Genomic DNA, 72,089 nt, shown 5'->3' with positions numbered 1-72,089 from the left:
ATAACATATGGATAAAGCGGTTAAAATGATTGTGACGCTTTTATTAACTCATTTTGCTGGGGACCCCCTGGTAGGACCGCGGCCCCCCCGCAAGGACCCCTGGGGAGCCAATGTTTGTATTGTACTGTCAGAGTGTGTGAATGCACAGACATGCATCATAACGTGTCTCTGATCTGGTGTCTCCTTTCCAGTCCTGAATGACTCCAGGCCCAATGGAAGGAGATGTTTCTACTGTGACTCTGAGGACTGTGAGAACGTTCTGCACTGTCTGGGAGACGAGGACTTCTGTGTCTCTGGTGAGATGAACACTATAACCCAGTAATCCTAATCCTGAACCTTAGCTTAACCTTAACGAGGTCTACTGTGTCTCTGGTGAGATTAACACAACATATAACCCAGTAATCCTAATCCTGAACCTTAGCTTAACCTTAACCCCTAAAACACTGTCTGGGAGACGAGGTCTACTGTGTCTCTGGTGAGATGAACACTATAACCCAGTAATCCTAAACCTTAGCTTAACCTTAAAGGGATATTTCACTTTCAAAAAAACTTTGGGTAATTTTATCATCTACTCAGGCCTTTGTGAGCCCCCCAGACAGTTTTTAAGTTGCTTGATTCATTATTTAGATATTTGATATTCATTTTATCAGACACTCCCCCTTCCTATACAAACCCATTGTAACTTCAAACTCTATTTTTAACATGTTAGATTCATCAAAAACACCCGTCCTTGGTTCTGGTGACTCATCCTGCCATCCTAATGCGTGAGGGGGCCGTGTTTTTCCGATTACTTTTTTCATTTATTTTATTATTATTATTATTATTTATTTTTTTTCCTTCATTTTCCCAAAAAAATATTAAAAATAAATGAAAAAAGTTATTGAAAAAACACGGCCCCCTCACGCATTAGGATGGCAGGATGAGTCACCAGAACCAAAGACGGGTGTTTTTGATGAATCTAACATGGTTAAAATTAAGTTTTGAAATATCCCTTTAACCCCTAAAACACTGTCTGGGAGACGAGGACTTCTGTGTCTCTGGTGAGATTAACACGTTCAATCCGGGAACGCATTTAAAACGTCTTTGGATATTCAAAAGTAGCAGATCTACAAGCTCGATATACTGCGCAAAGCAACACGTTTTGAGCTTGTCGATCTGCTATTGCGAATTTTTGGATTTGAAGAGACGATATAACCCAGTAATCCCTAAACCTAAAAGCTATAACAATAACAATAAACCTAAGCTAAACCTTAAAGGAGTAGTTCACCCAAAAAAATTACTTAGTTCCCATCAATTACACACGCCATGAAGCATTGAATTCATGGAGATTATTTTGTTTTTGTCGCAATCCTGAGACAATAATTTGATGACCGGTGGAAAGATGCTAATGTATCCGGTAGGAGACGCAAAGGAGTGTCCTTTGAGTCTCCTACCGGAGAGGCCGCTAGTCATCAAATTATTGGCTTAGAAATGCGACAAAAACTAAATAATCTCCATGAATTCAATGCTTCATGGGGTGTGCAATTGATGGGGGAAAAAAGTAATTTTTGGGGTGTACTACTCCTTTAACCCCTAAAACACTGTCTGGGGCCACCTTTAAAAAAAAATATTTTTTGTGGCTTTTCTGCCTTTACTGATAGATACAATAGACTGACAGGACATGGGGAGAGAGAGATGGGGAGTGACACGCAGCAAAGGCCGTCGGGATCGGGATTCGAACCCCATGACCCGCTGTCAGGCTGCATTAGCAGCCGAGGTGCCCGGACCGCTACGGCAGCCGTCCGGGCCCTGCAATTATTATTTTCATCCACGGCACCCCTGAATGACATAATTACCTTACATTCATATTACGGTGCATTATGTAAATCTTTCTCCATAAGATACAGTATGTCACGAGGAAAACTTGAGAGGATATCCATTAGGACAGATTCAAAATAACTTTATACTTTTGCCAAAAAAATTGCCGATCTACAAACTCACGATGTGTTGTGAGCTTGTAGATCAGCTATCTTTGGCAAAGAGAGTTAGTGTAGATTGAAAAGGAAGGCACCAAGAAAGTACAGTGGAACTCAGGTCTATTTTACTAAGTGGTTAAAGGCATTAGTCAGGGGATATTAAAAACATCTTCCTTACCACATTTTTTTTTTAATTTGTAAAGGTGTCTAGTAACACATCTCACAAAGACTGAAATGCAGTTTCCCTAGGAGAATTTTTGACAGGTCCTTAAAGTTGGGGTACCCACCATAACCTTGGTTAAAAAAATTATAATAATCTGTTTTAAGTAGCATGTGAGGGGTCAAACTAGGGTGTTTTTATGATTCTGAATCCAATGCAAGCATTTGTTTTGCACCAAAATCCTTGGGCTAAAAACGGCCCAATCTCAATGGGCTTTTTACACAAAAAGTATACCTGTAAAAGGATGGCTATGGCAGTTTTTAGCCCAAGGAGTGGTTTTGGTGCAAAACAATGGATTCAGAATCATAAAAACACCCTAGTTTGACCCCTCACATGCTACTCAAAACAGAATTAAATTGTGATTTTATTTTTTATTTTTTTTTAACCAAGGTTATGGTGGGTACCCCAACTTTAAGGAGCTGTCAAAAATTCTCCTAGGGAAACTGCATTTCAGTCTTTGTGAGATGTGTTACTAGACACCTTTAAAAAACACATTGGTGAAGATTGTTTTTGGTAAGGAATGTATTCCAAGATTGGAAAATATTCTGCTAATATCCCCTGACTACATAGTATATGTAACTTTCCCTGTGTTTACATAACATAGCTATACAGTTTGTTTTACCCATCATGCATCATGTCCCATATACCAGCATAGCGGGACATGAGGGATACAGTAGTGTGGTGGTGTTTACCTGCAGAAACACATTGTCCTCTCGCTGTATGTTGGTGTTTTCAATGTTTGTTTTGGTTGCACAAAAACATCCCTGTGTCTACCAAAAAACAAACAAACAGTGAAAACACCAAAATACAGGCTCATAACTGCTGGTATAGACGGAAATGATGGCCAAAAAAAACAATCGTTTTGTAATGTAAACACAGGGGAAAGTAGCATACCATTCCTTTAAACTGAAGTGATATTGATTAATTCCAAATAATTATCAAGGGATTCGGTGGCACGCCTGGGACTTGACTTTGGCCTATTCCACTTGGACGCTAGTAAACATGTAAACAATATTGGTTGCATATCATTTATATTATTTTATCATGCTTTTAAGTAGTAGTTGTTAATGTGTTTTTATAGTGACCTGGGTATATATGTACTGTGATTTTATGTACATTGTGTTTTAACCACAAACCACAAACAAAGTTCCGAAAGGAAAACAAAGTTGTTTGAAGTACAAGTTGAAGTAGGGTGCCACGGACGACACCCACGTTTGAAAAACCCTGGTACACTGACTAGTAGCCTCGATCTCCAGGCTTTTATTGTTTAGTTTTGCTAAAAAATAAAAGCCTGGCCCAGCCCGTCGGTGTACTCGGTATGAGGAAGTGTTTCACTTCCCAACCAACCAGAGTGCAGTGGGCGTCGCTCGTAATGTTGTGTTAACGGGGCGGGGGTTGACGGACAGATCGGTGAACCAATGGGATCAGGCGCAGTCTCTCGCCGGCTCTGTACACCCGCCCCTCTATACACGAAATCAGGAGCGTTGGGGCAGTCTAACTGACTAGTGTTTTCTCTCTCTTCTCACACGCACACAGCGGAGGTGGGCAACATGAAGATCCCCTTAAAGGGCTGTGCGTCCCAGGCGGTGTGCATGTCGACGGGCGCCGCGGCGGCGCTGATGGGAGGCGGCACGGCGGGCGACGTCAGCTGCTGCGAGGGGAACCTCTGCAACGGCGGCGCGCGAGTCAGCGTGACGCTACTACATGTGACCGCCGCCGTGCTGTCCGCCGTGTTCCTGTTCAAATGACAGCCACACCACTTCAGGACAGCACCGTGTTGTTCTGGGGTGGTGGATCAATGCTCGACCTCATTCTGCTTTCTCTACGCCTTGGTAACAATATCCACGCCTATTATTTCCCTTCCACAACAAGGCCCTGCTTCCCTCACATACATTCTATTAGAATAATGGGTGTTTGTAAAAAAGCAACTTTCCCCTGAAAACCGAGCAGCCTTTACTTCTGTGTGACTGTGTTGGGCAGTAAAGTAATATATTGGTGTGATATTATTATTATTATTATTATCATTACTTTCCCCGGTAGTGTAAGGGCTTACGGTTGCCAAGACTGCAGTGGTGGATAAAGTACTCAATCCCAGTACTTGGGTCAAAGTACTGCCGGCCAAATATCACTCAACTACACGTGAAAGCTGGTGGGTCATATTTGGAGTTAAAGTACTGGAGTACTTGCTTAAAGAAAGTCTCCTGCAGGAGACGCGTCTGAAGCTTGTCCTGGACAGGAGTCTGCGGACGTAAAAACAGATGATGATTAATTACAAAAAGTACATTTTATTTTTTATTATCAATGTATTGGTGTAAGGACATGTAGAAATTCTCCCCCCCCCCAAAAAAAAATAGATCTAAACATTTACAGAAATTGCCCAAGTGAAAATAGCCGATCTACAAGCTCGCTTCGCAATGCAAAGTGTTGTGCTTGTAGGGACATGGACAGACAGCTATAGAGATATTTGAGGCAGAAAAGGGCCACAAACAGCTCAAATCTCATTCAAAAAAATGTATTTCTATGTTTTTTTTTTGTTTGTTTTGTATTTTGCTGTTCAGACTTATCAAACCAATCTGGTTCCAGTGTGGATCGGCCAACAGATTTGGGTTGCCGGTAGGGATATCAGAACGAATCCGATTCTCTGACCCATTTTTGTGTAATATCATCTACTGTATGAGCAAATGTTAAATGTAACACTGGCAGTGTGTAAACGCTACAGTTATTTGCAGAGGCGTAATTTCAGAAAAAAGAAAGAAAAACCCAGGGGAGGCAAAATAAATGAGCACTTAAACCATATTTGAAAAATAGGGTTTAAGTGCTCAGCCATTATTGTAGAGCCATTATTTTCACTATTTTGAAAAAAAAAAAGGAAAGTAAAATGTTTGTTTTTCGCCCGTAATGACATGCCCCCGAAATAGGGATGCCAGGTTGAAACAGGTTTATTATGAATGTACGGATGCAAGACAAGAAAAACACATGTCTATAACTTGTGTGTCACATGTTGTAGTATACAGTAGATTGAGATGCTCTCAGTGCCCATCTAAAACCAGTGTCTTCCCGGGACCCAAACTAGTGAAAATACTAGTGAAAATGAGCTTTTTTAAAGAAAATTGATACATATTAGCCCACGGACCCCCATTTGAAAAGATACGTCAGGGAACCCCCATAAGAGAAGACTTTTTTTTTACGGCTATAGCAGTGATTTTGAACCTTTTTAATTTCAAAGACCCCCCCGGTTTGATATGCATTAGACCACGGACCCCCATTTTGATACCATTTTGACCTCTGGGACTCCTTAATCTACACTAGTTAGTGTTCATCTAACTCTGAGAGTGTACAAATGGTGTCTGAGTTTCAGATCCACAAGGGCCCAATTGGCAGAGCCGTCTGGGCGAAATGCGGGGCCCTGTGCGAAGTCGCGTGCGCGCGCGCAGCGCGCCCCCATCCCCGCGCGCGCGGGGATGGGGGGCGCGCGGGGATTGGGCGGATATTTCCAAGTTTTTGGTGGTTATTTGCGGTTATTTCTCGGTATAACTCTTACTAAACGTGAATCTGTTCGCGGGGCCCTGTGCGACCGCACCGTTCGCACTACCCTTCCTGCGGCCCTGCCAATTGGTTCCTGTGACTATCAATCATTTGGCCGGGGACCCCCTGGAACCGCCTCTAGGACCCAGAGGGGTTCAAATGCAATTGTGATTTTATGTGTGCTGACTCAAGTCAAACTGTTACTGTATTAAGGCCCGCTCTTTGTATAGCTGGAGGTTTAGCTTATAGCGATCCCAGATTTTGCTCAGCATGCTGCTTAAGCAAACATTTGGGGAAGATCCCAAGAGCGGAGCCATTAATAACGCAAAGTTTAACTGTATTCCGTGTGTTGCAATAAATGTTGAAATCTACCTTGACGTGAGTGTTCCTGACTGAAATGTAGGGGGGAGTATAACAACACATTTGCCTCTGAGATGTAGTGAAGAATCAAGGAAGAGAAATTCTCAAGTAAAGTCAAAGAAATACCTTGAAATTGTTTGTAAGTAAGTACAGTATAGGCTACTTGAGTAAATGTGTTACTTTGTTTTTGAATGGTGACGTGTTATTCACATCGTCTCTGTCGGGTGGAAACCTCATCATGTCCAAAACTGTTCATTTTCAGAGATTCCCTTTTTTTTTTTTTTTTTTGCAAAAATTGCAGATCTACAAGCTCGAGCTTGTGCCTCTGCTATTTTTGATACTTTTTTTTTTAAAGATATTTTTGGGGGCTTTTGTGCCTTTATTTGACAGGACAGTAGGCTGACAGGAAATGTGGAGAGAGATGGGGGGGGTGACATACAGCAAAGGTCGTCGGGATCGAGAGTCGAACCCGCAACACGCTGTCAAGCCGGATTGCCAGCGTATGTGGTTTGCGCCTGGACCGCTAGGCCAGCAGGCGCCCGCTATTTTATAATACTTGTGTGTGATCCTGTAGCTGTAGTATGATCAAGTAGGACGTTAATTTAAAACAAAACAAAACGCAAAAAGTTACAATATGGAGAAAAGAGGTTTCTGCCCGACAGAAACTATATTCACACCCTCGTGACCTTCTGTATATCCATGTCCATCAGTGTTGATTTCGTCGACTAAAACTATGACGAAAAACGTCCGTCGACTACCCTTTTTCACTGACCAAAACTAAATAAAAACTAAATAAAAAACTAAGCTATGGTTACTACAGCTAAGACTAAATATATTGACAATTTCGTCAACAAATAAAAACTAGACTAAAATGTCAGTGAGGGACGAGTGGAGAAGAGATCCAGTAGAACTAAAAGACAAGTCATGTTTGTTTGGTTGCGCTCGGCGTTGCGCTCTGAAAATAGCAGATCTACAAGCTCACAACGCGTTGCGCTGCGACGCGTTGTGAGCTTGTAGATCTGCTATTTTCAACATGCAACCAACTGCAAAATCAGTCATTACGACGCCATCAAGGCACCGCCGAGATACATTTTAGTCGACTAAATCAACTGTAGATTTAGTCGACTGTAATCTTATGATATTTAGTCGCCTAAAACTAGACAAAAACATTCATTCATTCAGATGACTAAAATGTGACTAAAACTGTATGGAATGTTATTCAAAAGACTATGACTAAAACTGAATCATAATGTGCGGTCAAAATCAACACTGACGTCCATGCTGTCACCAGATAGGCTGACAGAAGTGTCTGGCATCCCGCAAAACAAACTATGCTTAATCTACGTCTATACGACACAGTAACACGTCACTTTGTGACGTGTTGTGAGCTTATAGATCAGCTTTTTACATTTTCTTGAAAGTATATTATTAAATGCGTCAGTCATTTCTTTGTATATTATTTAAAGGTAGGGTAAGTGATTTTCTTTGGTTAAATTAAGTGTTAAATAGCTCTATATTCTGATAGTACTCATTGCTATAGAGTGTTTGTTCAGTAAAAGGAGTCTCCTTGTCTCTCCAGCTCTTTATTAAACAGAAAATGCATTTTTCGTTTCAGGTTCAGTTTCATTTCCAATTGTATCCAATCAGGATAGAGAACTCAATCAGGATATAGATTAAACAAGTGGAATTGGAAGTGATGACACTAATAAATGAGCAGGCAAAATTGGAACTGGAACACTATACAAATGAAGCTTAAAAATGGGTACTTTCTCCTGGTTGGCTGAGATTTTGACACCTACCGGAAATTGTATTTTCTGTTTATTAAAGAGCTGGAGAGACGGGGAGACTCCTGTTACTGAACAAACACTCTATAGCAATGATTACTATCAGAATATAGTGCTTTAACCTTTTAACAAAATATTTTTTGTTTTAACCCAAAAATATCACTTACCCTACCTTTAAGTTATTTGTCATATCTGCTCAGTGCAATTTGTGATCATGAAGCCTAAAAACCAAACAAAACCTTTATATTGTATTCACATGTTCCAATGTTCAAACGGCAAAAACACAATTACATTGTTAATCGCAATTATTAATCGTCAACTTAAATTTGTAATTATCGTGGAGGTTTTGTAAAGGACTGTGTACGGAGACTCTATAGCAGTGGTTTTCAACCCTTTTCGTGCCAATTAAGGACCCCTAAATTGATATAAATTTGGCTGCGGACCCCCACCTGAAAATGTTTTGTGGCAGGGACCCCCAGAAGCAATTTGAGTTAAAAATGTTTGCTTTAAAAATATATATATATTCAAAGATTATGCAGTATTATGCACAACATTTTCAGGGTTTTTCAAAAATAACAAGCTCGAGCTTGTAGATCTGCTATTTTTGAACGGCTAAAGCTAAGTGGTTAAAAAGATTGTGACGCCATGTTATCTAATTTAGCTGGGGACCCCCTGGTACCCCCCCCCCCCCCCCCCCAAGGACCACTGGTTGAAAACCCCTGCTCTATAGGGTTAAGCTTCATTCACCCCCGGGGCATCGGTCTGGACACATTTGACATAATTTGAGATTTTAAGAGTTTTTTTTATGGCAGCTTTACTTAGGGTTTTATAGGCACAGGTAGGCAGTGTTGACTTCGTCGATTAAACTATGACTAAGAATGTTGGTCGACTACCTTTTTTCACTGACGAAAACGAAACAAAAACGAAATAAAAGCTACGCTAAGATGACTAAAACTAAGACTTAATATATTGACAATTTCGTCAACAAATACAAACTAGACTAAAATGTCAGTGAGGGATCTAGTGGAGAAGAGATCCAGTAGAACTAAAAGACAAGTCATTTTGTGTTTGGTTGGTTGCGCAGATCTACAAGCTCGTCGCAGTGAGCTTGTAGATCGTCTATTTTCCGCACGCATCCTGTGTAAAATCATCCATTACGATCACCATCAAGGCACCGCCAAAATACATTTTAGTCGACTAAATCAACTGTAGATTTAGTCGACAAAAGTCTTATGATATTTAGTCGAATAAAACTAGACACAAACTAAAACATTTCAGATGACTAGAACATGACTAAAACTAAATCCAAGTTTTCTGTCAAAATCAGCACTGCAGGTATGGTACAGGCACATACATGCAGGTGGATGATTGATACAGGCATTGAGTGTGAATATGACCTTTGGGTCAATGGGAGTATGTGGTTCTGAAAATAAATACAGACAAGAAAACAATAACAAGAATGAGTACAAAATACCGTACATAAATATCACTATATATCACATTACTGCAATAATATAATATAATATGATATAGTATGCAATATAGTATAGTAGTAATCGTGACAGCCCTGCTATTATAAACAACATGTTTATCATTACGGCAGTAGGCTGTAGCTGTAGCTCCTATACGACACATTCTGACTCATTTGTAAGCCAAGGGCGTCACTTTGGATGGAAAAGTGCCGGGGACTTTCTTTTAGTTTTTTCAGTTGTGCTTTGAATTGTTGCTGAAATAATGGAAGCCAACGTCCTGAGGGCAAAGTGGTGTACATTTCATTGCCTCTGTGTGTGTGTGTGTGTGTGTGTGTGTGTGTGTGTGTGTGTGTGTGTGTGTGTGTGTGTGTGTGTGTGTGTGTGTGTGAGACTGTGCATGTGCATGCGTGCATGTGTGTGTGTGTGTGTGTGTGTGTGTGTGTGTGTGTGTGTGTGTGTGTGTGTTTTCCTTGCGTGTGCGTGCGTGTTTCCCTTGCCTGTGTTAGGTGCAGGCAGCATGCGTATCATTTGTAAATGAACAGAACACCTTTTGTCTAGCTGCACCTCCTCCAACACACTCAGAAGGAGGTGACATGTTTCCATGGGCGTGGCCAGAATGACGTCCACCTGCTTGGAACCTGGTAAACCCATGTACAGTGAGGCTCTGCTGGAACCTGTGCAGTGGTGGAAAATAACTATGTACTCAAGTAATGTACTTAAGAACAATGTTGAGGTATTTTTTACTTTACTGGAGTATTTCCAATTTTCTACACTTTTACTTCTACTCCACTACATCTCTTTTTCAGATATAAATTATGATATTATGAAATATGCATTAACCACTTTAGCCCTATTTTATACATAGGCTATTTGAAAATAGCCGATCCAAGCTTGTGAGCTTATAGATCTGCTATTTTCAAACATTTTAGTACTTTTACTTTTGATACTTTAAGTACATTTTGATGCCAATACTTTTGTACTTTTACTCAAGTAAATTTTGAATTCTGGACTTTTACTTGTAGCAGAGTGTTTCTATAGTGCAGTATTGGTACTTTTACTTAAATAAAGAATTACAGTACTTTTTCCACCACTGTCAGTCACAGACAATAATGTAAGTTCTGCTTCTGGGTGGATTTTCCCTTCTAGTAGCATTTTACTGTGGTGTACTGCAGAGTATTTTCACTGACTTCTATGTGAAGTACATGCACATGCTGCCACCTGCTGGTCAAATATCAGAGCTGCACCAACCATGATTGAAGGATTCCACCATTCACCTATAACCACTTACAGTGTCCAAAAGATTAACTTTTCAGGATTCAAATTCAATAATAGCAAAATCCTGTACACAAAAAACATACACTTTTGAGGTATTTTTTACTTTACTGGAGTAATTCCAATTTTCAGTACTTTTACTTCTACTCCACACTACATCTCAGAGGCAAATATTGCACTTTTACTCCACTACAATTATTTGAAACCTTTAGTTACTAGTTACTTTGTAGATTTTGATCATATTACAAAACATACATTACCCACGTCAGCCCTTTTACTTGTAACAGAGTGTTTCATTGCAGTATTGATACGTTTACTTAAGTAAACAAATAGTACTTTTTCCACCATTGTTAATGTGCAACATTGTTTTCTCACTCAACAGTAAACAAACCAACCTACCATTAGCCTCATAGCATAATTGCCTACATCATATTTTGAAGGAAGTAAAAAATGTATCATATTTTGAAGGAAGTAAAAAATGCAAGGAAGTAAAAAATATAATACTATTCAAAAAGTCAACACATTCATTTTGCCTAAGTCATGTTTATCTGCCTTTATTTATATCTGAATAACTCTTCCTAACACTGCTGATTCATCCTGCCTTAATGCCTATTCTCAGCCAATCAGAATGCTTGTTACATTCAACTCTGCCAAAGGAATGTAACAAGCGTTCTGATTGGCTAAGGACATAGGCAATAAGGCACAAGCAGCAGTGTTAGGAGAGTAGAGCTAGGCAGAAATGTCAATTTGGCCCAAAAAATTGCAATAGGCAATTATGCAATGAGGGCACAGTATATAAGTGTATACAGGGTATCTGCACATTTCTCAAGTGACGATTCAAGGACTTTTAAGACTTTTTAATACCTCTAAAATAAAACAACATGTAATAAGACCATTACTGGGTCAAAGGTATAAATGGTCAAACATTGGCCAAATTGTCAAATATTATCTAAGAAATGGGCAAGTTGTGAAAATAGCCAATCTACAAGCTCAGAGTGCCTGCAGACCGGCTATTTATCTGTGGAACCGAATCAAACTACATATAACTCCTCATCTCGTACAATTGTCAGGGTGGGGGGTCCCTAGTTGAAATAGAAGTAAATAGAAGAAGGAGGGGGGGGGGGGGGGCATGGCTGTGTTCCAAGGGGGGTCCGAGAGACCCATAGTCAGAGTTATATGTTCCTATACAGTATAGGAACATTTTTCTTATTCCAAAAACGCAAATGTCTGAAAATACATTATGAACATAAATCCAATGTATTATTTTTGGCAAACATAATGTGTAACCTAATAGGCTACCTCAACAAAATGTGTATATCCTACATCCATTAAATCAATAACATGAACACATGATCAATACCTGAAAAAAACTGTGCATTGCCTAAATCCATTGAATCAATAACATGAACACATGATCAATACCTGAAAAAAAAACTGTGCATTGCCTAAATCCATTGAATCAATAACATGAACACATGATCAACACCTGAAAAAACTGTGCATTGCCTAAATCCATTGAATCAATAACATGAACACATGATCAATACCTGAAAAAAACTGTGCATTGCCTAAATCCATTGAATCAATAACATGAACACATGATCAACACCTGAAAAAACTGTGCATTGCCTAAATCCATTGAATCAATAACATGAACACATGATCAATACCTGAAAAAAAACTGTGCATTGCCTAAATCCATTGAATCAATAACATGAACACATGATCAATACCTGAAAAAAAACTGTGCATTGCCTAAATCCATTGAATCAATAACATGAACACATGATCAATACCTGAAAAAAACTGTGCATTGCCTAAATCCATTGAATCAATAACATGAACACATGATCAATACCTGAAAAAAACTGTGCATTGCCTAAATCCATTGAATCAATAACATGAACACATGGTCAACACCTGAAGAAGAAAAAAAACGTTAAAATCACTTAAAGTAATATCATGAACATATGTTTTTTTTATCGTGAAAATGTGTGCAAATCTTTAGTTTGAATATATATATATACTTTTTTAAAGCGAAAGTTTTCAACTCAAATCTTTGCTTCTGGGGATTTTACAAATGTCTTCTAAATCCTAACAGTATTTTTTTTTCCTACATTTTTTTTTTGTTTTTGTTTTTGTTTACTTATGTTGCTATATTTTCAATGGTTTTCAAACTTTTTTCATATCAAGGACCCCCAAAATAATATGTATTTGTCCGCGGACCCCCTCCCATCTAAAAATATTTTGTTCCAGGGACCCCCAGAAGCAAAGATTTGAGTTAAAATGATTTGCACATATTTAAGATTTTTCTAAAAATAGTAGATACATTTTGTGTATCTGCTATTTTTGAATAGCCAAAGAAATCCTAAAATGACACACATACGTTCCCTTCCCGGCCTTAAAGGGTTAAACAACACACTGAAAGTCTACCACAGCTTACAGTCGTAGCCTCAACGTTCAGCTTGGTAATAAACACACACACTAAATGTTTATAAAAAGAAAGAAGCATGAACAAATACACTAATAAAAAGGTTAACGATGTCTCTCAGACGGGAATATAAAATGTAATATATAATAATATAATTAGGCCACTGCCCGTGTTTAGACTTCTTGATCAGGGCAAAACGTATAAAAGCAAAACACTGTCCTCATGAATACAAGTACACCACCCTCACTTAAAGGAGTGAAGGATCCTACTAAATACATTAACTGTTATGTAACTGGACAAGATAAGGTTCTCCTAACAAGCATGGGCTCAGAATAATCAGAACCAGAGACGGATGTAACAAAAGGTGGCAACTTTATTCACTGACTACACGGGAGCATCATACAACACAATAACAAAATACAGAACTAAACAACCAGAGAGAATAGAGGGTATGCGCATGCTTAAAGTGAATGGCACATCGAGTGGCAAAGCGAGTGGCAAAACAACATGCAAAGTGAGTTTAACACTGTTTAATGTTGTTTAACCCATTGAGACCTGAAGCCGATTCTACATGTCTCCTAAATCTCAACAGTTTTCTGAAAAACGTATGTTTCTATATCAGTGGTTCTCAAACTTGTTCATGTCAAGGACCCCCAAAATGATATGTATTTGGCCGCGGACCCCCATCAAAATATTTTGTTCCAGGGACCCCCCAGAAGCAAAGATTTGAGTTAAAAATGTTTGCTTTAAAAATATATATTTTCAAAGATTTTCACGAATTTTCACGAATTTTCAAAAATAGCAGATCTACAAGCTCGTAGCGCGGCACTCGGTGCCGCGCTATGAGCTTGTATATCTGCTATTTTTGAATAGCCCAAAGTGTAAAATAATGCTTTTTAGCTCAAATCTAAAAATGAGACAGTTCCAGGTCTCAATGGGTTAATGCAATCAGATATGACTTTTCTGTTTGGATGCATGGGCTGTCAAGGCCAGAAAGTATTTTTTTTGACACTCAGTAGGCATTCCTGCATAACTTCCGGGTTTGATGATGATGTCACACGCATACCCTCTATAAGATGGGCTCTAGAAGGCCCAAGAGACAATGAGGGCCTACTAAAGAGCTGCTAACCCACACAGATACATGATAAACAATTGTATTAAAGGGCAAGACCACTTTGGTAGAGGTTTGGGTTGTGTATTTACCTTGCCATGATGTAACTCCAAAGGTGGACAAGAAATCAAAAATAATTGCTCCATTGATTAGAAATTGATAATTCAAAATATGCTCCTCCATTGACTTACATTGTACGGTAAAACAGCTCTCAAAGTCACTATTTTAGCACATAAACGAACACAAACAAACCTAATTCAGACAATATAGAACATCACCAAACCCAGTACGGTTTATTTTTTAAATAAAAATGTCAACTTCCTGCTGATTTTACTATTTGAAGATCCGGATCCGGATCCAGTCCGGGTTTTCTTCTTAATAAAAATTTCAAAAACAACGGGAAGTTAACATTTTTATATAAAAAAAAACACTACTGGGTTTGGTGATGTTCTATATTGTCTGAATCAACTTTGTTTGTGTTCGTTTATGTGCTAAAAGAGTGACTTTGAGAGCTGTTTTACCATACAATGTAAGTCAATGAGGAGCATATTTTGAATTATTAATTTCTAATCAATGGAGCAATTATTTTTGATTTCTTGTCCACCTTTGGAGTTACATCATGGCAAGGTAACTACACAACCCAAACCTCTACCAAAGTGGTCTTGCCCTTTAAGTCACCATCAAACACACATAGCGTGTGTCAGAATTTTAGCCTTTGAAAAAGTCCATATAATTGTAGTCATATTTTAGTCATCTGAAATGTTTTAGTTTTTGTCTAGTTTTAGTCGACTAAATATCATTTATTTTATTGATTTTAGTCGACTAAAATAAATTTTGGCGATGCCTTGATGGGGTAGTAATGGCGGATTTTACACTTGGTTGCATGCTGAAAATAGACGATCTGCTATTGTCAGAGCGCAACACCAGAGCACAACCAAACACAAAATGTCTTTTAGTTCTACTGGATCTCATCTCCACTAGTCACTCACTAACATTTTTGTCTAGTTTTTATTTGTTGCCGAAATTGCCAATATATTTAGTCTAGTTCTAGTCATCGTAGCTTAGTTTTTATTCAGTTTTCGTCAGTGGAAAAAGGTAGTTGACGAACATTTTTCGTCATAGATTTAGTCGCCGAAATCAACACTGGTGTGTGCAGTACAGTTTCCATGCAGGAAATAATGTAGAAAAATATCAATCATGTTTAAGAATTTAATAAACATCATCAGATTGTGGGATTCCTCTGCTAGTATGTAGGAGCTTCTCACCGTCACATTTGATTAGAGTGAGTGATAAAAAGTAAGTTGTCTTTGACATGTATCGACGATATCGATTCAGATTGCTTTGGGAAAAAAAAATTGAGTTTACAGATTTCTCCCCTGTATGGATCCACATTTCCCAAGAGTTTCATTTTGAACAAAGACTTTATTACAAACTACAACTAAAGCTATGTATGTATTCCCCTGTATGAGTCCTATTGTGTTTCTTCAGAGCACTTTCATGTTTCACCTTTTTTTTACAAACTGCACAAGTAAAGGGTTTTTCACAAGAATGAGTTCTCATGCGACTCTTCAGATTTTGTCTTCGAATGAAACTTTGTCCACAAACTTCACAAATAGTTTTTTTTTCCACATTATGGGTCATCATGTGTTTCTTCAGAGATGAATTAGCTTTGAAGCTTTTTTGACAAACTTCACAAGTAAAGGGTTTTTCATCTGTATGAGACCTCTTGTGTTTCGTCAGATTAGAACTTGAACTGAATCTCTGTTGACAAACTGTACAAGTAAAGGGTTTTTCACCTGTATGAGTTCTCATGTGTTTCTTCAGATGCTGAGTTTGACTGAATCTCTGTTCACAAACTTCACAAATAAAGGGTTTTTCCACATTATAGGTCATCATGTGTGTCTTCAGATATGATTTAGTTTTGAAGCTTTTTGGACACAATTCACAAGTAAAGGGTTTTTCAGCTGCATGAGTCCTCATGTGTTTCTTGAGATTAGAATTATGATTGAAGTTTTTTTGACAAATTGTACAAGTAAAATGTTTTTCACCTGTATGAGTTATCATGTGTATCTTCAGAGTACTTTCATGTGTGTACCTTTTTTCACAAATTGCACAAGTAAAGGGTTTTTCACCTGTATGTGTTCTCATGTGACTCTTCAAATCTTGTCTTTGAATGAAACCTTTTCCACAAACTTCACAAGTAAATGGTTTTTCACCTGTATGAGTCCTCATGTGTTTCTTTAGATTATAATTACGATAGAAGTTTTTTTGACAAATTGTACAAGTAAAAGGTTTTTCACCTGTATGAATTATCATGTGTGTCTTCATATGATGAGTTTCACTGAATCTCTGTTCACAAACTGTACAAGTAAAGGGTTTTTCCCCGGTATGTCTCCTCAGGTGTTTCTGCAGATAAGAATTATGACTGAATCTCTGTTGACAAACTGTACAAATAAAGGGTTTTTCACCTGTATGTATTCTAAAGTGATTCTTCAAACTTTGTCTTTGCATGAAACTTTGTCCACAAACTTCACAAAAAAAGTTTTTTTCCCCATTATGGGTCATCATGTGTTTCTTCAGATTAGAATTAGATTTGAAGCGTTTTTGACAAACTTCACAAGTAAAGGGTTTTTCACCTGTATGAGTCCTCATGTGTTTCTTCAGATAAGAATTTGAACTGAATCTCTGTTGACAAACTGTACAAGCAAAGGGTTTTTCACCAGTATGAATTCTCATGTGTGTTTTCAGATGCTGAGTTCGACTGAATCTCTGTTCACAAACTTCACAAATAAAGGGTTTTTCCCCATTATGGGTCATCATGTGTGTCTTCAGATATGATTTAGCTCTGAAGCTTTTTTGACAAACTTCACAAGTAAAGGGTTTTTCAGCCACATGAGTCCTCATGTGACTTCAAATGCGAAGTGTGACTGAATCTCTGTTCACAAACTTCACAAATAAAGTTTTTTTCACCTGTATGAGTGCTCATGTGTATTTTCAAGTAACTGTTGTTAAGAAAGCTTTTGCTACAAACTGTACAGCAAAAGCTTTCACCTGTATGTATTCTCATGTGATTCTTCAAACTTTGTCTTCGAATGAAACTTTGTCCACAAACTTCACAAATAAAGAGTTTTTCCACATTATGGCTCATCATGTGTCTCTTCAGATCATCATTAGCTTTGAAGCGTTTCTGACAAACTTCACAAGTAAAGGGTTTTTCATCTGTATGAGTCCTCTTGTGTTTCATCAGATTAGAACTTGAACTGAATCTCTGTTGACAAACGGTACAAGTAAAGGGTTTTTCACCTGTATGAGTTCTCATGTGTGCCTTCAGATGCTGAGTTTGACTGAATCTCTGTTCACAAACTTCACAACTAAAGGGTTGTTCACCTGTATGAGTTCTCATGTGTGCCTTCTGATGCTGAATTCGACTGAATCTCTGTTCACAAACTTCACAAATAAAGGGTTTTCCCCCATTATGGGTCATCATGTGCGTCTTCAGATATGATTTAGCTCTGAAGCTTTTTTGACAAACTTCACAAATAAAGGGTTTTTCACCTGTATGAGTCCTCATGTGTATTATCAAATAACTGTTTTTAAGAAAGCTTTTGCTACAAACTGTACAGCACAAGCTTTTCCTCTGTTTTTGACTCATCATGGAGTGAGTTTCTTTTGATGATTTCGGGTCCGGGGACAGCTTGTTGCTCAAAGACAACGATTGTCCTACTACATTTTTTGTCTTGTGTGATTTCAGTTTGTTTAAAGCTGACTGACCTTCCCTGGTCTCCTCCCAGTCATCACTGTCATCAGTGATGTCAGATTCAGAACAGTGTGAAGAGAGGAGCTGGTCATCACTAGTTGGTTGTGATGTTCCACAGTCCTCTACATCAGCTTGTGTTTTCATGTGTTCAGTTGAGGTGCCGGCTAGAGGCTCTTTATCTCTTTTTTCATCATCATTATCTTCACTTTTCACTGCTAGTAATGTTAACGTTGACCCACCAGCCTCCTCTGGTCTTTGAAGGAGCTCCTTCTGTTCCTCTTTAATCTGTGGAGCTTCTGGTTCCTCTTGGACCAGACTGGAGTTCCTCTCCTGCTCTTCAGGGAAAACCTTCTCTTTACCCACAGGGAGGTGCAGGAACTCTAGGCAACAGATAACATGACATTTGTCATGTCATGACAATGAGTTTTTTCTGAATGCCCTCAGTGCCAAGAACGAAAAATCCTGAGTTTAAGTATATATATATTTTTTTTATTTTTGAAAATAATGTTCAGAACCCAAGATAGTGATCCGAAGATGTGCTGCTCCATTCACTTCTTGTCTAACTTATTACTGAAAAAGGCACTTCACGAGGCACAACACGAGTTGGCACAACACGAGTTGCCAGGTTCTGGAAAGAAACAAGCATCCAGTGTTAAATCGTTCGCCATTAACGGCAGGCTCGCAGGAATTTTCAGCGCATGTTTGACTATCATGAGACTCTACAATGAATCGTAGTAGAGAAAAAAATAACATTGCGTCGGTTATAATAGACGAACTTCACTAAGCCACGCGCTCCCATTATAACAACGGAGGGTGTTTAAAAAATGACGACAGGGGAATATATGGAAAAAAAGAACGCCACTTTTTACGTCGCTAGGTGAGTAACGAGACATGAAAGATAACACTTAATTTGTCCGGAATTCTCCTTTAAGACCTGGAACTGTGTCATTTTTAGATTTGAGCCAAAAAGCATTATTTTACACTTTGGGCTATTCAAAAATAGCAGATCTACAAGCTCATAGCGCGGCACCGAGTGCCGCGCTACGAGCTTGTAGATCTGCTATTTTTGAAAATTCGTGAAAATGTGTGCAAATCTTTGAATATATATATTTTTAAAGCGAACATTTTTTACTCAAATCTTTGCTTCTGGGGGTCCCTGGAACAAGATATTTTGATGGGGGTCCGCGGCCAAATACATATAATTTTGGGGGTCCTTGACATGAAAAAGATTGAGCACCACTGATATAGAAACAAACGTTTTTCGGAAAACTGTTGAGATTTAGGAGACATGTAGAATCGGCTTCAGGTCTCAATGGTTTAAAACTGTCTACAGAGGGTGCCTGGTGTAATGGAGTTTATTCCAAGCCGTTGGCCCGTAGAAGCAGAATGCTGCTTCACCGTGTTTTTTTATAAGACACTTCCGAGTAGGCCTGCACTAGAAGACCTGAGGGGGCGGTTTGGAACGTATCTAGGAAGGAGGTCATAGAGGTAGGAGGGTGCGAGACCATTGAGAGCTTTATAAACAAGTACAATTATTTTAAAATCAATCCTAAAAACAACCGGGAGCCAATGTAGAGATGCTAAAACTGGAGTAATATGTTCTCTCATCTTAGTTTTAGTTAACCCTTTAAGACCTGAGAAGATTCTAGAAATGTCTTCTAAATCCTAACAGTTTTTTGAATAGCCAAAGAAAGCTAAAGTGACACAGATGCGTTCCAGGTATCAATGGGTTAAAACTCTGGCTGCCGCATTTTGAACAAGTTGTAATCTGACGGTTGTTTTCTTTGGCAGGCCAGAGTAAAGTGCATTACAGTAATCAAGCCGAGAGAAAACAAAAGCGTGGATCAAAGTTTTTGCATCGTCCAACGACAGATAGGCTCTGATTCGTGCAACGTTTCTCAGATGGAAAAAACGCAATCTTGGTAACATGACTAATATGTAATGAGTATTAAAATTCAATTCAGAATCAATAATAAGCCCCAGGTTCTTGACTGTAGTTTTACTTCCTACAGTCATGTTACCGAGCCTACTTGTTATTGATTCTCTCTGCTCACTAGAACCAATTATGAGAACTTCTGTCTTATCCTCATTTAGCTTGAGAACATGTAGCTAGTATTGTGTAAATACTGTATGCTTTATTGCAACGATGAAATGGCAGTGTAAGTGATGTGTGGAGGTGCCTGTTTGGGAATCCTTGCCGTAGACAGCACACACACACACACACACACACACACACACACACACACACACACACACACACACACACACACACACACACACACACACACACACACACACACACACACACACACACACACACACACACACACACACACACACACACACACCGAGAGATAGCAAACCACATGTTTTAACATGTTTAATGGCACCGGATAGCGCCGATCAACACATGTTACCGCGGGACCCTAATGCAGATCAGAGTGAAAAGATCAGTGAGCTAGGGTGCTTGTGTTGACATTAAGTAAGTCAAGGCGCGCGCGTGCGCACACACCAGTGGCGTGCACAGACATTTTGAGGGGCAGGTGCTCAAGTAAAAAAAAAAAGGGCACCTTGTGCGGCGCGTTGATGGGAAAATATGGTATGGTTTATTATCAGCATCCATTTTAAAGACTGAACATCACTTTACATTTTCTGGGCCTCTACATTTGTAAGTGTCACGACAAGTGGAAATTTCCATTTCACCTTATGAACATAACATTGACTAAAACTACCTAAAATTGGTTAAAAACAGGATACGAGGCGTAGGCTGAAAAGTAAATGTCGAACTGTCTGAACTTTAACTGAACTTTCCCTTTCCTGTCCACATCCTGTCTGCACCGTATGCATAGTGGTGGTTTTTGCTAGAAAGTTGACATGCACCTCTTAACCCTTGTTGTCTTGGCTCCACGTGTGCCCTAACAGACTTGAGAATACCATAGCAACCACTTGGCACGTCCCATAACTTTGACGTGCATGTCAAAGTTATCCAATCCAAAGTCCCCTTTTGGGGACAGACCCTCACTGGTTTCCTTAGTATATAGTAACATTACACATTTTGTGACAGTTAGAATTCTCCGCGATCTTACAGACTTTGGTTTTACTGACTCTGTTGTTCGTGCATGCGAGGCGCCTCCCGATCCTTTCCCTGTGTGGACTAATCGCTCTAGAGCCTTTACGAAGCAAAACTCACTGATACGTTAAGTATTTGATTTCTACCTGTCTTGCATTATTGGTTCACATATCACACAGTGTTGTTCCTGTGTATTGCTGTAATGAAGATAATAAATATGCTGAGTTTGAGCTGATTTGATCCCTGTTTAATGTCGTGCATGTACCCTCTGGACAATAGGATAATTGAACAAAGGGCACACTCCCCTCTTGGAGTGTGGCCCCTGCCGCATCAGCGTGGAACCGCCGGCTGCCCTATTAGTGTGATTTTTATTACAGGCACATCTTGTAAGTCATAATTGCATATGTTTTTGTTTCAATAGCCATTTGCTGTCTGATGCAGATGTGTAAACTAAACACACACACACCCACACCCACAGTAAGGAGCCCGATTGCTGAGCAAGTTAAGGAAATAAGGTGACAAAATTAAATAATTACCTGCTGTTGCTGCGGCTCGAATGCGATGTCTGTTGGCACTGTGTGTCCCAATGCCAATCGATGTTTTTTTGCGTGGTCCCATCGCTGCTGTGTGTCCGCGGTAAAACCTGAAGTTGTGTCCGTGACGTCATGTGTCCATGTCCACCATGTATTTGCACATTAGACCATGATATCTGAATTTTCAAATCAAACAGTGGAGAGAGATTATTATAATTTCTTTTACATTTTTGACAAGATTAGCAAATTTCACACTGAGGTGCCCAGATGTCCCTAGTGCCTAGCCTGGGAAGCAAAGCTTTTCGGGTCTATGATCCGGTCGGGAGCGGGAGTAGCCCTACGTCACCAGGCACGTCATCCGCGTCATCAGGTGACCGGAAAGACTTCACCCCAAAATAGGTCCGTCCTAATAAAATCCTTGATGCGGCGTAGTCTAGCTTATTTTTTTAATATAAATGTGAGTGTACTTTCCGGAGACTATTTAGCGTCTGTATTATCCCACGGGGAAATTCTATTCCATTTAAATAGGGATTGGGGAACCAAAACAAAGCGGCACCGCAAAACCGGATCGCGACAATCCGGAGTGAGATTTTTTATTTATTTTTTTTCGTAGGCGTGGCCTAGACCGGATCACACAGGTCTTTAGTAACGCATACCAGGCTTTCCTCCGAGGTTGAAAGACTGGTGACGCGAGGTTACCTAGTGCCTAGCCTGGTAAACCATCCCACTTCTGGAAATCTCATTTGAATTCCTGAAATCAAATGCAAAAGAGATTTCCGGAAGGGGGATGGTTTACCAGGCTACCCCTAGTGCCCACCTGTCCTGTATCCCCTGTGTCAGCTGCCTTATCAGAAAGAAACGTTCTCCTTTCTATATCTCAAGACCTGATGAGACAGAAATGGACTGTTGATACATATGGCTAGCTAGATAGATCCATCTAGCGGTCTGTGTAACTACTTTGCATAATGCAAAGTAACCATGACGTGAGAGGCTTCATTAGCAACACAAAGCAACACAAAGGCAATGCTTGAAGCAAAGTAAGACATGGCTTTATTCAGTAGTGTAACTAAGTACATTTACTCAAGTACTGTACTTAGGTAAAATTTTGAGGTATTTTTATTCTACTGGAGTATTTCCTATTTTCAGTACTTTTACTTCTACTCCAGTACATCTCGGAGGCAAATAGTGTACTTTTACTCCACTGCAATTATTTGAAAACTTTAGTTCCTAGTTATTACTTTGCAGATAAATAAACATTACATTATTACATTTTAGAACATACATTAACCACTTTAGCCCTATTTTATACCTAGCCTATTTGAAAATAGCCGATCTACATTGTGAGCTTGTATAGATCGGCTATTTACAAACATTTTAGTACTTTTACTTTTGGTACTTTGAGTACATTTTGATATCAATAAATCAATAGCAATTAACAATCCCCATCTGTAATTTAAGCCGAAAATAGCCGATCTACAAGCTCACATTGTGTTAGACACCGGCACACAACTAAGAATACATTCATTAAAGGTAGGGTAAGTGATTTGCGTTGGTTAAAATAAGTGTTAAATAGCTCTATATTCTGATAGTACTCATTGCTATAGAGTGTTTGTTCAGTAAAAGGAGTCTCCTTGTCTCTCCACCTCTTTATAAAACAGAAAATGCATTTTCGTTTCAGTTTCAGTTTCATTTCCAATTTTATCCAACCAGGACAGAGAACTCAATCAGGATACAGATTAAACAAGTGGAATTGGAAGTGATGACACTAAGAAATGAGCAGACAAAATTGGAACTGGAACACTATACAAATTAAGCTTAAAAATGTGTACTTTCTCCTGATTGGCTGAGATTTTGACACCTACCGAAAAATGTATTTTCTGTTTATTAAAGAGCTGGAGAGAAGGGGAGACTGCTGTTACTGAAAAAACACTCTTTAGCAATGATTACTATCAGAATATAGTATTTTAACCTTTTAACAAAACACTTTTTGTTTTAACCAAAAAATATCACTTACCCTACCTTTAAGCATAATCCTAAGCCTTACATTCCTGATGATAACATGAATTATTAACCTGAGTTTTAAGCTCCATCTGGACTCTAAAAAATCATGAATGAATCATAAAAACAACCATTTCTCTTGTGAAGACAAGGATCATTGTTCTACTTCTCACAGTATACTTGGTGTGTACACACACACACACACACACACACACACACACACACACACACACACACACACACACACACACACACACACACACACACACACACACACACACACACACACACACACAATGATGTGTTAGCAGTAGCACAAATGTTTTACTTAAGTAAAAGTATCAATACTGCAATGTAAAAGTACTCTGTTACAAGTAAAAGTCCAGGAATTAAAGATTTACTTGAGTAAAAGTACAAAGGTATTGGTATCAAAATGTACTTAAAGTACCAAATGTTTTTTTTTAAATAGCAGATCTACAAGCTCGTAGGATCTGCCATTTTCAAATAGCCTAGGTATAAAATAGGGCTAACGTGGTTAAAGTATGTTTTATAATGTATTAATTTATATCTGAAAAGTAACTAAAGTTTTCAAATAATTGTAGTGGAGTACAATATTTGCCTCCGAGATGTAGTGGAGTAGAAGTAAAAGTGACGTAGCAGCCCTTGGATTTGAATAATGACGAAGTGGATGGTCTAACTGGTGTATTTATTTCTCTTCAGCGCAGAATGAAGCTTTGTTTCGAACACCGTGAAGACTATAAAAATATAAATAAATACTAATTACAATCATATTAAATCATTTCATAGTTTCACTCAACAACAAAATCAGTGCATTTCAAAGTATCACTTTCAAAGTACAATTCAACAATAAAATAGTACATTTATAGTTGATATAATTCTAGCTATAGAATACAACTCTCGTAGACGTATTTATGATTCTGACGTTTTCAATCTACGAGAGTTGTGTGTGGCCGATTCTGTCGGAAGTTCCCAATGGGCGGTAGTGACGCGCCCATCTGGTGAAACCCGGAATTACACTCAATGTAAACAGGAAGTAAACGTGGGTGAAAACATGGCGTTCGGCCACAGACGGCATTAAAACACTTCTTTATTAAACTATATGGATTATGACATTAAACTACTACCCCGTAGCGAGAGTTAACATTTGGGGCGTGTGGGTAAGCACCTTTATTTTCAATTTGTACATGTTTGGAGTGTCTACGGGGGCATAGTGCTGAAAGTCCCTGTGTCCATGGGGGGTGAACCCTACAACTCTCGTGGATTGAAACGTCAGAATGATAAATACGTCTACGAGAGTTGTATTCTACAGCTAGGCTGCATATGAAACCACCTTGGCTTCAAGTAACTCAAACGGTCATTTTCTCGCACCAAGCGTCACAGCAGGCGCTGTGAACAATATATATAAACAACCTTAGGCTACTCAAACTGCGCACTTAAAGTGCAGAACAAAGGGTTACAGGTTACACACAGGCTACAGAACGTTAAGGCAAACACACACACAAACATTTCCTACCGTGTCGCGCTGATTAGGAGACACGTTGTGTGTGTGTGTGTGTGTGTGTGTGTGTGTGTGTGTGTGTGTGTGTGTGTGTGTGTGAAGCTAGCATGCCTCAGATAAGTCCGGTCTGGTGACAGGAAGTGTCAAAATAAAGGTAGCACAAAATACACAGGAAGTGTCAAAATAAAGTAAACCAAATAAGCAAAGTAAATAACAAATTAACTTAAAACTAAAGAAACAATTGAAGTTAAATGGTACAAGTGTCACAGACACTTACAAAAAGGATAGACAATTGGAAATACTCCAGGAAAGTAAAAGCACCTCAAACTTGTACTTAAGTACAGTACTTGAGTAAATGTACATAGTTACTTAACTTTACACCACTGCTGAATACTGATACAATGTGAACTGGAATAAAATAATCATACGAAATAGTCCATGAGCCAGACAAGATTTCATTATCGAAAGAGTGGGCAAAACCAAACCTATATTAAATTGTTCATAGGGTCAATACGAGTAAATAAATATATGATAACCTTTCCACAGGAGCAGCTTTTTCATGGTTATCACACATTTTGTTATTTTCCCCATACGTACATGACAGGTGAAAAAATGACAAAATTTAAAAAAGAGTTATCATAATGAAACTTCCTGAGTTGATTACTTACATGAAGACAATGATTTATCGTATTACAAGTTTTCTGAAATTGTATATTTAAATATGCAAATTAGGCATTTAGTCCATGAGCCAGAGCCCCAAAATTGAGCATATATTGAATATTCCCTCGTTAAAAACCTTTGACTCCAACATCTTAACAAAATGAAATAAGTATGTTGACTCTGGCTTTGTCCAATGTTGATTCTGGAAAGTTATGCAAATTTGGGCATATTTTCCTAATGCCTAATTTGCATATTTAAATATACAATTTCAGAAAACTTGTAATACGATAAATCATTGTCTTCATGTAAGTAATCAACTCAGGAGGTTTCATTATGATAACTCTTTTTTTAAATGTTGTCATTTTTTCACCTGTCATGTACGTATGGGGAAAATAACAAAATGTGTGATAAATATGAAAAAGCTGGTCCTGTGGAAAGGTTATCATATATTTATTTACTCGTATTGACCCTATGAACAATTTAATATAGGTTTGGTTTTGCCCACTCTTTCGATAATCATTGCTCAATTTTGGGGCTCTGGCTCATGGACTAAAACTACTTCTGTCTAAAACGCTGCCTTTGTTTATTCAGCCATCTTAGATCTCGTTGTCGTCACGCACTCCCGCGCGAGAGTGCGTGACAGAACGAGATCCAAGATGGCGGAGTAAACAAAGGCAGTGTTTTCATAGTTATAATATATCTAGCGGGCGGACTGCACCGCCCCCACCTATTCGTTTCAATAAAAGCCGCGCATGAAGCACCCGGAAGTACCTCTACTTCCTGGAATTGGAGCCAATAGAGCAGGCGCACTGGCGTTCCAGACGATAGAAGCATGCGCAGTAGCGTTTTAGACGTGGAAGTATTGCAATCTCAGATTTGACCACCAGGCGACGGCAGCTTCACTGTTCTACCGTGGCTCTGGGGGCTTGAGTGGTTCAGACAGAAGTAGTTTGTATGATTATTTTATTCCAGTTCACATCCTATCAGAGGATCAGTAATACACTCTAATATATATATATAATATATTATATTATATATTATATATAATATAATACACTCCGCACTCTCAGGCTCTATACAGGCTGCAAGCAGGAAGCAGCTCTATGGTAAGACTAGGCTAGCTAGTAGCTACCGCTACTGCTGTGTGTGTGTGTGTGTGTGTGTGTGTGTGTGTGTGTGTGTGTGTGTGTGTGTGTGTGTGCGCGTGTGCGTGTGCGTCTCTGTCTCTGTATGTCTGTCTTGACACAGAGAGAGAGAGAGTGCGTGCGTGCGTGCGTGCGTGAGTGAGTGAGTGAGTGACCGTGTGACCGTGTGTGTGTGTGTGTGTGTGTGTGTGTGTGTGTGTGTGCGTGTGCGTCTCTGTCTGTCTGTCTTGACACACAGAGAGAGAGAGAGAGAGAGAGAGAGAGAGAGAGAGAGAGAGAGAGAGAGAGAGAGAGAGCGTGCGTGCGTGCGTGCGTGCGTGCGTGCGTGCGTGTGTGTGTGTGTGTGTGTGTGTGCGTGCGTGTGCGTCTCTGTCTGTCTGTCTAGAGAGAGAGTGAGAGAGTGAGAGAGTGAGTGAGTGTGTGAGTGAGTGAGTGTGAGCGAGCGAGCGAGCGCGTAACTGTTGGATCTTGGCAGAGATCAAGTCATGGCTGGTGTTTATTTCAGCAAATGAGTTTGAAACTGTTGTAAATGTTCAGAATCAATGTGTGTAGCCTGTTGAGAAATGAAACAACCTGATCCATATGCTCTGGAATATGGTCACTGTGATAACATACCCACCCCTGCTAGCTGGGATGTTACATCAATTATCAACTCTAAGGATTGTATTGAATATTATGACCTAGAGCTGGAACATATGGCAAAATAAAAACAAAGTAAAACATCTCTGGGACTGGGACCCTAATATACATTGTAGAATCCTCAATGTTAATTTAACTGTGACAGTGAACAAATGGAACCTTAGCCTACTGGTGAGTAACAGTGAGAGTGTACAAATGGAACCAAGTGACCCATAAGGGTCCACACTTAGATTTAGATTAAGACTTTACAAATCCGGCGACCTCGGAACGGTCGCCACCTGGTATTCCTAAACGTAACCTCAGTAAAACTATGTCTAAACCTAACTTTATTCCTAAACGTAACCTCAGTAAAACTATGTCTAAACCTAACTTTATTCCTAAACGTAACCTCAGTAAAACTGTCTAAACCTAACTTTATTCCTAAATGTAACCTCAGTAAAACTATGCCTAAACCTAACTTTATTCCTAAACGTAACCTCAGTTAAACTATGCCTAAACCTAACTTTATTACTAAACGTAACCTCAGTAAAACTATGCCTAAACCTAACTTTATTCCTACATGTAACCTCAGTAAAACTATGCCTAAACCTAACTTTATTACTAAACGTAACCTCAGTAAAACTATGCCTAAACCTAACTTTATTACTAAACGTAACCTCAGTAAAACTATGCCTAAACCTAACTTTATTCCTAAACGTAACCTCAGTAAAACTATGCCTAAACCTAACTTTATTCCTACATGTAACCTCAGTAAAACTATGCCTAAACCTAACTTTATTCCTAAACGTAACCTCAGTAAAACTATGCCTAAACCTAACTTTATTCCTAAATGTAACCTCAGTAAAACTATGCCTAAACCTAACTTTATTCCTAAACGTAACCTCAGTAAAACTATGCCTAAACCTAACTTTATTCCTAAATGTAACCTCAGTAAAACTATGCTTAAACCTAACTTTATTCCTAAACGTAACCTCAGTAAAACTATGCCTAAGCCTAACTGTAAGTGTCGGGGACACTTGCTGGTTTAACTTCAATTATTTTGGTTTGAAGTTGATCTGTTTATTTACGTTACTTTGGCATACTTTTATTTTGATACTTCCTGTACTTTGGTTTACCTTTATTTTGAAACGTCCTGTCACCGCACCGGCACGCATTTAAACTAGCTCGCTTCACACACCCCATGCCTTTCACAACTCAGTCAGTTACAGCAGCAGAGAGACGGCGTGTGTGTGTGCTAGCAGAGCAACATGGTATGTTTGTTGGAAATGCCTCACACATTATTTCGGTAAATGTTGAACTCAGACATGTGTAGCTTCAGTGTACTGAGCAGTTGTATTTTCCACAGTCCCTGCTGTGATCAGTGTTGACATATGCAACTATTATGATGGGTGACGATGAATGAAGGTTCCAGTTGGCATTCAAACAGCCTGTTTAGCCCCTCGATAGCCGGAGCAAGGTATAGGATTGTTTGGTTTGGGGTTTTCATTTGTTATTTACTTTGGGCTTAACTACTTTTGTTTGGTTTGTTTGGGTCTATGATATTTTGGTTATGATACATTTTGCTTTGTCTTCTTGGGTTCCTATGTTAAATGACTACTTATATTGAATTACAATCGACTATAAAGTATTTTATTGTTGAATTGTACTGAAGTAATTAATTCAAATGCACTGCTTTTATTGTTGAATGGAACTATGAAATATTTGATACATTTGTAAAAGTATTTATTCTCTATTTTTTTTCATAGTTTTCACGGTGTTGATCCATGGTTCTTCCAAGAAAAATAAAACACCCGTTGAAACCAATCCGCTTCATTCTTACATCGAGGGCGCTTACACTAACTTTATTCCTAAACGTAACCTCAGTAAAACTATGCCTAAGCCTAACTTTATTCCTAAACGTAACCTCAGTAAAACTATGCCTAAACCTAAACTTATTCATAAACGTAACCTCAGTAAAACTATGTCTAAACCTAAACTTATTCCTAAACGTAACCTCAGTAAAACTATGCATAAACCTAAACTTATTCATAAACGTAACCTCAGTAAACTATGCCTAAACCTAAACTTAACTATGCCTAAACCTAAACTTATTCCTAAACGTTATTGTGTTTAGATCCTTGATGTTTCCCTGAGAAGCATGTAATCAAAATCATTTTAACGGATACAATACCCGTATTTTATATGAAAAATATAAAAAGATATATTTTATTTGAAATTTGAAAGGTTCGAATGATCGAACACACACATTTTTTTTTTGAATGGATGTCTGAAAGTAATTTTTGGACTGTTCTGACAGCTCTAATACGCACATCCTGATGCGCAATGTATGATTAAATATTCTACATTTGTCAACGTAATGATGATATCTCAAGAAAGATTTGTCAGCACCACTGCCTTAAACATGTAGTATTGTTGTTAGAAGGAATAAACACTGATGCACACGGGAGGATGTGGACTTAGAAAGGGGAGGAGACAAATAAATTCCTGTTTCTACACAAAAAAAAGGAGGTGTGCCCCCAGAGGCAAAAACAAAGGGGGGGAACTGAATGGGTTCCCAGATTGGAGTAATGATGGGTGGACACTGGGCACGTGTCGATCTGACAGATTGTACAGTCTAATGTGTTGTGCTCTCTGAGAACTAAACAGCCAGCGCTAACAATGTTAGCATCTCTCTAGCAGTCATCCGATGATAGCCAGACCCATTGAAAGAGTCTTTTTCAATATGAGACTCTTTCAATGGGTCTGGTCTCGGTACCTAAGCCTACTAGACACTAGACAGCTGGTCTTTTCAGTGCCATGCATTAAAAAAACTTTACCGATCATTACAGAACCGATATAGAGTAGGATAATCAATCTTATTCAACCAGAAAACAAATTGAGTTGCTCTCTGCTGACTTTACCTCCTCTCACCTCCTTCTAGATCTCTCACTCCTTCCTGTGTGTAAAGACGAGGTTGCCCCTGAACAGCAGGAGAGGAGCCCCAGTCTGGACCAGATGAAACCAGGACCTCCACAGATTAAAGGGGGACAGCAGGAGAGGAGCCCATGTCTGGTCCAGATGGAACCAGAACCTCCACAGATTAAAGAAGAACAGCAGGAGGAGCTACAAAGACATGAACATGCAGGTAAGTCACTTTCTTATGCGTCTCTCTCTGCATATCCAGCGCTGATATCATATGATCTCTTCATTGATTTGGTTATCAAGTGGCCTGTCTGATTTGAGTTATTAATACCCTTTAAAGCTTAAATGGCAAAAGGGTGAAAAAAACATTAGGCCCCTATCGTTGGTGCCACCATATGTCTTATTTAACGCACAAGGCAGCTCCGTTGCCCCTAAATGATATCTTGCGGCCGCGCCTTCCACGTTAAACCTTATACTGACTGTCTAGTCTGCGGGTAGAAGTGTGTCTTAGGGTGTGGCGTTACACTATCTGTAAAATAACTATTCCGCCCCCCCCCACACACTTAAGGGAAAGCGTAGAGCGGGACCTCTAGACCTCCGCTTATGCCTTATCCATTTGTTTGTTCACAACACTGCGCCTCAGGCTGCATCCGTGCGCATTTTGGAGAGGTTTAGACATCCCTGTCATCCTCAATACAGACCCTCTCTTTGAGGAAGAATAATCTTCTTGCAGCTGATACATATTCTCAAATAGCCTAACATGATGTCGTGATACCATAGTGTCGTTATTATACCGTGTCATATTACCGGACATTTTGCCGGAACGCAAAAGGGTCACACAACAGTTTTCCTCACACCTGATTCTCAACAAATCACTATGATTCTATTTTTCCTATAATAAGCAGAAGTGATAGTTTCAATTCCTTGTATCAATTGTGTTTGTACAATTTTAGTCTAGTCAAAGACGATAATTTGTGCTGCACGACGGCATTGATTCACTCCAAACACACCACTTCAGTTTAATTAATCCATTGCGCAGGAAATGAAGAATGGATTGCTGTAATATAGTGTTCTCTATAAACAGCAACGTTTGGGTCATAATTTTGTGTATCAAATATGATTTTATTCCAAGGCAATCAAATGCTACAGCTTGGAATGTCAGACTGCCTCTCATCCGTGGGCAGAGAGGGAGAGAGTGGTCCATCGCATTTGGGGAGAACTCATAGTGCAAGCCTGCTCTTAAAGGCAATGGCATGTGGCGCGCTGATGGGTTTGATTAATGTAACACCCAAACCAAACCTATGCTTAACCCATTAACACTGCCAGAGTTTATTCATAATGTACTCACCCACTGCCAGGGTTTTTAATCATATTTTATAGAAAAAAAATTGAATTATTTGTCCGTGTATTTTTTAACATTGAAGTGAATGGATATATTTATTTTTAATCTCCTAATTTGTTTTGAATAACGAAAAAATGTAATACTCAAAAATTAGAGAAACATTTTAGAAATTCAAAAACAAAATTCAAAAAAAGGGGAGAATCCTTTGGCGGTGAGTGTGTTAAGACCTGGAACGCATCTGTGTCACTTTAGATTTATTTGGCTATTCAAAAATAGCAGATATACAAGCTCATAGCACGGCTATGAGCTTGTAGATCTGATTTTTTTTTTAAAATCTTGAAAACATGTTTTTTGTTTTTTGTTTTTCAAAAAACTGTTAGGATTTAGAAAACATTTTTAAGAATGGCCTCAGGTCTTAATGGGTTAATGTAAGGCATAACGCAGGTGTTTTAGGAACAAGGTCGGTGGCGGAAGATAGGGAAACGGCCGTGGTCACGCCCCACGTATAAAGCCTGATCCCTAAACAGCGGGTAACGCATCTGCCGGGGAAATCAGGGCCCTTAATAATTAAGTCATTGTATGTGTTGCCTAGAGTTCCTGCGCCTCCCTGTGGGTAAAGAGGAGCTTTCCCCTGAACAGCAGGAGAGGAACTCCAGTCTGGTCCAAGAGGAACCAGAAGCTCCACAGATTAAAGAGGAACGAGAGGAGCTCCTTCAAAGACCAGAGGAGGCTGGTGGGTCAACGTTGACATTTGTAGCAGTGAAAAGTGAAGAAGATGATGACGATGATGATGATGATGATGAAAACGGAGAGACAGAACCTCTAGCCGGCACCTCAACTGAACACATGAAAACACAAGCTTATATACAGTACTGGGTAGCATCAAAACCAACAAGTGATGCCCAGCTCCTCTCTTCACACTGTTCTGAATCTGACAGCACTGACGGCAGTGATGAGTGGGAGGACACCAGTGAAGGACTGTCAGCTTTAAACACACTGAAATCACACAAGACACAAACTGTAGGAGGCCAAACATTGTCTTTGAGCAACAAGCTTTCCCAGGACCTGAGATCATCAAAACACACAGGGAAGAACAGCTTTAGTTGTACAGTTTGTGAACAAAAATTCAGTCAACGTAGGAATCTCAAGGTGCACATGAGGACTCATACAGGTGAAAAACCCTTTACTTGTACAGTTTGTCAAAAAATCTTCAGTCATGACAGCAATCTGAAGACACACATGAGGATTCATACAGGTGAAAAACCCTTTAATTGCACAGTTTGTGAACAAAAATTCAGTCATAAACTTAGTCTGAAGACGCACATGATAACTCATACAGGCGAAAAACCCTTTACTTGTAGACTTTGTGAACAACAATTCAGTCAAAGTATGAATCTGAAGGCACACATGAGGACTCATTCAGGTGAAAAACCCTTTACTTGTACATTTTGTGCTCAACATTTTAGTCATAAAGTTAGTCTTAAGACGCACATGAGGATTCATACGGGTGAAAGGCCCTTTCATTGTAAGGTTTGTGAACAGAATTTCAGTCACAAACGTAGTCTGAAGTCACACATGGTAACACATACAGGTGAAAAACCCTTTACTTGTACAGTTTGTCAAAAATGCTTCAATCATAATTTTAGTCTGAAAGCACACGTAAGGACTCATACGGGTGAAAAACCCTTTAGTTGTATAATTTGTGAGCAGACATTCAGTACAAATGTTACCATGAAGAGGCACATGAAGACTCATACAGGTGAAAGCCCCTTCTCTTGTACAGTCTGTCAAAAAAGCTTTAATCGTAATTTTAGTCTGAAGACACACATGAGGACTCATACGGGTGAAAAACCCTTTAGTTGCACAGTTTGTGAACAAAAATTCAGTCATAAACTTAGTCTGCAGACACACATGATAACTCATACCGGTGAGAAACCCTTTACTTGTACAGTTTGTCAAAAATGCTTCAATCATAATTCTAGTCTGAAGACACACATGAGGATCCACACTGGTGAAAAACCCTTTAATTGTACAATTTGTGAACAAAGCTTCGGTCATAAACTTAGTCTGAAGGCACACATGAGGACTCATACAGGTCCCTTCACTTGTACAGTTTGTGAACAGCAATTCAGTCAAAATATTAGTCTGAAGAGGCACATGATGACTCACGGGACGGCTATAGCTGAGTGGTTTGTGAGCCCGACTGGGGAGCCAGAGCCCCTGATTGTCCCTGGTAATATCCCAGGCCAGGACAGCAATGTGTCTATGTGTGTCCTTGACCTGAGCAAGACTCTTAACCCTGAATTGCCCCCGAGCACCGCACAATGATTATAGGGATTATAGGTGTGCAAATATACAGTGACAAAAAAACATTATCATTATTATTATTATAGAGCTATAAGAAAATAGCTCTAGTCGTATTTTGTAAACCTTTAAGAAATTATTCAAAGCAAGCTGAACAGACGCATGTCACAGAGAAGTAACTTTTTGTCACTCACTGTAATCAAATATGACAGTGACAAGTCCTACATACTAAAGCACAGAAATCACACAATCTGATAATTAATAAAGACGTTAAGTTATTGCTAACTTTTTTGCTAAGCTTATCTCAGAAACAGAGGTTTAGTGTTTTTCAACCAATCAGATGGCCCCGTCCCCTCGAGCAATGGGATAGAGGAGGTCTCACTGCGGCGCAGCTGTTTGTTGTCTCGTTGTGCAGTGGGCAGAGAGGGAGAGAGACTGAGACACGTTTATGTAGTGCATTGCTTATTTCTCACCTCAAATGTTTTCAGATACATATTTTAATGTACTGTTTAAGTTTAAAGCGAGTAATGCACCGCCTGGCCGTCATCTTGAGTTGAAAAAAGAACGTGGTAGCCCAAGAGTATTTCCCTAATTACAGTAAATTCAGGTGCGAGTGGAGGAACGTGAGCTATGGGAATCAGGCAGGTGAATTAAATGATATTCTCTATCTATAGCCTCACGCAGTAAGTTTGCGTTCTCAGGACGTAATTAAAATCTGACATTAAGGGAATTTTGACATAAAAACACACATTGATGAAAGATATGTCCTCAGTATGCTCTAAAAGTGTGAAAACCATATGTTTCCGTCTTGAAATCATTGAACACAATTAATGTTTTTACATTATTTTCTGCATGGAAAGTTTCTGCCCACATGTTGTTGGGCACATCAAAATGTTTTGTGTCGACACATAGTATGTGCTACACACAATGTGGATGAAATGGTGGCCTAATGCAATTGTTTATCATATATCTGAGATTAAAGTATCTTGCATGCAAAACGATTATATTCTGACGATTGATTGATTGATTAATTGATTGATTGATTGTCGTGCACTGGTATTAGAAGCTCTTTAGTATGCCCTGAAGCCTTCACCCACCTAGGGTCTAGAGCCCATCTTATTTTCTCTGGTTCTTTAGTTCTGTACTTTGTTATTCTGTTTGATGCTTCTGTGGTTTTAAATGTAGTCAATGAATAAACTTGACACCTTTGTGACATCAGCCTCTGGTTCTGATTATACTGAGCAGGTACTTGTTTGGGGGACTTTACCGTGTCCACTAATGTGTATAGTCGGAATCCTCACTCCTATAAGTGAGGGTGGTGTAGAAGTGCTTTGGCCTAGAAGTATAAATTGCAATTACAAGTAGCACATTACAAGTCCAGGGTCAGGGTGACTTAAAATAAGCAAGGTAATCATATTGAACGTAATATATTATAATAGCACACCAGCCTCCATGCAACATTTACCCTTGTATATTCTGTATATTTAGTATTTACTGTATAGATATTTGTTTTTGCATTGAGGCTGAAGTGTTATTTGTCATGTCCTTCTGAGAGACATCTTTACCTTTTTGTATCTACAGTTAGTCAGTATTTATTTGCAAGCTGAACTTTGAGGCTACAGCTGTAAGCTGTGGTAGACATATTAGAGTGTGCGGTTTAAAAAATATATATATATTCTTGCAATAGTCATTGCTATAGTGTGTGCAACAGGTGTCTCCCTGTCTTTCCAGCTCTTTAATAAAGAGAGCATAATTGTTTAGGTGTTAGGTGTTGCCAATTTCATCAAATCAGGAGAGAGGCCAAACAGCAGGAGAGGAACCCCTGTCTGGTCCAGATGAAACCAGAACCTCCACAGATTAAAGAAGAACCACAGGATGAGCTTCAAAGACCAGGGCTAGGCTGATGGGTCAACATTGACATTAGATACAGTTATATATGGATCTGAATAACCTCTGTGTGAAACAAGCAGGTATTTCACTTTGTCATGCGTCCCTCGATCTGCGTCGATTTTCTCTCACAATCTCTCACTCTGTCATTTTACATAAACTCTTCATTGATTGGGTTATCAAGTGGCCTGTCAACTTTGACTGTAGCACTTTGAGATTTGCTTCAAATGTAAAGTGCATTGTAAATAAAATGTTCCTAAATGTTTGAGACAAGTTTAGGTGCATTGGTATATATAGGCCTACACTACACAGGAGCAGATGTACCTAAATATCTGAGACAAGTATTGATGCATTGGTATGTTAGCCTACTACTACTACTACTACTAGCCTACTACTACAACTACTACTACTACTACTACTACTACTACTACTACTACTACTACTACTACTACTACTACTACTACTACACAGGAGCAGATGGAATGGTGTGATGACTCAGTGTGAGAAGAACACAGACACAGGAAGAGGAAAACACCAGTGGTGGAAAGTAACTGAGTACATTTACTCAAGTATTGTAGGCCTACTTAAGTCCAATGTTTAGGTACTTTTACTTTACTGGAGTATTTCCCATGTTTACTCCACTACATACTGCAATTATTTGAAAACTTTAGTTTCTTTTTAGAATTGGATTATTACTAAAACACATACATTAACCACTTCAGCTCTATTTAAACTTTGGCTTTTGAAAATAGCCTATCTACAAGCTCACAATGCGCTGCCTATGCTATTTTGTAGATGTATTTTAAATAAATTGTAGACATAATTATGATAACTTGTGAAATGGGACATTCTGCATAATGAGCACTTTTTACTGTTGGTACTTTAAGTATATTTTGATGCCAATACTTTTGTACTTTTACTCAAGTAGCCTACAACTTGATTACTGGGCTGTTACTTTTTAACAGAGAGTAAGTACAAACGTTTGTACTTTTTCTCCACCACTGGAAAACTCATCAGACTGTGTGGCTGTTGTTCAAGTATCAATGAAGAATCCAGAGGGCTTTATTTGTCTCTCACTCATAGCCTAACCTCGCGTAACCAGGCTTTATTATCCTACAGGTACATTTATTTGTCTCTCCCTCATACAGGTACAAGCAGAGAATTGATGCCGTGACGTCATGTTTAACATCTGATGTGACGTTCTCAAAGGCTAGACTAGAGTCACAGCTATGAAGTCCTGCGGGAGTGCGTGACGACAGAACGAGATCTAAGATGGCGGAATAAACAAAGACTGTTTTAGACAGAAGTATTTTGTATTATTATTTATTCCAGTTCACATTGTATTGGAGGATCAGTAATACACTCTACAGTATTATATGTATGTGTACTGGAGATCCAAATAAACCAAAAAAAATAATAATAATAATATATATATATATATATTTGTTGGTTTATTTGGATCTCCATTAGCTACTCTTCCTGGGGTCCACACAGAAATAAATTACATTACATAACATTTACATGACAGTAGCAATATTCAAAAAACAGTTAAACACTTGAAATACAAAAGAAAAAAAAAAAAAGAAGAAAAAAAAAGAAAAAAAAAATATATATATATACATAATACACTAATAGACTACAGCCTGAGACGCTGCACTGGGTCCTTTCTAAGCCCCCAGAACCGCGGTACAACAAGCTGGTGTCGCCTGGTGGTCAAATCTGAGATGGCAAGACTATTGAGTTTAAAACGCTACTGCGCATGCTTCTGTGGTCTGGTACGCTAGTTGGAGCCGATCAAAAATAAATTCCTTGAGCCGATACAGACAGTAGAAATACTTCCGTGTGCTTCATGCGCTGGTGAGCTACTTACATTGAAATGAATAGGTGGGGCTGAGGTCGTCCGTTCTCTAGATATATTATAACTACGATCGTTTCTCACAGTATTAGCATACTTGCTGGCTATTGAGTAACGTGAGTGGTGTGGTGATGCAGCGTCAACGACACGTGTTTGTGCGCGCGCGCGTGTGTGTGTGTGTGTGTGTGTGTGTGTGTGTGTGTGTGTGTGTGTGTGTGTGTGTGTGTGTGTGTGTGTGTGTGTGTGTGTGTGTGTGTGTGTGTGTGTGTGTGTGTGTGTGTGTGTGCGTGCGTGCGCGAGTCCCACAGTGTCAGTGTGTTTGTATTATATAACTAGAAGTTCGGGCCGGTACGCGGCCCTCACGTCTACAGTTGGACAACTATGCCACTGCCAATGTGACTGATAGGCCCATATGTGGAGATCTGTGTGTCTGTCAGTCAGTCAGTCCTTGTCCCTTTTATGGAGATATCTGTATGTGTCAGTCCTTTTCCCTTTTATTCCCATATATGGAGAGCTCTGATATCAGTATATGCCCAATTGCACATATGCTGATAGGCTATAACTGTTCATAGGGGTGGACAATATGGCAAAAAATAACATTTCACAATTGTTTTGAGGCAAAATCACGATCCACGATCGTATCACAATTTATTTTTCATGTTGGTTTTTAGGATTATAATTTTATTATGATTATTAATAAAATATATGATGATTCATTATATGTATATGATTATTAATATTATGATTATGATTATGATGAATACACAAAGTTGTCTAACCACAAATCAATAACAATGCACACGCGTTTGCAGATTAAGCATCAGAAACAACAGCCATTCCATTTCAGCGTCAGGTCGTGCAGCGACCTGGAATTACCAGGAATTATGGAATTATCAATACTTTAGCCAGATAACAGGTGGTACAATTATTATTATTATGATGAAGAAAAGTGACAGACTATTCTGCCTCCGTCTCTGCACCGGAGGGCTGCTAGGCTAGCCTGAGTATCAAACTGAAGCTGTGGGCGGGGTCTATGGTCTGGATCCAGGCTACTGCTAGGCTGCTAGGCTAGCAGCTGCAGGCAGCGGACACACAGCGGTGACAGATTCCGAAGTTGAGTTGAAAGCTGCATAAAACTCAGTACGGTGAGCTTATACTTCCATGAGTTTGAGTGCTTTATTTACTTAACAATAACCTGTAGCAATGATGTGCTCTCAATTAATCTTATTATGATTTGCTGTTTGCGTCTTGAACAACTCTGATGGAGGCTGTTTAAGCTGAAACACGTCCCTTGTTGTTGGTCTCGGAAAGGGCAATAGAATTGTGAAAAGGATAGCTTTGTCAGTTTGGAATTGTTTGTCGGTCGTGGGTCGCCCATTTCTATGAATTGCAAGTAAATAACCTTTTATTTTTTGTTTCCTGCATTTTGTTCTTTTTTCTTTTTTTACTTAAATTTTTATCCCACTATTTTGTAACCCCATTTTTTTCACCCAGTGCCAATTGTCTAGGTAATCCTGGGCACTACACTCCCTTTGCCAACCGAGGGAGAGCTCAGAGCCGAGCTCATGCCTCCTTCAAAGCATGAGAGCTAACAAGTCTTCTTATCACCTGACAGGGGGGAGTTTCCCCGGTTGGACGTGCGCGTGGAAGGAACACGTTATTCCAACCAGTTCCTTTCCCCTCCATCAGGCGCCCCGGCTGGCCAAGGGGAGAACGTATAGTGACCAGGATTACTGCATGTTTTTGTGAGGGTACCTACCCTAGGGGACACGGGGAGAACATGCAAACTTCACACAGAAAGGCCCTTTCGCCAACAGCGTGTCGGGATGTGACGCGTTGAAAAGCTTGTAGATCGGCTATTTACTCGGCTATTTACACTAGTTTGGGTCCCGGGGAGATCAAGTTTCCCTTTTGGGTCTTGTGCTAAAAAGATCTGGAACCACTGAACTAGACTAGCATTGGCATGCTAGCTGGCTATTGGGTGTGTGTGTGTGTGTGTGTGTGTGTGTGTGTGTGTGTGTGTGTGTGTGTGTGTGCGTGTGCGTGTGCATATTTGTGCGTATGTCGGTGCACACAAGCTTATGTGCTGGATCTGCAACTTGCAAAGCAACATGATCCCAGTCTACAGAGAAACCAACCCTGTTCTAGAGAGCTGGTCCCTTCAGTGCCATGCTGACCAGACGATATAAATAACTAAACACACACACTTGGGATCAAAACAAAAAGTAGAATAATCAGTCTTATCCAATAAGAAAACAAATTGAGTTTATCTCTACTGACGTCACCTCCTCTCACCTCCTTCTAGATCTCTCACTCCTTCCTGTGTGTAAAGAGGAGGTTTCCCCTGAACAGCAGGAGAGGAGCCCCAGTCTGGTCCAGATGAATCCAGAACCTCCACAGATTAAAGAGGAACAGCAGGAGTGGAGCCTCAGTCTGGTCCAGATGAATCCAGAACCTCCACCACAGATTAAAGAGGAACAGCAGGAGTGGTGCCCCAGTCAGGTCCATGTGAAACTAGAACCTCCACAGATTAAAGAGGAACAGCAGGAGTGGTGCCCCAGTCAGGTCCATGTGAAACTAGAACCTCCACAGATTAAAGAGGAACAGCAGGAGTGGAGCCTCAGTCAGGTCCATGTGAAACTACAACCTCCACAGATTAAAGAGGAACAGCAGGAGTGGAGCCTCGGTCAGGTCCAGGTGAAACTACAACCTCCACAGATTAAAGAGGAACCACAAGAGGAGCTTCAAAGACCAGAGGAGGCTGATGGGTCAACATTGACATTACATCCAGTTATATATGGATCTGAATATGTTCTTCATAAACATGCAGGTAGATCACTTTCTCACACGTTTCTCTCACTGAAACTCTATAACAGATGAACTTGATAACCCAACATTAATTGGGTTATCAAGTGGCCTGTCTATTTTGAGTAGTTAGAACCGTCTAGGGTTGTCCCGATCACGTTTTCTTGCCCCGATCCGATTCCGATCATTACATTTTTAGTATCTGCAGATACCGATCAAGTCCCGATCCGATATTTTGCGAATTCATTAAGCTAAAGCTTTTTGTTTATTTAAACAACAGTATCCAACGTTCATACCTTTTATAGATGGCTTTTTTTAATCACATGTCTAATTAGAACAGCATTGGTTCAAACCAAATCTAATCTAAATAACCATGTCTTGAACAAACTAAAAGATGTCTTTAAAATAAAATCTCAGCTATTACAATGCAACAAAATAACTCCACATCTAAGCAGGTTAGGTTTTCAATGTAGTGAGTGGGTTTCGGGACCCATGAGTGGTCATTTTGTCACTGCTAACTGTGCTAACTGTCAGCTCCAAACTCCAGTGGAATTGAAAGTTTTAAACTCTCTAAAGGGATCTAAAATGTTATGCTTATATCGACAGCAAGTGTTGTCCCCACTGCCATGGACAACCTTGTTTGGGCTATTAGCTGAAATTATTATTTTTTGAATGAGGCAATGTTTTTTGCCGTAGCCTCCCCATTTGGGGGGCTACGTTGCTCCGAGGTTCCAAACGGGGCTATCTACAACTTGAACGGTTGCAATGTGGAGTCATGCCTAGTAGGATTAACTTTTCATTGTCATTCTGAAATTTGTATTTTATTTCGACGGAGCAAGTTAATTAGGAGTTGGCTAAGCTTGTGCGTCTTCTCTTGCCTGAAGTCTGTCAGACGCGCGCTCGCACACACACAGACGCGCGCGTGTACACACACACACACACATGTGCGCAGGCTGCAGCATGGACTGAAACAGACTTCAAAGTGGAGCGTGTAAAAAATATCACATTAATCAAAAAATATTATATTAATCTGATCTTTTCCTCCTGATTCCAATCAATTAAAAATGACGGGACAACTCTAGTACCGACTAAAGCTAGAAGGGAAAATCATGTAAAAACCTTTGCTTGTACCGTTTGTTAACAAAGATTCAGTAAAAAATGTAGTTCTTCATTCCCCTCATTCAGGGGAATGAATAACTGCAGTTGTAGTTTGTGGAAAAGGCTTTCTTCAAAATTCACGATTTTCTATTCTGAGTAGTTAGTACCGTCAAAAGCTAAAAAAAAAAACGATAGAAGGGAAGAACATGTAATAGTTAACTCTCATTTTATCCGTTGCCTAGAGTTCCTGCACCTCCCTGTGGGTAAACAGGAGATTTCCCTTGAACAGCAGGAGAGGAACTCCAGTCTGGTCCAAGAGGAACCAGAAGCTCCACAGATTAAAGAGGAACAAGAGGAGCTCCTCCTTCAAAGACCAGAGGAGGCTGGTGGGTCAACGTTGACATTATTAGCAGTGAAAAGTGAAGATGATATAAACAGAGACGCAGAGCCTCTAGCCGGCACCTCAACTGAACACATGAAAACACAAGCTGATGTAGAGGACTGTGGAACAACACAACCAACTAGTGATGACCAGCTCCTCTCTTCACACTGTTCTGAATCTGACATCACTGATGACAGTGATGACTGGGAGGAGACCAGGGAAGGTCAGTCAGCTTTAAACAAACTGAAATCACAGACACAAAATGTAGTAGGACAAACGTTGTCTTTGAGCAACAAGCTGTCCCAGGACCCGAAATCATCAAAACAAACTCACAAAGAGAGCAAAAGCTTGAGTTGTATAGTTTGTGGTAAAGAAGGCTTTGGTAAGATGCATCTTCTGAAACGACACATGAGGATTCATACAGGGGAAAAACCATTTAAATGTACTGTTTGTGAACAGAGATTCAGTCAAACTCATCATCTGAAGACACACATGAGGACTCATACAGGTGAAAAACCATTTACTTGTCCAGTTTGTCAAAAAAGCTTCAGTCAAAGTACACATTTGAATACACACATGAGGACTCATGCAGAAGAAAACCCTGTAATGTGTACAGTTTGTCAAAAGAGCTTCAATTGCAATTCTAACCTGAAGAAACACATGAAGACTCATACAGGTGAAAAACCCTTTAGTTGTACAGTTTGCAAACAAAAATTCGGTCATAAGCATAATCTAAAGACACACATGATAACTCATACAGGTGAAAAACCTTTTACTTGTACAGTTTGTCAAAAATGCTTCAGTCAAAGTGCTGGTCTGAAGGCACACATGAGGACTCATACGGGTGAAAGACCCTTTCATTGTAAGGTTTGTGCACGAAAATTCTTTCATAAACGCAGTCTGGAGAAACACACAAGGACTCATACAGGGGAATAATAAAAAAAATACTTCAATTGTAATTTGTAGGAAATGCTTTGTTCAAAATAAAACTTAAGAAATGCGGATTCATACAGGGATGAAATCTGTAAAAAGTAATGTCTTTATCATTACTTATTTTATATTCTGGCGATAGATTGATTGCTTGATAGATTAATTCTTTTTTGTGCAGTGATATTTGTATTTTATGTTTTTATCTCTGGTTCTTTAGTTCTGCACTTTGTTATTGTGCTGGATGATGTTTCTGTTATTTTAAATGTAGTCAATGAATAAAGTTGACACCTTTGTTACATCAGCCTCTGGTTCTGATTATTCTGAGCCCGTACTTATTTGAGGAACCTTATCTTGTCCAGTTACATATGGTTAATGTATTTAGTAGGAATCCTCACTCCTATAAGTGACAGTGGTGTAGAAGTGATTTGGCCTACAAGTGTATAGTATTATATATATATATATAATATAATAGTATTATATATATTATATAATATAATAATAGTAATAGTATAATAATAGACATTTGCAATTACAATTAAGCATTACAAATATTATGTATAATATACATATCTGCCTAAATGACTTAGGCAGATATCATTTTGGAATGTAACAAGCATTCTGATGAGGACATAGGCAACTAGAAAAAGTGCTCCTCGGAGCACAGGTCTCCGCCAGGTCAGGTAGGTTATTGTGGCCTCCTGTTGGTGCTATAATAGGCCAATGTTTAAAGGGTGCCATTTGTTCGGCACGGCAATCGAACACTGCATTCATGGTTTGAGGGATTTTGTTTAATTTTTTTTTTTGTTGTGCTAAATTAGACCTGCTGATGGCGCTATAACAGGCCAATGTTAAAAGGGTGGCATTTGTTCCTCAACATAGTTTGAATGTGCGTGCTATGCGTTATGTGCCATAAACGGTCCGGACCGTTTTGGGCCAATTCTTTTTTTAAATATATTTTTTCCCACGTGGGGCGCTCGACGAAACGTTGGGATCATCCAAGGAGTCTTTAAGAAGGAGAGGCCGGATGTGGATCCATGTCAAAAATGCTTCCGGTCGTCCGCTCCAATGTTAACTGCTTGACTAAAAGCTTAATATCTCCTATTTCTTTTTAACGTGGTGGAAATGAGCCGTTTTCGATCGGCGATCACTCTGCAATGGCGGGTCGCGTTAGAAATATTATTGTTCCAGGCGTTAGTCGGGACCCTCCGCCGTCTCGCACGCAGCCTTTGTTTACATGCGCGTCCTCGTCGGGGCTTCTACAGCACGCAACATATCAGCGTAAGTGGATGGAAGATATGCTGGCACTAGATGTACCCTATTTTAATAAACCTCTGGCACACGATGTGTTAACCCATTGAGACCTGGAACTGTCTCATTTTTAGATTTGAGCTAAAAAGCATTATTTTACACTTTGGGCTATTCAAAAATAGCAGATATACAAGCTCATAGCGCGGCACCGAGTGCCGCGCTACGAGCTTGTAGATCTGCTATTTTTGAAAATTCGTGAAAATTCGTGAAAATCTTTGAAAATATATATTTTTTAAGCAAACATTTTTAACTCAAATCTTTGCTTCTGGGGGGTCCCTGGAACAAAATATTTTGATGGGGGTCCACGGCCAAATATATAATTTTGGGGGTCCTTGACATGAAAAATGTTGAGCACCACTGATATAGAAACATACGTTTTTCAGAATACTGTTGAGATTTAGGAGACATGTAGAATCGGCTTCAGGTCTCAATGGGTTAAAGGAGGAGTTCACCCAAAAAATTACTTATTTTCTATCAATTGCACACCCCATGAAGCCTTGAATTCATGGATTTGTTTTTGTTTTTGTTGCATTCCTAAGCTAATAATTTGATTCCCGTCTACGAACGACTAATGTATCCGGTAGGAGACACAAAGTAGACTCTTTGTGTCTCCTACCGGAAATACAAACGGTCATCAAATTGTTGGCTTAGGAATGGGACAAAAACAAAAATAAATCCATGAATTCAAGGCTTCATGGGGCGTGCAATTGATATAAAATAAGTCATTTTTTGGGTGAACTCCTCCTTTAAGCTGGCTCTTTTCCAAGTGAAGACAGGGACTCAGAGAGTCTCTCGTGGACGACTGAACTTCTCACCCTATCTCTGAGGGAGAGGCCGGCCCACACCGTCTGAGAAAACTAGACTAGAGCTTATTATTTTGTAATTTGCACATTTTTAATACTTTTGCTTTGGCACCGTAAGTATATTTTGATACCAACACGTTTGAATCAAGTCACATTTTTGAATTCAAGCCCTTTTATATTGCAGTATTATAGTGCTTTTGCCTGAGTAAAACATGTTAGTGCTTGTTCTTCCACCACTGTGGGTATTGTGCGCATTTGGCTGTGAATCATCTCATGTGCAGCTGTTAGGATCACAATGAAACTATTTATGAAATAATACATGATGGTGTCTATGAATCATCTCATATGCAGCTGTTAGGATCACAATGAAACAATTTATGAAATAATACATGATGGTGTCTATGAATCATCTCATATGCAGCCGTCATGATCACAATTAAACTATTTATGAAATAATACATGAAGGAGGGACACTGATGATGCTTTTATCTCACTGACAACCATTTGTCTCTCGAGAAACCTGCAGCTTGACTGTAATTCTCATCAGACGATCAGACAAGGTGATTAGTCATAGATTGGGACAGAATAGAATGGGATGGACTAGAATACTCAGTGTCCACAGTACAATGACATTAAATAGGTTTGATCTCTTTATGATCTTTCAACAGGCTAAAACTAAAGATACAAATATAGACTGCTACATTAGTCAATTACAAACCCATTAAAAACAAGGCACAGTTACATCCAACAAGGCAGGCATGCGTATGCATATCATATCGAGAGAGACAGCGAGAGACAGAGACACAGAGACAGCGAGAGAGAGAGAGAGAGAGACAGCGAGAGAGACAGATAGAGATAGATACTGTAGATAGATAGATACTGTAGATAGATAGATAGATAGATAGATAGATAGATCAATATGCATACAGTAAATAACTGTAGCCCACTAGGCCTTCATATCATGTAACCTGATATGGTACAGTATAGGGCTGCAACTATCATTCATTTAGCGATTATTCTCTCGATTAATCGAGAGTGCTTTATTATTTATACCGTATGTCAATGAATCAACATAGTTTTTTTTTAATTCTTTCATAAATTAAATGACAATGTTATTGCACAACGACACGTTATGAGCTTGTAGATCTGCTATTTTTGCTACTATTCCTATTAAAGGGGTAGTTCACCCCCCAAATAACTTTTTTTCTATTGATTACTCACCCCATGGAGCCTTGAATTCATGGATATTTATTTGTTTTTGTCGCATTCCTTCCTTTATTATTTGATTATAATAAATGTAGCCCCATTGATTCCGGTAGGAGACACAAATGCATTTGTGTCTCCTACCGGAATCAATGGGGACACATTTATTATAATCAAATTATTGGCTTAGGAATGTGACAAAAACAAAAAAATATCTATGAATTCAAGGCTCCAGATGGTCAGTAATCAATAGAAAAAAAGTTATTTTGGGGGTGAACTACCCCTTTAAGCATCCCAATTATGGGCATGCCAACATTATTATTACATTTTTGTATTGACTAAATAGATTTGTTTGATTAAAGTGGCACTATGTAACTTTTTTTTATGAATAAAATAAATGTTTTCTCCACTGGTATGGCTGTATGGTAGAGTATGTTAATATAATATAACTTATACAATTGGAATGGTTGTATTTTGTCTCCCTGCTCTTCTATTGAGACATTTAGATGGTGTCAAAGGTCACGTCTCACCTAGACACAGGATCTGACACAAATGTTGACCTGGTGGCCAAGATTCAATTCAATCCCCTGAGCAAGCAGGCAGGCTCTATTAGCTCAATGGTAAAAATGTCAGCACTTGCGCAGGATAACCGGGTTCAAATCCGGGGTAGAAGAGGAAAGTTACATAGTGCAGCTTTAACCGTTGCACCCATAGTTCACATGATGTAACTTTTGGATACGGTACCATGTCTGCATTAATACAACTAAATAACTTGCGATCTGGGTGTAGCCCAGTCTAAAAACTAATCTGATAATTCATTTAGACTATAGGCTTAAATCCATGCAATAAATAAATGGGTTAAAACATTTAAAACATTATTCTAAAAAGTCTTCATATGGTTTAAATAGGGTAAAATATATATGGAAGAATGCCATGTATTAAAATAGGAAACTAATCCCCAGTCCTTTGAGTTAAAACCCTGTAACCAGTGCAAAAGGGCATAGTTTGTTTGAAATGTACATGGCACAGCACATGTCTGTAGGCTCACAACCTATCTTGTTAGCAGCATGTGTCAATCTTGAGTTTCCTTTGTTTTGATTTGTTCGTGCTTAATTGACAGCCAATCAGAGTCCAGTCCCAGGTGGAGGGGTGGGTTCTCCAAGCCTGCTAGGGAACAGGTGTTTCAAATGAGTTAATCAGCCTGCTAGGGAACAGGTTTTCTAAATCAGACAATCAGTCATTCTACCAGAGACAGACAGAGTGAGAAGTCACATTTTGTGCAGTGTGACCTGTGTGAAGAAAATGCCAGTTTGTAACCTTGGTTGACGACAAGTTATCCTGTGGTGTGAACTGTGTTGTTCTACAAGAGGTAAATATATGCCTGTAGTGTTTCTGTGCTGTAACCAAAGTGTTGGAGTGTAACAGTTAATGTGCATGTTAATCGCCATAAGCAATTAGCACCTTCACAACATTCACATGGCTATGTATTGTATTGTAAATGCAATAGCTTGGCATTATATATGATTGGTTAAGTACAAGCTACAACTATCTCTTCATGATATAGCATACTGGACTTGTTACTTAGCTGATATATTTGCTTTAGGATACTGACAAGTGTGAGCTTCAAGACTTTGCCCTGCTGAAGAGTGATTGTCCTGCTGTTTCTTCTGGAGTTATCATCGTGTGTCATCGCCACTGTTCCCTTTGCTGCATTCCCCCCATCATGCGGTAACCCCTCACCATTCCCCTTCTAACCCTATACCTGGACTTGTGAGTGAGTACTGTACTGTGCACGTGCATTTTTATTTTCTGCTTGGTGAACAAGTGAAGCGGCCACCACCGTTTGTAGGCCTCAACGCACCCAAGCTACAACTCAGGCCTGCAACGAGCGTTCATTTAGGGTCACTAAAAAGGACATTGAGTTGCAGTCAGGTGTGTGTGTGTGTGAGTGCGAGTGGGGCCCATTATTGTGTGTGACCTGTTATTTGTTTATCCACATTTATTCACAATTCTTGTATGCTTTTATTTTATGCTGCATTGAGAGACTATTGTTTTTTGGTGTAATAAATACCCCTACCTACATTAGGTAGTTAAAGGTAAAGTAACCTTGTTGTGTCATAGCTCGTAGATAATTCATGTATGGTAATAATATAATTCATGTTGATTAATGCTTGTTTAAAAAAGTAGTTAAAAGCAGGAGACAAGTTAAAAACATACTTTAAAGGAGTATAATTTCATTATATTCTAACTTTATTTGGAGGCACCAGCCAGTTGAATTAAAATTAAATAAGTACAGATTAAAATAGTTAAAAAGTTAGACTACAGGTAGTCGCGCCATTTTATTAAAACGAACCCAGGCCCCGCCCAGAGTACTACTACACAAGAATCCTCATAGCTACCTGGGACGGGTGTTACATGAGGACTTGAGAATAACCTTGTTGTTTCCAGGAAAACAGCACCACACAGGACATGTTTCATTTAAGCAATATTACACGAGTTCCGCGAGCATCACAGAAGTGCCAGTAATGTAAGGTAAAACACACCCTCGAGTGTAATATTGCGATTATACAACAGTTACCAACAAAACACATCCAAATGTATTCATATTGTGGAGCAATTCATAATTAAAAAATTCGCTATTATCCGTTTCCCTGTAAAGAGAAGAGTTTTTCACTGAGACATTAAATAGTCCCTGTAGCAGCGCTATGAGCCTGAGGCACCGTCTCATCAACACAGCTGAGCTATCAATGCTTGCGCAGTGGAATGAATTCCAGTAGGCTATATGCTCCGTCGTACGACCGTGTCACGTTGCCAAATTAACTGATCTACAAGCTGACAACGCGTCGCGATGGCGACGCGTTGTGAACTTGTAGATCGGCTATTTTCGCCGTGCTGTTTGTTTTCCTACCGTGGGACAGCGTGACGTCACAGCACAGCTGTGCCATATATGGTCTAATCAGGTGCGGACTGCAGTGCGGAGTGATTTATTAATGTGATTAGGCCCGTGCTATGATGCTGGTTTGAAGCACGGGTAGATAGCTATTTCAACCAATCAGATTGCTTGGTTGGAACTACCTGTTCCTGTATAATTATATATACTCTATCACAGATGTTATAATCTGATATTTTCCGTTATCCTGAGGCCCTGCTACCCATCAAGGAGAGTTAGAAAATGAAAGTGTCACAAATGAGACATTAGTATCAAAATGAAACTGCTGATGGGACATTATGAAATGATCCATTCCACACACAAGAAAAGAAAATGAAAGAGGTTTTTATTGTGAGTATCAAAATGAAACTGCTGATCAGACCTATTCCTGCAGCTGACCACGCATACAGTATAACACAGATGTTACTGTTACAACAGATAGATACCATTGTGTTTGGTCAGACTGAAAATGAAAGTATCACAGGCATTCCGTCCGTCAGTGATGACGATGGATTGCGCCTGAAGAGTCTGTTTTTCTTGCAGCGCCGACTGTGGCTGCACAACCCTGGCTGTGTAATCATATTTGAACTGGGGACCCCCCAAAAATAATCATATTTGAACTGGGGACCCCCAAAAAATAATCATATTTGAACTGGGGACCCCCCACCCTGACAAGCACTTGGAATTGTAGACTTTGACTCGGTTCCACAGAAAAAACATTGCGAAAATAGCCGATCTACAAGCTCACAACGCCTCGCAGTGCGAGGCGTTGTGAGCTTGTAGATCGGCTATTTTCACAAAGTTTGCCTCTTTCTAACGAAATATTAGCAATTTGGACAATTTGATTGAAGGCCATTAAACTGTAACTTTATAAATGTGCAGATACCCTGTATACACTTACACTTTATGTTGGTTTGTTTACTGTTGGGTGAGAAAACTATGTTGCACATTAAGCTAATCATCTGGGGACCCCCCCACACTAATTTGGGGATCCCCCTGGGGGTCCCGACCCACAGTTTGGGAACCACTGATGTAAATGTGTTTATAGAGGGTGGATAACATTACAACACATTACAACATTCATTAATACATACAGTATCTCCTGAGTCCCTGCTGCTACCCCTTAAGGAGAGTTAGAAAATGAAAGTGTCTCAACATCAAACTGCACTGATGAGAAATTAGTATCAAAATGAAACTGCTGATGATGGAAAATGTTTGTGGACATTATGACATGATTCCAGATAGAAGAGAAACTGAACATTTTTGCAAATCTTTAAATATATATATATATATATTTTTAGGCAAACATTTGTAAAATATTGTTGTTCCAGGGACCCCCAGAAGCAAAGATTTGAGTTACAAATGTCTTCAAGGTTTTTCAGGCCAAGGACCCCCTTAGCCGATGGAGAAATGAACCACGGACCCCAACACTACATGGACACAATTATGCTGCAGATTCAAGGAGTAGTTCACTCAAAAAAATTACTTATTTTCTATCAATTACACGACCCATGAAGCCTTGAATTCATGGATTATTGTTTTGTTTTTGTCGCATTCCAAAGCCAACAATTTGATGAGCGGGTGTATTTCCGGTAGGAGACACAAAGAGTCTCCTTTGTGTCTCCTACCGGATACATTAGCATCTCTAGACCGGTCATCAAATGATTGGCTCAGGAATGCGACAGCAACTAAAACAATTCCATGAATTTGTAATTGATAGAAAATAAATATTGTTTTGGGTGAACTACTCCTTTTTCATAGATGTCATAGACTACTTTGACAGCACTATCGTCAATGTCGTGTAAATTCATGTTTTTTGTTTGATTGTTTACACATTATATTTTCTACAAATATGTTGGATTCATGTTAATGTGTATTTTCAGACATTTCCCTTAAACCCTCATTATTTAGTCAACTTGACCTGTGACTCTGTACTTGGTCTGCTCCTTTCCCCCCACCCCTCTGTCCACACCAAACCTCTTTGCCGAAAATAGCCGATCTACAAGCCGATCTACGAGCTCACAATCCCTCGCACTGTAACAAATAATACGATTTGCCAAACTATGACATTTTTTCAAAGGCCAATCAAACTGTTTACACAAAAAGGTCTGAAATGTGTTTCTTCATTAGGACCTGGATACACCAAAGCATCTGAAGTACAAAGCTAAAAGTAATATAAAACAAATGTATCTGATCTGCTTTATTTGTTCATTTATTTTATTTTTCTTTGGTAACGCATACATTTCCCTCAAATACAAAACAACATTTACAGCATGATACAACAATAAACCAAATGGAGCAACAGGACTCAATCAAACAAAACAAATAAACTAGAACAACTGACCATTTTTAAAGCTTCTAAATAGTCATTTAGATGGACATTACAGGTCACACGATAACAGAGGGAACAGCTACTGAACAAATACGTTCAACTAACAGCGTGTTGGCCTTGTAGCTCTAATCAGAAGCTGTTACACAGGGCTTGTTGCTCTAATCAGAGGGTATTGTAGCTCTAATCAGAGGCTGTTACACAGGTCTTGTAGCTCTAATCAGAGGGTGTTACACAAGCCTTGTACTGTAGCTCTAATCAGAAGCTGTTACACAGGCCTTGTAGCTCTAATCAGGGGGTCTTGTAGCTCTAATCAGAAGCTGTTACACAGGCCTTGTAGCTCTAATCAGAAGCTGTTACACAGGTCTCCCTCGCAGCACCTGGCGTCGGTGTCCATGACTCCAGGAACGATGGCCGGTCCCACACACATGCTCTGGGTGGCACAGCCCTTCGCCACCACCGCTTCTATGCCTCTCATCACCGCTGTGAACACACACACACACACACACACACACACACACACACACACACACTTTTAATTATTTATATCCACATTAACACAAGGACACACATATTTACAAGGTACTGTAAAAAAAAAATTGTACAGTCAGCAAATCTTGGACTATTACCCAAACACCCCTCAGGGGTACAAATAATATCATCTTCGCCATATCTGGCAGCTACCAATAGTAGAAGAGATTGCTGCCTTACTGTAGTGTAATGTCTGCTCAATCTGGGAACCCATCGTCAAATAAAAAGGAAAAACAGCGCCCTCAGCGTTTTTCACTTTTGCATTGGGGGGGGGGGGGGATTAACTAGACCTATGCTGACTGGAAACCAGGGTTTGGACCAAGCCCCCAGAACCCAGTGGTTGCATTGAAGCGGAATGGACATGCTGGCCATTTGAGGTATTGCAGGTGGGGCCACTGTATATGAACGAGCCCATGGGGCTTCTGTGACGCGCAGAAGCCCCAAATAGGCCTCGCCCATCACATTTTCCAATATGTTTCCAACCCGGAAGAAGGGGTGAATTCGCCTCACGCGCTGGGCGAGCAACTCAATGCAAGTGGATGGGAGGGGATATCCGGTGCCCTCTCTATTATTTTTAACTCTATGGTTTGGACATGCCCTCAGCCCTCCACTTCCGGGTGGTGCGACTATGTTTTCAATCCCACTAACAATATTTCTCCACGGAACACTAACACCATTTCTCCCAAAGAACATGGATCGCTTTGGTTATAAGCCCAGTCTTGTCTCTATGATGAAAGAGCAAGTTAAAAAATGTTACAAACTTTCCGTGGGTTTTGTCGGCTCCGAGGACGCTGTTGTTAAATGGGTTTTGGGTTTGTTTCCAGTGGGAAGCGAGCGCACAGACAGTAAATCCCGGGCCACTACATTTGATTTGGGTAAAGCGCGGCCTGCTTCCTGATCTGAAGGCACGCCCACTTGTAAGCTGAAGCGCACACGTTCTGAACGGGGCTCACGACAGATTCAGTAGCGCTGCTCAGAATCTGTTCTTGAGAGATTACTGTGTGCTGCTTTACTAATGATTTAAAGGTATCATGACATTCATTTTCACTTTTATTATTTTCAATGTTTTATTTGGGGTTTTATGACCTCAATTACACCCAAAAAACCTGAACTTAGAACATTCAGTGGATTTTCTGTGGTCTGGGGTTTTCTGAATAATTAGGCTGAAAAGTAATCTGAGCTTGGCCCTTCGACAGTGAGGTCACTGTCGATTAATCCCGCCCACTATCCTCCTCGCCCCTCCCCTCCCCTATCCTTTCCTTTGGGGGGGGCGGAGCAGAGGCGATGATTGACAGGCAAAATCCCTCACCAGCGACACCCGCAGGCAAAGATTTATTTTTTCATTGCAGTTGAAAAGGCTTTAGAAATGTGATAGAAAAACACCTGCCATGGATCACTGGAATGGAATTTACACTTAAAACTTTTTGTACACTTTTGAAGGACCAGGACAAAGACTTTGAATGTGGTGTAAAAGTGAATGTCATTAAACCTTTAATGCACTGGCTCCCAAACAGTGGGCTGGGACCCAATATTCCCTTCTTCAGTTTACTGCATTTTGTTTTCAATAACTAGTGTATTTCTTATATAAAGATGCTGCAGTGGTGGTCATGTTTCAGCTTGCTGAATGCATAGAGGGGAAACACTGTGAGGAATGTGAAACGGTTTGTCTGATGCATTGGTTCTCAAAGTGGGGTCCGGGGACCCGCAGGGGTCCTTGGGGGGATATCCAGGGGGTCCCCAGCAAAATGTGTTAATAAAGCGTCACAATCATTTTATCCTTGCTTGTAGATCTGCTATTTTTGAATAGCCAAAGTATTATGGATAAAGGATCCGTAATACTTTGGCTATTCAAAAATAGCAGATCGACAAGCTCATGGCGCGGCACCGAGTGCCGCGCCATGAGCTTGTAGATCTGCTATTTTCGAAAAATCTTGAAAATGTGTGCAAATCTTTAAATGTTTTATTTTTTTTTAACATTTTTAACACAAATCTTTGCTTCTGGGGGTCCCTGGCACACAACATATTTTCCGGTGGGCGTCCGCGGCCACATACATATCAATTATGGGGGTCCTTGGCACGGAAAAAGTTTGAGAACCAACGGTCTAATGTTACCTCTTCCTGAGATGCAGCGGTTCTGGTCGCCAGCACATTGCAGAACGTCGGAGCAGTCGTTGTCTTTACAAGTGAAGCACTTCAGACCGTTGGGAGGAGGGTTGGCCGGAGCTGTTAAAGGGTTAAATGCAGAACATGGTCATATTGACGATGCTGTTCAGCCTTTAACCTCGTGTGCAACCAAACAACATTCACATTAGTCACATGACAGAACTGTTGTCCAGTTCGTTCAAACACACACAAGTTAATGATTACAATAAGCGATCGGGGGGGGGGGGGGGGGGCTAACCCATTAAGACCGGGAACGCATCTGTGTGTCGTTTTTGGATTTCTTGGGTCTATTCAAAAATAGCAGATCTACGAGCTTGTAGATCTGCAATTTTTTTGTGAAAAACCTTGTGAATTTATTTTTCAAAGCAAACTTTTTTAACTCAAATCTTTGCCTCTGGGAGATTCTACAAATGTCTTCTAAGGGCGCGCTCCCACCACACTTTTATTTGACCTCTGAAGCGGAATCTGCCAAATGCTTTGTCAATGTAAATGCGTGGATTCATGGTCTTGTGCATTTTTTTCCAAGAATTCACGCATTTGCATTGACAAAGCATCGGCAGATTCCGCCCCAGAGGTAAAATAAAAGTGCGGTGCCCTCGCCCCCTTTATCCTAAATTATTACACCGACCCCATCTCAAAATATTTTGTACCAGGGACCCCCAGAAGCAAAGATTTGAGTTGAAAATGTATATATATGTATTCAAAGATTTGAGTTGAAAATGTATATATGTTACAGTATGATTGGAGAACCAGTACGATTGAAGAATGCGCGCTCGTTTTTACCACCCACCCAGCACTAGAGGGAGCCACAAGCCAGGCTTGTGCACAAACATATATGGCCACACACACACACACACACACACACACACACACAGTCACACACACACAAACACACACGCGCACACACACGCGCACGCGCTCATGCTTTTTTTGGTTTATTGAAAGCAGGACTGTTTAGATACTTTTATTGTGTTCTGGCTTTTGTTTTACTTTCTCCCTGACACACACACACACACACACACACACACACACACACACACACACACACACACACACACACAGTGATCCATGAAAAGAACTATTCTGTCCCTATCGGTTTACAAATCAAACGGCGCTGAGTCGACTAGTGGAGCGTCGGCCGGTCAGTGCGGGCACTCGCGCCCGGAGGCGCGAGGGCGCACTTCCTCGGCCTCAAGCTCCACTAAGTCGGCGCGCCGTGCGTGTGAACGCGTGTTCAGCGTTCCCCTCATAGATATTATGGTTGCTATGTGGGGGGGAACAACAAAAGACAGGTCTCCACTCTCCGTCGGCGCATCAAAGCCCCGCCTCTCCGCGCTCTCCTTCTCCTCCTCCTCGGAGGAGGAGAAGGAGAGAAGGAGAGGACGGGACGGTTTAAAACGCGAGGAGGAGGAGGAGGAGGAGGCTCCTCTTCCTCGCGAGCCTCGCGTAATAACCCCCCGCATCGCAGCGCCGTCCTCCTCCTCCTCCTCACGAGCCTCGCTAATAAACCCTGTCTCGAAAAGCCCCGCCTCGCCCCGAAGGAGCCCCGTGCCTAAAAACGAGCGCTCTGTCTTCAATCGTACTGGTTCTCCAAACGTACTGTGACATATATATGTATTCAAAGATTTGAGTTGAAAATGTATATATATGTATATTCAAAGATTTGCACAAATGTTCCACAATTTTTCAAAAATACATAGATATTTAGACAAACATAGATACTTACGTGTGGGGTATTTCACATTACAGAGGTCGGTGGTGCAGCACTCGCTCAAAAACGACCCAAACCCCAGGTCTGCTGAGCCAGTAACACACAGGTCAGTGCAGTGCTTTGTTTTGATGTCCATTTTCATGCCACCTGAAAAGGAAACGAGACATTTAGACGCTGACAAAATAATGTCTTAATCGTATCGGAAGGTGTTGTAATCTCAGCAGTGGTGGAAAGTAACTAGGTACATTTACTTAAGTACTGTACTTAAGTACAATTTTGAGGTATTTGTACTTTACTTGAGTATTTCCAATTTCCAATACTTTTACTCCACTACATCTCAGAGGCAAATATTGTACTTTTACTCCACTACATTTACTTGAAAACTTTAGTTACTAGTTACTTTTCAGATATAAATTATGATATAATGAAACATATGCATTAACCACTTTAAACCTATGTTATACCTAGGCTATTTGAAAACAGCCGATCTACAAGCTCACAACGCGTCGCATCGCGACGTGTTGTGAGCTTGTAGATCTGCTATTTTCAAATATTTAGTACTTTTACTTTTGGTACTTTAAGTACATTTTGATGCCAATACTTTTGTACTTTTACTCAAGTAAATTTGTAATTCTGGACTTTTACTTGTAACAGAGTATTTTTATATTGCAGTATTGGTACTTTTACTTAAGTGAAGAATTTGAGTACTGTTTCCACCACTGAATCTCAGTGTTGCAATGCTGAAAAAAATATATGATATTTCTTAATCATTTCACCCAAAATGTTTATAATAAATTATGACTATTAACATAAAAATAACACTGTCTGTCAGTTGTATAACGTAAGAGATTTAAATAGGTTTAACTGATTAAACCTGACTTAGGCCAAATGATTTTGGCCTAAGTCAAAATCATTTGGCAATTATTTTGGCCTAAGTCACAAAAACAAGTGACTTAGGCCCAAAAAATAGTCTATTTTGGCCTAAGTCACACTTGGGAGTTTATATTACTATACTAAAAGGGGAGGGAACAGTATGATCCTTTTCAATTAAGAGATAGGAGATTTTTACCAGAGGTGGCCAGTGTCATCGGGAGCTGACAAAAATATAATTTTCCTCAAAAAAATGACTTATAGGCCATTAGTTTAGCAAGGTGACGCTATGTTAATCCACCAATTGATATGCATCTATAGGCTCATTCCTATGTCAATCCACCATGGTGTGAGTCGGGAGCCTTTGTAAACTTTGTTGAGGTGTGAATCTAAAGTCGTTTTAAATCTATGCGTGTGCCTGCGCCGTGCTCCTGGTCAAACAGGTTCCTGCACGGCGTGCAAGGCCGTCCCATGAGCAATGCGACCCTGTATAACCTACGGACAGAGTCTGATCTCACAAAGTCAATAAAACACGTGAGGTCATCACCACATACGTACCCACAGGTATGTTGATCGTTACTGAGCCACATCTGTCGATTCCGTAACATTCCTGCTTTGTTTCGACGCAGCTTCCGCTGAGGTGTCCCGGGATGCACTGGTAACACTTCAAGGCATAGGCTACAACGACAGGCAAGAAGAACACACTGGTGTAAAGTAACTAAGTACATTTACTCAAGTACTGTACTTAACACACTCACCGCCAAAGGGGAGAATTCTCCCCTTTTAATTTTTTTTTTAATTCTGTTTTTGAATTCCTAAAACGTTTCTCTAATTTTTTAGTATACATTTATAACCCTAACCCTAACGAATTAATAAATAAAACATTTTAAAAAAATACATTCACTTCAATGTTAAAAAATAAACGGACAAATTATTCACATTGTTTCTAGAAAAAAAATGATTAAAACCCTGGCAGTGGGTGATTTTATTATGAAAAAACTTTGGCGGTGAATACAATTTTGAGTCTACTTTACTGGAGTACTTCCAATGGTCTATACTTTTACTTCTACTCCAAGACATCTCAGAGGCAAATATTGAGCTTTTTACTCCACTACAATTATTTTAAAACTCTAGTTACTAGTTATTTTTCAGATATAAATTATGATATTATAAAACATACATTAACCACTTTAGCCCTATTTTATACCTAGGCTATTTGAAAATAGTGGATCTACAAGCTCACAACGTTGTGAGCTTGTAGATCTGCTATTTTCAAACATTTTAGTACTTTTACTTTTGATACTTTAAGTACATTCCGATACCAATACTTTTCTACTTTTACTCAAGTCAATTTAGAATTCCGGCCTTTTACTTGTAACAGAGTACTTCTACATTGCAGTATTGATACTTTTACTTAAGTAAAACATGTGAGTATTCTTTCCACCACTGTAACACTACAAGGCATAGAGTGCAACGACAGGTAGAAGCTTACAATTGAAAACTCATGTACTCTAAGTCAGTGGTTTTCAACCTTTTTTCATGCCAAGGACCCCTAGATTGATATACATTTGGCCGCGGACCCCCATCTGAAAATGCTTTGTGTCAGGCCCCCCCCCTCCCCCCCAGAAGCAAAGATTTGAGTTAAAAATGTTCGCTTTAAAAAAAAATATATATATTCAAAGATATGCACACATTTTCAAGATTTTTCAAAAATAGCAGATCTATAGCTTGTAGATCTGCTATTTTTGAATAGCCAAAGCTAAGTGGTTAAAAGGATTGTGACGCTATTATGTTAAATAATTCAGCTGGGGACCCCCTGGTACCCCCCCCCCCCCCCCCCCACCCAAGGACCACTGGTTGAGAACCACTGCTCTAAGTTATTATTCGGGGAATCGTGGACAAGATGCAGATTTTACGATTACGTTCAAATCACTTCCACTAACCCTGCGGTCGACTTTAAATCATCAATGCCAATTTATATCTTCATGTCGTCTATCTACACAGCAGTGGCTCTCAAACATTAGCATGTCGAGGACCCCAAAATGTAATGTTTTTGGGGGATTATAAAAAAATAAATACATAACAAGCTCACAACACGTCTAACTACAGGATTAAAGTTGTTAAACTAATGTTGTTACTGCCCGTTACATTAACTGATTTTTCCGGGGACCCCCTGGAACTCCCTCAAGGACCCGTGGGAGGTCCCCCAGACCCCACATTGAGAACCACTGCTCTACAGTACACAGCCCCTTATGTGTTGACTTTGTAGTGGATGTTTGCATTTAAAGGGACTTTGTGCTTTTAAAGGGGAAAAAACAAACACACAGCTTTAACTGCATGTAGTGTCACCTGATGAACCAGAGGTGATGCAACTTTGATGATGGAGAGGCTAGGGCCACTATATTTCCACATTGTTACCACTTGTTTTATTGGATCTTGTTTATTTTATACGCTTATTTTTCTTTAGCTCTTGCTCATTAGATTTTCCTATTTGTCTCATTTGTTTTAGAAAGTAGGTAGCTGATATATTGCACTTTTACCTCAGCGATATAGGTATACTCTTAGTTGCTTGTTTTGGAAGAGAATGCACTTAAGACTTCTGGTGATTAGTAGTTTTCTTGCCTTTGTTGAATGCACTAACTGTTAGTCGTTTTGGATAAAAGCGTCTGCTAAATGACTAATATATTATAAATAGAAAAAATATATACATGAAAATCCCAAAAGATTAAAAAAAAATACGTACCTGTTGGAAACAGCATAAGCCCAAGGATGAGTGTGATCGGCTGCATTGTGTTGAACAGAGAGGATCAAATGAAACATGAACACAGTTACAGCTTCTAATAAGAGACTGTGAAGGGGGCGTGGTGTCTGGAAGGGGGCGTGGTCTATGGACGGGGGGGCCACTGTGAAGGGGGTGTGGTCTCAGGATGGATGACTAAACATGTCACTTCTCCTAAACATGTGATTTATAGCATTTGGATGACATTTATAGCATTTTTATAGCATTTGGATGACATTTTTTGATGACATTTTGAAAATAGCCGATCTACAAGCTCACAACGCGTCGCATGGCGACGCTGCTTCTCCATGTTTAGTTCTGATTCTGGGGACAGAAAGTAGAACTAAACTAGCTTTAAAAGTGAAGTACAACACGAACTAAAATCGAGAAAGAAAAAATTACAATAATAACGTTGAAAACTATAATAACCTTGGTTTAATAATCATGCTCCCATTACACAATACATGTGGAAATGTGTTGGTTTTCAGCTGTAGTCTCAAACCACTGTTGGAATGCCTGGCTTAGGGTGCGGTCCCACCGCACTTTTATTTTACCTCTGGGGCGGAATCTGCCAATAATGCTTTGTCAATGTAAATGCGTGGATTCATCGTCGTGCGCATTTTTTCCATGAATCCACGCATTTGCTAGCCTGGCTCCACCCCCTGAATCGTTTGCCTCGCATTCAGGGTCTGGTGACGCTGTCGAAGGCGGGTGTTTCTCGGTTGAAAATCTGTACGACGAATCGGGATCGGGGTAATCCAGTATGGACCAATCGCCAAAGAGTCTTTGAAAAAAAAACATTGGCCACGCCCCCATCTCAGAAATTGGCTGCATTGAGAGGGCTTTCAGACTGAATAATGGAGTGAAACGAAATGAAAATTCAGGTCAGTGTCAGGCTACGCATTTGCATCAATTGACAAAGAATTGTCAGATTCCGCCCCAGAGGTAAAATAAAAGTGCGGTGGGACCGTGCCCTCATGAGAGGTTTGCATGGTTGCAAAAAAACCCCCAAAAACCCAAGGTTTGCTGTTCAACAAAAAGTCTCTGTTTATGTTTAACTGGGGGGGGAGGGCTTCAGCAGCCTGTCTGTAAAAAGCAGAGGGGAAGAGAGGTTATAAGTCCTTGGCAAATCAACGTTTGTTCAGGCGAAGGACCCCTTAGCTGAGAGAGAGATGCAGCAGGGACCCCCACCACAAATTTTCTGGTGACTCATCCTGCCCTCCTAATGCGTGAGGGGGCCGTGTTTTTTCAATTATTTTTTCATTTATTTTTAATATTTTTTTTGGAAAATGAAAAAAATAAAATACAATAAAAAATGTAAATAAAATAAATGAAAAATGTAATCGGAAAAACACGACCCCCTCACGCATTAGGAGGGCAGGGTGAGTCACCAGAACCAAGGACGGTGTTTTTGATGAATATAACATGGTTAAAATGGAGTTTGAAGTTACAATGGGTTTGTATAGGAAGGGGGCGTGTCTGATAAAATGAATATCAAATATCTAAATAATGAATCAAGCAACTTATAAACTGTCTGGGGGGCTCACAAAGGCCTGAGTAGACGATAAAATGACCAAAAGTTTTTTTGAAAGTGAAATATCCCTTTAAGCCTTTTCATAGATTTCATAGATAGCTTCATATAGACTTGTTTGACAGACACTATCATCAGTGTTGTGAGAATTTTAAAGTAAAAGTCTGGATTTTTTCCACATTATCTTTTCAATGGAATATCTTTGATTCATGTTAATGTGTATTTTCAGACATGTAACCACTGAAAGCCTCAATACTGGCAAACTCGACCTTTGGCTTTGTCCTTGGTCTTCTTTTTCCCTCTACGCCAAACCTCTGTGCCGAACCTAGCCGATCTACAAGCTCACAACTTGTAGATCTGCTATGTTTGGTGAATACTCCCCCTAGAATAGGATTGCTAGGAGTTCAAGTGGTTAATAGAAAAATAATATGTATATATATATATATACATTTTTAAAGCGAACATTTGTAACTAAAATCTTTGCTTCTGGGTATATTTGCTTCTGGGGTCTTCTAAATCCATTTCTTTTTATTTTTTAAACGTATGCTGCTGTAATATCAGTTGTTCTCAAAAATGTATTTGGCTGTGGACCCCCATCTCAAATTATTTCAACCTCCCAAGAAGTTAAAAATGTTCGCTTTAAAAAAAATATATATATATTTTTTTTTTAAATCACAATTTTTCAAAAATATAGCAGATCTATAGTTTTTGTTGCATTCCTAAGCCAATAATTTGATGACCGGCAGCGGTTCCGGTAGGAGACACAAAGAGTCTCCTTTGTGTCTCTACCGGTCCGCTGGTCATGAAAATTATTGGCTTAGGAATGAGACCATTTTTTCCCCTTTTTTTTTTTATCCATGAATTCAAGTCTCCATGGGATGACTAATCCATTGGTTCAAAGTGGGGTCCGGGGACCCCCAGGGGTCCTTGAGGGAGTTCCAGGGGGTCCCCAGCTAAATGATAGATTAGGCACCAAATGGACCCTTATGGGTCTGTAACTCTGAGAGTGTACAAATGGAACCAAATGGACCCGGTTCCATTTATACACTCGACAAATTGACTTAGATTTCACAATATAAATTGCCGTCCAAGTGATAGAAATGCCATTAAATGGGGGTCCGTAGCCCTAATGCATGTCAAACTGGTGATCCTTGAAATTAAAATGGTTGAGAATCACTGCTATAGAGCCGTAGAAAAATCTTCTCTTTTCGTGGGCTAATAAGTGTCAATTTGGGGGTCCTTGACATGAAAAAGTTTGATAACCACTGGACGAATCGATAGAAAAAAGGTCATTTTGGGGGTGAACTATCCCTTTAAAGGGGGGGGGGCAGGGGGGGCCTAAAAAGGTACTTTGTGGACTACTTGTTCTCAGTGATTAAACAGTGATCCTGTTTTTCATCCGCTAACCATTGGCAGCATCATCGACTGATCAAATACAAACAGTTTGTGCTTTTTCCACAGAGCTGCACCATTTCAAGTTCCAATGTGTTTATTGGCACAAAGACAATATGGAGTCATAGCATTATACTGTAATGTAGGCAGTCACATTCTTGTTCTTCTATCTAGTCAGTGGTGGAAGAAGTACTCAGATATTTTACTTGTAAAAGTATCAATACTGCAATGTCGAAATACTCTGTTACAAGTAAAAGTCCGGAATAAAGAATATACTTGAGGAAAAGTACAAAAGTATTGGTATCAAAATGTACTTAAAGTACCAAAAGTATTAGTACTAACATGTTTGAAAATAGCAGATCTACAAGCTCACAGATCTACAAACTCACAGATCTACAAGCTCACAGATCTACAAGCTATAGATATAAATTATTACATTATAAAAACAAACATTAACGACTTTAGCCCTATTTTATACATAGACTATTTGAAAATAGCAGATCTACAAGATCACAGTGCATCACATGGCGACGTGTTGTGAGCTTGTAGATCATCTATTTTCAAATATATAAATACTTTTACTTTTGGTACTTTATGTATATTTTGATGCCAATACGTTTATACCTTTACTCAAGTAAATTTTGAATTCTGGACTTTTACTTGTAATTGAGTATTTCTACATTGCAGTATTGGTACTTTTACTTGAGCTAAACATGTGTAGCAGGGCTATATTAAGCAATGACTATGCCACCCACACATATAGGAGTGAGGGATCCTTCAAACACATTAACCATATACTATATACTATATATAGATATATAGGACTGAACAAGGTAAGGTTCCCCAGAAAGGTACGGGTTCAGAATGAACAGAACCAGAGGCTGATGTATCAAATGTGTCAAGTTTATTCAAACAGTTGGTATAAAAAATAGTCAGGTTAAAATACAGAAAGGAAGAAAGCGGTTAGTATTACTGGGAGTTCTGCAAAGGGACTAAACCCAAGAGGCAAAGGGGCAGTGCCGCTTTAGACTCCACGGGGGCCCTAAGCATGATACGGGACACATGCACGCGCGCGCAGCGGTTCTGGGCGGATTGGGTCCGTTTTTTCCGCGGTTCTGGGCGGATTGGGTCCGTTTTTTTCGCGGTTCTGGGCGGATTGGGTCCGTTTTTTTCGCATTTCTGGGCGGATTGGTTTTTTTTTTTCCCAGTTTTTTTTTTTTTTTTTTGCGGGTAGGCGGGGCCCCACGCAAGGCGGGGCCCCACGCAACCTGCGTAGTGTGCGTGTAGGGAGAAGCGGCCCTGCAAAGGGGCAATAAGGGTAAGGGCTTCGGGGCCTACTTGGGCCTCTAAACTAAATATACAGAAATTAAACAAATCAAATCCAAATAATGCAAAACCAAATAAAGTAAATAAGCAAATCAAAACAAAATACAAATATGCAAAACCAAAATCAAACCCATGCAATGCTACTTAATGGCCCAGTATAGCTCTGTCCTCAGTCAACCTTATTGCACACAGTCCAATAGCAAAAACCCAGTCTAAATAGTATATATGGCACGGTGGGAAAAAACAGTGATGGTTAGTTCAGCTCCTACAAAAAAATCTAATAATAAAGCATTAGACCAACCCTCAAACAATTCATCCCAGACATTAGGCCCCTATAGCAAGATGACAAAATACAGCAAAATAACAAACATATCCAATGAGTCAATATATGCTCATGGCTCATTGGCTCCCATTGATATAGTCCTGCACAGCCACAGGGTACTGCTGCTCAAAGGACCTGGAGTCTTCTGGAAATACAGATATATATATATTAGTATAATTAACATCAGGCCTAATATTGTCAGCCTATCTAAACTCTTATATGTATATACTATTGCTACAATGAGTTATAAAAACCTTGTCATTTGTTTCAGATTGTCTTACAGAGAATTAAGGCAACTCCGCACCAAACAGACTCGTCCAGACTATTGCAGACTACTCCAGACTGCAACAGACTGGTATTCGGTTGGCAAAAGTTGCCATTTAAGTCTGTCAGCCGACTGGCCATTCATGTGCTAATTTGACTTTTAGCGTGCCAGCGTTGCCAGGTCTGCTTATTATAAGCGACTTTGGGCTTGTTTCCCTGCAAAGCCACTTAGGGATGTTCCCAGCGTTTTTTCTTCACTGACGTGCAGTGGTGTAAAGTAACTAGTACATTTACTCAAGTACTGTACTTAAGTATAATTTTGAGGTACTTTTACTTTACTGGAGTATTTCCAATTGTCTATACTTGTACTCCACAACAATTATTTGAAATGTTTAGTTACTAGTTACTTTGCAGATATAAATCATTATGAAACATACATTAACCTCTTTTGCCCTATTTTATACCTATAAGCTATTTGAAAATAGCAGATCTACAAGCTCACAACGTGTTGCGATGCACGCGTTCTGAGCTTGTAGATCTGCTATTTTCAAACATTTTTGTACTTTTACTTTTGGTACTTTAAGTACATTTTTATACCAATACTTTAGTACTTTTACTCAAGTAAATGTTGAATTCTGGACTTTTACTTGTAACAGACTCAGAGTACATCTATTGCATTCAAGCCTGGAATTTCGTCATTTTAGGGGCAAGGCCACTTGGCCTTTGGTGTTGTAATTTTTTGGAAAGGCCCTGCCCGGTCTTCCTGCCAGGGCAGGAAGGCCATCCAAAAAAATAATAATGATTTTTAAGTCCAAAAATGATTTTTAAGTCCACGGAAATAATGCATTTAACTTGAAGGTTAAGGATCATTGTATTTTAATATATTATAAGAATAGTATAACTATCTGTGAAATATAACCCGTTTATTTCACAAAATAATGTGTTGGCAAATGACCAATATTTAGTTATATAGGTCTCAATATGTCACATTCAGCCCTGGACTTCACTGACTGAAGTAGGGGTCACATTAATCAGATTAGATTCACATAATGTATTTTACCCACAATTAATTTTCATTCAAATGAAATGTTAATGAACTTGCACTAATAATGACTTTAGTTGATTTTTCACTCTTTAAAATATAGTATTTCTTAATTATTAATAATTACAGCTTTTTTTTTTTCCACGATTTTTTATTGTTTTTAAATAATAATAAAAAAGGAACATACAAGATTTCCACCCGACAGCCATAATATATAGCCAATATATGGTTCTGTATCAGTATATGAGTCCGTTTTTGCAGATTTCATTCTAATTGGCTACTATGCCTGCATATGAATTTCATGAGCCTGGGTAGGTCACCCTGGCTTGGCGGAGATATGCCCTGTAGCGCACACTCCGCCAGTGATGTAAAGTAACTAAGTACATTTACTCAAGTACTGTACTTAAGTACACTTTTGAGGATTTTTTACTTTACTGGAGTATTTCTAATTTTCAGTACTTTTACTTCTACTCCATACATCTCTGAGGAAAATATTCTACTTTTACACCACTACAATTATTTGAAAACTTTAGTTATTAGTTACTTTGCAGATATAAATTATTACATTATAAAACATACAGTAACCACTTTAGCTCTATTTTATACCTAGGCTATTTGAAAATAGCCGATCTACAAGCTCACAACACGTCGCGAAGCGACGCGTTGTGAGCTTGTAGATCTGCTATTTTCAAACATTTGAGTACTTTTACTTTTGGTACTTTAAGTACATTTTGATACCAATACTTTTGTACTTTTACTCAAGTACTTCTACATTGCAGTATTGATACTTTTACTTAAGTAAAACATTTGAGTACTTTTTCCACCACTGCGCTCCACACAGCAGCAGCAGGTGAAAGCAATTCACTTAAACGAGGGTTGTGTTGCACACCAAAACTGCGCGAAAGTAGGTCAAATCAATCAATCTCTCTCTCTCTCTGGGAGCAACAACGAGAAACAGTGAATGTAGGTTTTCATAGACATGGTCGCTTGTTTCTCTCACATAATCTGGCAACACCGACAGCCCTTTGTTGTCACTGCCACTGCTCTGCCAGTCGGCTAAAAAGCTGAACATGTTCGGTCGGCTCTGGGTCGGCCGAAAAGGTCCCGACGGACCCCCCGACGGACCCCTAACCGACTGGCCGACGCTTCCCGAAGCCAAATCGGCCCAAAGTCGGGCCGATTTGGATTGGTCTGGAGCCAGCTTTAGTCTGTAACCCCTCATGCCTCCAGGTCTCTCTCTCACAAACACTCAAGCCAGGCTTCTGGCTAGACAGGAGGCCACAAACCTGGCCACCCCTTTTTATGCACTTTCCTTAAAGGGCCAGTGCTACACTTGTTCTTTTAAATCCCTTTTGAAAACACATCTGTATATAAAGTGTTTTTCCTAATGATTGTTTTATGGACTGACTTTAGATGCTGTTTTTTTACGTTTTTATGTTTTTATGTTTTTTGTTTTTTTGTTTTTATGTTTTTGTTTATGTTTTCTTATTCAATTTTTTCTCTTGCTGATGTTTGCGGTTTTTAACATGTAAGTATGTAAAGCACTTTGTAACTTTGTTTGGAAAAGCGCTATACAAATAAAATTCATTCATTCATTCATGTGACAGTTTTTTTCTGGGGCACAGAAAGCAGAACTAAACTGGCTTTTAAAGTGAAGTAAAACTAACTAAAATCGAGAAAGAAAAAATTGCGCAGTAGAATGGTCTGGCTGGGAGCACCAGTTTAGTAGTGTGGGCGGCGACATCGAAGCCTCCTGCTCACTCCGTCTTGCGCCCTCCGGAAAACGTGCTCCTTTCTCTGAACTGAATTTCTGACTGAATTTCCGCACGTACTGTAACATATCATGTTTGTTGCATTTCATTCATTTCCTTTTTTTCTATTATGTTGTTGTTTTGCTTTGTTGTGCTATTTATTCGTTGATTTTGGGAGGGGGGGGGGGGGGTTGTATGCTGTTTTGTAAAAAGAAAAAAAGTGAGTATATGCAACGACATTTGCCATGTTTACACATGCGCCTGAGGAACAGCACAATTAGCAGGCAGGAGACAAATCAGCCGGACACAGCGTTCGTTGTGACTGGTGATTTCAATCGGGCTCAAGAACACCCCCTCGCCCGTCTGCCGCAAATCAGATCATTTCTCCATCCTCCTCCTACCTGCCTATAGGCGGGGATGCGTTCAAGGAAAACGTTGTCACCCACAAGGAAAAAAATAATCACAGCACGTCCTGCGAAGTGACGTGCTTACATTTTTTACATTATTATTAGTTTCATCATGCGTCTCGCTAGCCAATCACAGCGCGTCTGCGAAGTTTGAAGTTAATTAGTGTGGTTGCCCTAACAAGGCAACCAGACTATAGTAATCTTCACACTTTATTATTTCTACAATTATTAGTGTGGTTGCCCTAACAGGGCAACCAGACTATAGTTCTAGTGATACTTTATTTATAGATAAACTTTATTTCAAACCACTACTCCTCCCACATTTTCCCCCCAATTTAGTGCCATATGTCAAAATGACCGGCTTGAACGGGAATCGTGCGCTTGTATTGGTTAAATAGTTTAATTGATATTGATTTATTAGTGCATAAAATTTCCCCATCCACTTTAATGGAAAAGTGAAAAAACTCAAATTCAAGTATTTTTTTCTCAGAAACCGTAAGAGCTAGACGCAGCGCTACTCAACCCGCGGCCCGCGGGCCGCATGCGGCCCGATCGCAGCGTCTTGGCGGCCCCCTCATGGTCAAAAAATAATAATTTTAAGCACAGGATAAAAATATACATTTCCGTTCAAATATATGGGTTGCTAAAACATTTTTCAAAAACAAACAGACAGACATACATACAGGTGCGTCAATTGTTACAGGTATAATGCATAGTTTTCTATGCATTTGGGGTTTTTGGGGGGGTTTGACCGCGCGCCCAGGATAGGTGTCCCTTATTTCAATCTCTGGGAGTTGGCAACCCTAACCTTGCCATACCTTAGCTTTTGCTGAACTGATGCCACTGGACATACACACAAAATAAACTGGTACAGTGAAAAGAATATGATGTCAAAATGTACATTTTCTTGTGTGTTACAAAATCGAAAAATCCAAAATAGGACCGTCATTTTTATGGCGGCCCCTTGGACTTTTGGTATTTTGCTGAGTGGCCCCTGAGCCATCTTAAGTTGAGTAGCCCTGAGCTATAGCTACCAGATTTGGAGGGAAGGTTTTACACAGAGGGAAGGTCTTACACATATTTTGCCCAAATTTCATAAAAATCGGTATACATGATCTCTGGACCCATGCGATACACATCTCCAAACGGAATTTTGATAGTCATTACCGTTCGTCCGTAAATGGCTTCCAAAGTTAGCGGAATGGGCCCGTTTTACAAATAAGGCCACAAATCACGAACGAAACGTTCAGTCAATCCCAAATTTGAATCACATGTCAAGGGTGGTTTACTCAACAAATCCCCAAAAGCATCCACTTTGATCCATAGGGGGCGCCACAAATGCTCAAAATGTAACCATTTGATGCAAAAACCTTATGTTGGGGGGATCAATCGTCTCAAAATGATACGCAAGTGATCTCAGGAGTTACGTGACAATGTAATTGGCGTCCATATTTGCTAAGCTACTGTACTGTATGCGTGACATCACATCACTTATGATGTAGGTGTTTGAAAACCAGAATGCTTGTTCAACCTACCCTGTCAAATTCGGTGGCCTCGGAACGGTCGGACTCACGTATTTCTGGCCACCAAAACGTACTCGGCCGGGACGGGTAGGGCATTGTCAATAATGTGTGTCAGTGGGGCACGGTGGCACAGTCGGTAGTGCTGTCGCCTCACAGCTAGAAGGTCCTTCGCGTCATCAGTGCCCATACCCTAGGTGGGGTTGGCGAAAGGGCCTTTCTGTGTGGAGTTTGCATGTTCTCCCCGTGTCTCATAGGGTAGGTACCCTCACAAAAACATGCAGTAATCCTGGTCACTATACCGCCTCCCCCTGGCCAGCCGCGGCGCCCGATGGAGGGGAAGGGAACTGGTTGGAATAACGTGTTCCTTCCACGCGCTAGGTCCAACCAGGGAAACTCTCCCCTGTCAGGTGACAAGAAGGTCAGTTGGCTCTCATGCATTGAAGGAGGCATGAGCTCGGCCCTGGGCTCCCTAGGCTGGCAGAGGGAAGGTAGTGCCCAGGATTACATAGACAATTGGCACTGGGTGTAAAAAATAGGGTTACAAAATCGTGGGACAAAAATTTAAATAAATAATAATGTGTGTCAGTGTCAATACGTTTTTACCCCCTTTTTCTCACCAATTTAGTCATTTCAGCCAATTAATTCCTGGCTTCACACATTTCTGTGTTGTCACTGCAGATTGTTGGATCCTGACTCACAGTGAGGAGCCCCTACTGGGAGGACGGCCCCACCGAGAGCCTGCGTCCGACTCCTCAGACCCAACACTCCCTGCTGACAGGTGCCGCCCCAGCCTGTAGGAATACAAGCAACATCGCCCTCCCCCCGTCCGGCTTCCCTCCCGCGAGCGGGGATGAGGCGTATAATAAATATGCGCAGAGGTATTAACCCATTAAGACCTGAGGCGATTCTTTAAAAAAAATCTAAATCCTAACAGTTTTTTGAAAAAAAAAAAAATAGCAATTCAAAAATAGCAGATCTACAAGCTCGTAGCGCGGCACTCGGTGCCGCGCTATGAGCTTGTAGATCTGCTATTTTTGAATAGCCAAAGACATCTAAAGTGACACAGATGCGTTCCAGGTATCAATGGGTTAATGTAATATGGGTTACAAAAGGTTTTCTTTGTAAATAAATGTGGACTTTATGAAATAATAGCAGACCTAATGACCACTGACCATTTCAATAAAAGAGAGATCACGCTACTTTGGAACAATGGAACATTTATTATAGAAATGTACAAGATTTGGCGACTAGACTCCGTTTGCGTTTAATCGAGCAGGATTAGGAATAGGAGAGAGCCCCCTGGAGTCTAGACGCCGGTGGTGGCAGTGTGAGAATCGACCTCCCTTTGGCTCTTGGACAGCGCCGGTGGAGCTGGGGATGGAGGTGGGTTGCTTGGTCGCTGCCTGGGAAGAGAGTGACGTGTCAGAGGCAGTGGTATTTGATAAACGGAGCCCGTTCGCCGATTGGCTGGCTGCGGATAGGAAGTGGCGCCTGATTGGATGATGGCGCTTGCTTAGAATTGTGAATGGAAAGATCTTTGACAGCGTGGGAACGGGGGTGACGTAGCTTAGAGGAGGCGCTACGAACATGGAGCGTTTAAGATCTTCTTTATTGAATTTGCGCTTAGAGCTACATTTTATGATTAAAGCTTTGCTTTCACCTCGTTCATTGAAGGCAACGGTATCAAAGGAATCCATGAATGCACGCCGGTGTTTTCAAATCAGCCTGGCAGCTGGCTTGCCTTGCAGTATGATGCGGTGCGCATCAATGGTGTAAAGTAACGGTACTTTACTCAAGTACTGTAGGCTACTAATAGCCGATCTACAAGCTCACACTGTGTCGCGTCGTTCCGGACTTATACTTGTAATAGAGTATTTCTACATTGCAGTATTGATACTTTTACTTAAGTAAACCCTGTTGATCGCGCAAGATGCACAGCCATTTTCACATCGCTGCTGCACTAAACCTGGGGCCTGTTCCTCAAAAGGTGAATTAGAGCTAAAGCCTGGCTTTACCACCTATCCTGGCTTAATTTAGCCAGGATTAGAGCTGAGTCGGTTCCTCAAAAGGTTGGCTCTCATGCATTGAAGGAAGCATGAGCTTGGCCCTGGCCTCCCTAGTGGGAGACTGGTGTAGTGCTGGTGTAGGGCTGGTGTAGCGCCCAGGATCACTTAGGAAATTGGCACCGGGTGAAAAGAAAATGGGTTACAAAAATCGCGGGATAAAATCGCGGGAAAAAAACTAAAATCGAGAAAAAAAGAAAACAAAAACTATAATAACCTTGGTGGAGACTGTTGTCATCAGTTGCTGTTGGTAGTCATGGCTGCCAGTTCCCACCTAGTGTCATGGGGGAGCTCTGACTGCTCCAGACCATACTGAATAACGGGACCGTACCTATGTTCCCCAGGTTCTATGTTCCCCAGGTTCTATGTTCCCCGCTTTCCTAGGAGAGCGGGGAATATAGGACCTAACCTAAACCTAACCCTAACCATAACCTTAGTGGGGGAACATAGGTCCGGGGAACATAGGTATGACCCCCTGAATAACTCCTAGCTTGCATAACGTCTTCAGACTAGGATTTAAATCTAAGATATATAGCTCATCAGAGGGATTTTCTCCGTTGAATCCTCCAAAGGTGATGATATGATCTCCCACCATGCAGCAGCGTGTGCTTGTAATAGATGAACCTGGGCCTTTCCCCTTTGCCTCAACCTTCTTCCAGGACAAGGTCTCTGGATTGAACTTGAACAACAGATAATTTTTCGAGTTTTGTACGGCAAATATGCACAGCTCTCCATTGTAGGCAAAAGAATAATACAACATATGTTTTTCTGGAGGCTGTGCAGAAGGTGTGTTCATCCAGCAGTTGGTCTCTATGTCAAATATTCTGATGCTGTTGTTGAAAAATCCGTTGCCCTCATCAAGTACAAACATCTTTGTCCCGACGACG

General features: G+C 40.0%; 3 protein-coding genes across 3 annotated transcripts in view; 2 read left to right on the top strand and 1 right to left on the bottom strand.

Moving 5' to 3' along the window:
• Window positions 1-3,923, top strand: part of LOC308084524 (urokinase plasminogen activator surface receptor-like) — a gene marked incomplete at both ends in the record, with an annotated part of 10,445 nt that extends 6,522 nt beyond the window's left edge. Inside the window, 2 exons of the mRNA XM_080427190.1 lie at window positions 192-296; window positions 3,712-3,923. Of these exons, the coding sequence (XP_080283316.1) occupies window positions 192-296; window positions 3,712-3,923 (317 nt within the window). The remainder of the gene's footprint in view (window positions 1-191; window positions 297-3,711) is intronic.
• Window positions 3,924-40,182: 36,259 nt separating this feature from the next.
• LOC308084523 (uncharacterized protein) lies at window positions 40,183-45,115 on the top strand (the record flags this gene model as incomplete). The annotated part of the gene is made up of 3 exons (XM_080427189.1): window positions 40,183-40,570; window positions 41,886-42,407; window positions 45,015-45,115. 3 exons carry the CDS (start codon window positions 40,183-40,185, stop codon window positions 45,113-45,115), a joined length of 1,011 nt encoding a protein of 336 aa, XP_080283315.1.
• A 6,748-nt stretch (window positions 45,116-51,863) lies between these two features.
• On the bottom strand, window positions 51,864-59,599 carry LOC308083143 (urokinase plasminogen activator surface receptor-like). The gene is made up of 5 exons (XM_080425306.1): window positions 59,546-59,599; window positions 57,361-57,480; window positions 55,948-56,079; window positions 54,171-54,281; window positions 51,864-52,010 (listed from the first exon to the last, which is right to left on the bottom strand). Exons 1-5 carry the CDS (start codon window positions 59,589-59,591, stop codon window positions 51,874-51,876), a joined length of 546 nt encoding a protein of 181 aa, XP_080281432.1. The 5' UTR covers window positions 59,592-59,599; the 3' UTR covers window positions 51,864-51,873.
• Window positions 59,600-72,089: the final 12,490 nt, after the last annotated feature.

This window comes from Gymnoscopelus braueri (genome assembly GCF_963280865.1).
Source record: "Gymnoscopelus braueri genome assembly, chromosome: 4".
Lineage (NCBI taxonomy): Eukaryota > Metazoa > Chordata > Actinopteri > Myctophiformes > Myctophidae > Gymnoscopelus > Gymnoscopelus braueri.
Note: the sequence above shows the minus strand (reverse complement) of the source record. Positions and strands in the feature narration are given on the sequence as shown.

Bases quoted from the DNA above. Each gene is read 5' to 3' on its own strand.
- LOC308083143 (XM_080425306.1), bottom strand. From the start codon at position 59,591: ATGCAGCCGATCACACTCATCCTTGGGCTTATGCTGTTTCCAACAG. The intron at 56,080-57,360 runs GTACGTATGTGG...TTTCCTTTTCAG, and splicing joins AACGATCAACATACCTGTGG to GTGGCATGAAAATGGACATC. The intron at 54,282-55,947 runs GTAAGTATCTAT...ACCCTTTAACAG, and splicing joins TAATGTGAAATACCCCACAC to CTCCGGCCAACCCTCCTCCC.